This window comes from Carettochelys insculpta, chromosome 2, assembly GCF_033958435.1.
Source record: "Carettochelys insculpta isolate YL-2023 chromosome 2, ASM3395843v1, whole genome shotgun sequence".
Classification (NCBI taxonomy): domain Eukaryota; kingdom Metazoa; phylum Chordata; order Testudines; family Carettochelyidae; genus Carettochelys; species Carettochelys insculpta.
In genome coordinates this window covers 247,763,335-247,824,282 of record NC_134138.1, presented here as the reverse complement: position 1 = coordinate 247,824,282, position 60,948 = coordinate 247,763,335, and the positions used below count along the sequence as shown (strand labels likewise).

General features: G+C 45.3%; 1 protein-coding gene and 1 long non-coding RNA gene across 2 annotated transcripts; one reads left to right on the top strand and one right to left on the bottom strand.

Annotated features, from left to right (window-relative positions):
• Positions 1-609: 609 nt before the first annotated feature.
• RAB18 (RAB18, member RAS oncogene family) lies at positions 610-21,464 on the bottom strand. The gene is made up of 7 exons (XM_074986284.1): positions 20,886-21,464; positions 12,879-12,934; positions 7,245-7,306; positions 5,837-5,909; positions 4,768-4,886; positions 4,623-4,689; positions 610-1,228 (listed from the first exon to the last, which is right to left on the bottom strand). Exons 1-7 carry the CDS (start codon positions 20,951-20,953, stop codon positions 1,053-1,055), a joined length of 621 nt encoding a protein of 206 aa, XP_074842385.1. The 5' UTR covers positions 20,954-21,464; the 3' UTR covers positions 610-1,052.
• A 575-nt stretch (positions 21,465-22,039) lies between these two features.
• On the top strand, positions 22,040-30,599 carry LOC142008916 (uncharacterized). The gene is made up of 2 exons (XR_012644268.1): positions 22,040-22,510; positions 26,086-30,599. It is a non-coding gene; the product is annotated as an uncharacterized LOC142008916 (long non-coding RNA).
• Positions 30,600-60,948: the final 30,349 nt, after the last annotated feature.

The following is a 60,948-nucleotide window of genomic DNA, read 5'->3' as shown; positions in this document are numbered from 1 at the left end:
GAATTTAACTTGTAAAAATCACCTATTATGTTGCTCAAATTCTCAAAGGAAAAATTTTAGAAATCTCTACAAAAAAGTGTCCAGATTAGCTATAAACTGGCAGAGGCCATACTTTGGACAACTCTGCATCATGAAAAAGAATTTGTAACAGACTTGGCTGTAAGAATTGTGTACTCATACTACATATGCTGTTATGCCAACAAGGACAAGCATTTACCTGTAAAAGATATTACATTTTGGCTTGCATCATTTTTAAGAGTTGTGCATAAAACGCAATTCTATAATTCCAAGGCCGTAGCCACACTAGCCCCCTCTCTTTGGAGAGGCGATGGTAAATGTGGCACTTTGGAATATGCTAATGAGGCCCTTCCAGGAATATGCTGTGCCTCATTAGCATAATGGCAGCCATGCAAGCTTCAAAACATACAACGCCTGTGTAGCCAGGGGCCTTTTGAAGTGACCCCCGATTTCAAAAGCCCCTTCTTTCCAAAATCAAATGGGAAGAAGGGGCTTTTGAAATCGGGGAGTCATTTCAAAAGGCCCCCAGCTACATGGGCATCATGCATTTCGAAACCGGCAGTTTTGAAGCTTGCATGGCCGCCATTATGCTAATGAAACACTACATATTCGTGGCAGGGCCTCATTAGCATATTCTGAAGTGCCACATTACCATTGACCTTCCAAAGGGAGGCACTAGTGTGGCCATGGCCCAAGAGTATTTAAATGAAAGAAAACCCAGACACCGCAAAAGGTATATTTGTTAGGATTTTTTAAGAGTAGTTACATGATGAATGTGTAAGGTCATAAAACTTGAGTGCATTTATTCTTGCACACTATTTTATGCTACATATAAAAAACCTGAAGATTGCACATTGGGCATGCTTACCATAACGGTTTTCAACTGGGAATCCTGCTGAGCATGTTTTCCTACGAATGATCACTGCCGTGATACAAAACAAATATGTGCAAACTGCAAGGTCCCTAAAAATAGTTAATGAATTTACACAAAGGTGACACTGTCTAAATATGCAAGAGGACAAACTTCCCAGAGTTTATAACATAGAGCAGTATCCACCACAGGCTCCTCCTCCATAGGCTGCTTCCTGGCTTGATAGCTTTACACCTCGGTTTTGGCTCTCGCTTTCCCACAGTCCAGGTGTCTGGATGATTTTTTCAACAAGCTCTTCAAAGGCACACTGTACACCATCACATGTTTTTGCACTTGCCTCTGGGGGAAGAAAAATGCATGAAGTCAAGCAAGTGTCAGTGTACCTTTCAGCATCTTCTTGCTTTAACTGGAGAACAACAAAAGGTGTTTCTCTCAATATGCATCTTACACTTTTGGTACAGGAGGGAAAGTCACCACAGATAAACAGCAAGTCCTAGTATTTAAGGCAGTAGGCTTTTTACTCTCTACAGTCAGATATGAGCTTTGATACACTATGGCCATGTCTACACTTAGGAAAAACTTCTGAATGGCCATGCTAATTGGAATAAGGAGATTTCGACGTTTGCAGGGTCCTTTCAAAAAGGACCCTCATGTAGATGAGCCTGGCGTGACCAGAAACGCAGCACTTTCGAAGTGCTGCGCCCAGTGACATGCTAATAAGGCACTGACTATTCATTTCAGCACCTCATTGGTATTCTTCGATTTGGCCATTAGCAGGGCCACTTCAAAGTTTTTCCTAAGTGTAGACGTAGCCTATGTGAAATGTTAAAATAATTACCACTGGCATGTTTGAAGTTTTTTTAGAACTTTAATGTCTAGCAGTTTTAAAGGGCCTATTATACTTTACAGCACAGCACTGTACTCATAAAAGACAAGTTTTAAAATGTTAGTGAGTGATACCGAGTTAGCAGGATAAATGGTCCAGTAGTTCAGTCAGTAGCCACAGTCAGTGATGTTTTTACTGCATATCAACAAGTTTAACACCACTTTGAGAGGTCTCTTTACAACAGGAAGTGGAGCAAAGAATGATGCTAGGAACATAAAACAGCCTTTATTTTCATCTCAGCATATAGGTACTAAGGTGATGGTTGCACCAGAGGTGTAAGACTAAAGAGAGTGACTCCAACGTAATTCAGACAGTTTCTAGATGATGATCAGTTGAGAGCTCAGTCTATTTTAGTTTATAGATTGTGGCCAGTACCTTAAAAAAAAAAAAAAAAAAATCCACTTTGGATAGTTATGGAATCATATGCCTATAGGTTAAGTTTCTTCCTAGCCTCGTGGGATTCTGGTTGATTTTATAGGAAATTAAAAATATATTTTTTTCCAAAGTAAATGTTCAACAACTTAAGATCTTGACTTCTGTGATACTCTGTAGCAACAAGTTCTGCATGTTTAACTACATGTTGTGTCATGTACTTCTGCAGTTTTCAAATTTGTGACCTTTCAGGTTCATTAAAGTGTTCTCTTGCTCTTGTATTATCAGGGCAGATATACATTAGCATCTGATTTGCCGCCTCTACGCCATTTGTTTCCCCACCACCACCACTCTATGTCCCCTTTAGATAGTTCCACGATTCCAATAGTATTCCAGGATTGTAATAGTTTGCGTCCCATCTCCCATGTTCTAGTTCTGCAATATCTTTGTCCTAGTTTACAGTACCATGGGCCTTTGATCTAAGATACATAACTTCAGCTACATGAATAGCATAGCTGAAGTTGACATATGGTCAATAGCAGATGCTTTTCCACCAAATCTGACTACGTTTCCAGTACAGTATGGAGCTGACAGGAGAGTGCTTGGCAGTCAACTTATCACACTACAAATTGACCCCTTCTGGATTGACTGCAGTCTGGCAGGTAGTGTAAACATGCCTTCTGAGCATGTGTGACCAGAGGCGAACACAGCACAGAATCAGACAAAGGCACATCATTATTTATGGCATATCACTTCATCCTAGCTCAATACACAGAACAAAGAATTTAGTTGGCAAAGTTATGCCACACTGACATCCAGGTCAACACCAACAGCAGTTAATTTACAATTCAGCAATGTGCAAGATCACTGAAAGTTATTCCTTCCACCCTGAATTACTTTACATAGTTAACACTAGCTTGTCTACCCTGTCCTTATGATGCCCACACATTTAGCTTTGTCAAGGTCCCCTGGTGTGTAGCAGTTCTCTAGTCCCAAAGAACTTAATTACCTACAAGTTTGTCATCTCATTAGTCCAAACCATCCCTCACGTATCAACACATTTAAAAAACCAACCCTAATACAGACCATTGAGCTAAACCTATTTCTTTGATGATCTGAGGGCTGGCCAGCTATTTGCCAGTTCTCTCTCTGGTTTTGATTCGGCCATCAATTCAATGTTGTTTTTGCCATCCCACACAGAGTGAAATCCGTGGTCCATTGACACTAACGGCAGAACTCCCAGTCACTTCAATGAGGTCAGAATTTCATCTTTAGGCTTCATGTGCCTAGTCCAGTGGTTCCCAAACTTTTCAGTAACACAGCACACTTCAGTGAGACAAAATTCCAGGGCATATCCACATTTTTCAGCTGAATCAGTTGCTCATAAATATCACATTTAGTATAGTTACAGTCATACTAGAAAGGTTTGCAACACAGTATTGCATACAAGCAGCTAACCAAGGATCAAATGCATTAATGTTTCAAATCCACCAAAGAATACACCTTCAGTGAGCACAAGCACTTTCAAAATCAGTGCAACTCATCTATTCATATCCTAAAGCTGTTCGACATGCAGCATTCGGTTCGAGCACCTGAATTGCCCCTTTTACAAATAGGGAATTGATAATGTGAAGAATATTTTTAAAAGTGTAATTTTTATTAAATAATTGAACGGATAAGAAATTGAAATGTAATGGATCAGAGCAAAACACATACCAGAGAAAAACAGTCAACTAACCAGTTTAGCTGGAAACCTGGACCTGACAGTGTGCAAAAAGGTGGGCAAGTGAATGCTCACCATGTTAGGTCTGATTAGTAACTGCTAAAAATCTCTCAGTGGTTACTTGATTGCTTACTGTGGAGCAAGGGAGAGGAGGCAGCTCCAGAGAGTAAGCTCCCCTCCCTGCCAGTCCACTGGAGCCAGGAAGCAGCATTTAAACTGTGCCCAGTTCCAACAGGCCCCTTCCCTCCCACATTTCCGCTGCCTCTTGAGGCCAACAGACCCCTGCAAGGTTGGCGTTTCCCCCTCATGATGACTCTGCAAAGAGAGTCACCTCAGGGAGAGCTGACCAACACCACATCAGTGGGGTTGTCTGTGCCTTGCTGCCTGAGCCCCAGCTGGAGTGGAGTCAGTAATTCTCTCCTCCCTACCGCCATGCAATGGCAAGGAGAAACTGATGAAAATTCACAGCACACTTGGAGAGTTCTGGCACACTAGTTAAAAACCACTGGACCTACTCATTGGTTAGGAGTCTGGAGATTGGGATAGACACAGTTTAAGACCCATTTAAACAAGACGGCAATGTGCGTTTTGAGGCAGTTATGTTTAAGTTAATTTTGTAAAACACTTAAGCACTGTAGCTGAAAGGTACTTAGCTGATACAATAAAAATGGAATCCAATCACAGTTTTATTTGTTATATAGTGGTAATCTGAATCATCATATAGGACTTTACATGCATCTTCAAAAGCATACCTATGAACAACATGGAATGTTTCCTTGCAAATTTGAGACCTTTATTCCTGTCAACTACCCGGTTTTCCTGCAAGAAGAAACAGTGTGCTTATTATATGCTGTGACAGACATATAAGCCACAACGTAATTTTTCAACTCTGCTTACCTTATCAATCTTGTTTCCAACTAACATTTTAACTATGTCATTCCTTGTGCAGTATGTCTCCAATTCATTCAGCCAATTGTCCAGTTTAACAAAGGTGTCTCTTCTTGTGACATCATAAACTGAAAAATAGTGCCAATGGTCACTGACCTGATTTAAGGGATTTTTAAGAACTTTCCAAATAATTTATTGCAACTATTAAGTGATTTTTAGACATTCAAAATCTGAATTTTTTAAAAAGACAGGCCAGTCTACAAATCAACCTGGTTAAGTTATTGCATATACAGTTGCACACAAATGAGGTTAACCGAGTATCTCCTTCGAGCCAGATGATTGTCAAGACTTAAATACAAAGCACCAAAATTATTTTTACCCCTGGATTTCTTGCTACCAACCAGCTCTAGCAGTAGTAATACAGGCATTGAGCTCTAAGTGCTAGTACAGAGGCTTTCAATACACAGTAGAACAATACTCCAAAGAAAAGCAACAGTTAACATCAGTGGGCAGACACAAGAAGCAGGGTATCTGCCACACAGGCTTCTCAATTTCAAACACAATCTTTTCCCAAATGACATTGAGGATATGACAGAAACATTATCAGAGTTGGAAGCAGAATGGATCATCTATTTTAATCAAAATAGAATATTAAGAGTTGTCTACATGGCACCATTAATCCAGATTAAGAGAGAAATACATATTATAGGTATCTTTTAATACATCAGAAGACTGTACACAAAGTAGTTAAAGCATAATATTTTACTGTGTTCTACATTTCACCCACCCCTATGCAGGACTGTGTAAACAAGCAGGGAAGGATTTCTAAAAGAAGAGAGGTGGTTTCCTAACAGAGGATGCTCAAAATGTTTAGATGTTCCAGTAATTGGGAGGATACTAAAATTATTGGTCTTTAATTACACATATTAAAAAGCCAAATGTAATTGGAGAAGGATTAGTTTGTCCTGAATTTCTTTGTAAAGAGTAGAAAAAAAATTTAAGGTTTAAAAGTGGCATATTGATGTTGGAACCAAGTCTGGAAACCATGCAGAGTCAAGTAGGAGGGTAGCATACATACCTAGGATAACACCCTGTGCTCCTCTATAGTAGCTGGGCGTTAATGTTCTGAACCGCTCCTGACCTGCGGTATCCTAAAAATATTTAGAACACTTTCTATTACCGTTCTTGCACAAAGGGATTTATGTGCTGCTGAAATTAGAGCATTTGCAAGATCTAATATACGCAGCAAAAAACTATCAAAAAATATTGCATCACTAAATTAAAGTTTACTTCACTTTTTAGATAAAGAATTAAGATTAGATGCAGAGTGGATAAACTTCTGCTTTAAAAAGTGGCTTTTAAAGTCCAAATCTTTAGGTAAAATAAGCAAGTCTATAATGAGATGGGATACTCACATTTCGCTGAGGCTACTGATACTTTACAGCTAGCAGATAGAGACACCAGTGCAACAGTGCACTTGTTTCTAAATGAACATTTTAGGTTTGCAAACATCTCATACCGCAAGATACATGACTTTTCACTGTCCAATATTCATAATTAGCTTCAAACCAGAGAAACATGTTTAATATGAATTACAGCAAACCAAACTGTAGCAGAAGTAACAAAAAACTGATCATGTTCCTTCTAAATCTCAAGAAGCTTGTGAATCAATGGGTCTACAGAGACAAAATATTAAAATGCTGACTACATATGCTTTACTGGAGATCTGTGAAAGTACAATGAACAATATAAGCACCACAGATAACGACAGCATGTTAATAAAGGCAATCTTGAACTCAAACATTATCAGGCAAATGTCTTTTGGGTATTTGCCTGGGTATTTCCATGGTTTTTTTCCACATTAAAGTTACATACAAGTTACTAATGTAAATTGAACACGCACAACTGTGGCAATTCTCAAGCTATGTAATTTATGCCATACTAGCACAGAAAATAAAATCTTATTTGAGAAGATTTTTTTCCTTTAGAAATGTAAATATTTAGTGTGAGGAGCACTATACCTAATTTAACACGCTTAGTTATCAAGCTCAAAGAATATAGTCTGTTGTATATACACTTCAAGTAGAATGTTGTATGTTCCATAGATAATATTTACCCATACTCAAAATTAACAGACTTTTCCTTCTAATCTAACTCCATATTCTCCTCTATAGTTGGTGGCTTTTAAAATGTTATCTGAATACAGTAAAGTCTTTTCCCATAAAAAAATTCTACAGTAGAGACCCATTTGCTAATTTCAGATACTAGAGCTGATACTATAACTGTGTGACCTACACAGAAAATGGGAAAATACTACCAGTAATGCTTTTATGAATGGCCCAATTTAAAAAAAAAAAAACTTTACTAAAAATGCCTGTTAATATGGCAAATCCCTTCAACTGCATATTTCCAGAAAACCCACCACCATTATTAAAAAAGCAATAAACTATGACAGACTCAGGTGTTTTATTATAGTCGGGACTTACCCATATTGCCAGCTTGGCTTTATTTCCATCAACTGAAATTGTTTTCACCTTGAAGTCAACACCTAGAAGAGTAAATAGCTTTTAATTCTCCTGTATGACAAAATTATGTCTTTAAAAAAAACAAAAAAACAAAAAACCAACAATAAAAGAGTCAAGTAAATCAGAAATCAAGTTGTGCTTTGACAGTAGCAGACTAGTTAAATCTGTTACTTTTTACTTTTTTTTTTTTTTTTTTTTCCCCCCCCGGCCCTACACCAGGTTCCAATGTTACAGTTTAGAAGAGTCTTGAGGTAATCACAAGCCATGGACCAATAGGTATATCATGGAAGTGAAGCAGGTATTAATATTTCCTACATGAAGTGTAGCACTCCTGACTATGCTCTTCAAGATAGCTGCTTAAATAAAGTTAAATGAAGTTTTTAAGACAAGGCCTGATAAAGCCCTGGCTGGAAAGATTTAGCTGGTCCTGCTTTGAGGAGGTGGTTGGACTAGATGTCCTAAGGTCTCTTCCTACCCTAATCTTCTATGATTCTATGACAATAGCCACTGAAGACCTCTGAGGGTCACAAGTTCAGCTTAGAATTTCAGAGGTTTTTCCTGAATTGCCAAGTAAGATCGTCACTATGCACGGAAATATACAGCTAGATGACAACTAGTTATGCCTTAGCAGAAGTTACGAGAAAGGAAAGTGTACTATTTTATAATGTAATCACTCTCCAAAGTTGACTGAGCACTGTGCTTTGTATGTATGTCACAAGGGGAGTTCATTCCCAGGAGGAAGTTCTTAATATTTGTAAACTGTTTTTCTGCTCCAAAATTGGAACAAACTTATATCAGCAGAATAAAATAGTTCAGCTCCTCTATTTCTATTAGCTCAGCACAAACAACCCCCAAAAAACTTAACTGATAGCATAAAGGAGATACTTTTACAATGGGAGACTGCCAATTTACAATAACACTATCATGGAAGTTAACCCTGTGGAACCATAGTCTCCCTCCTTCATCCAATAGTAAAATAGGGCCTCATATCATCCATGACAGGAAAAGTAGTTTCAGGGTTTTTAAAAATAAGTACATTTAAGCTTCAGTCCATGCTTATGCATATGTATACTAGACTGTGCTTTTTAATTTCCCCTTTAGAGAATTTCACAGAACAGTCCATGGCCAGTGTAAGCCACATTTTTTTTTTTTTTTAAACTATTTACACCCACCAAATAAGTTAAGCGCCAAAAGTAAGCACTGTAGCAATGTCCAGGTTGTGAAATCAGAATTTTAGTTAGGAGTTTGATGATATAAGATTTCAGCCTATGCCCAACTGATTACATAGAAGCTTTTCTAATGTATTTCTCCCACTTGTAAGTCTTAATTTGTTACACTATAGACTAAATAGTAAGTTAACTCTACTGTATTTGGCATTCATGTCACCACTTCTTTTAAATCCCTGATTTTCTGAATTGGTTGTTCCGTATGTCTCCAATGTTTCATTGATGCTAGTTTTTGCTTTGTTATATGGTACATGCATCTGTCAGGACAATTCTGCATATTAAGTGGTAGCATGACATTTGATCCTATTAGCCCCCAAACATGTGCGACTAGACTAAATTATCCCCTCTATAGGGCACTTGCAGTCTTTTCATAAGGCCAGAAAATTTCAGCACAAAGGCAAGATTTGGAATTCCACCTGAGCTGGGTCACAACTACAATGAAATGGATAATTCAAGACCACCACCAAAGGGGTTAAATATATAATTAATGCTGGCTTAAAGAAGATTGGTTTTATCAGACAAATCTGCTGTTTGACAGGTTTGGTTGATAAAAGCAACTACACCTCAGGAAAATTAGTCTGAATTAAAGGTGTGAATCAAAAGTGGAGTAGTTAAATTACATTAAACCCCTATTTACACACAGTTAACCAAATTAAGTCTACTTTAATTCTGAGTAACTATACTACACATGATTAAAATGTCAGACTAAAAACTCATTGATTGAAGACAAAATGTAGTTGTTAATGGAGAAGTATCAATTATCCAGGTTCTTTCTAACAAGTCCTCATGGAATTTGGTTTTGGTCCAATGCTGTTAATTTCAGTGACCTACGTTGGAGTGAGCAAACATTTTAGGTCAGACCCCCTCTTCATCCCTGCAATTAGACAGCTCCCCCGCCAAACCAATGGAAATTCACTCTGAAGACCCCTCCCACCTCTAGCAGTGCCAGGTCAAGAGCTTGACCCATGATCCAGCTTGGGGAGGAAAAAGCAAAAAAAACTCTTGCACACAAACAAACAGAGCTTGTTTAAAGCACCCCCCTCTCCCTCTCCCTCTCCCTCTCCCACACACACACACACTTTCTAGCCCTCCCAGGCAGTTCTTTAAAGGGAACAACAACAACAAAGCCTGGATTCACTCAGGAAACTGAAACAAAGTGGTGTCCCAGTAAAAGCACACATATACTGCCCCCCACTCAGATAACTCTGCAAAACCTGACTCAAGGGACACGTACGTAACATTGCTGGGAGACCCAGACTGGAAAGGATTCCAGTGCTCCCAAGAGACAGTGAATACTTGGTGGTGTGTGGAGGGGGAGAGAGCAGGAGGACTGGCAATGCAGTTCACCTGAGCCTGGAGAAGCAATGAGTAGGCAGCAGAGGCCCGCACAGGGTGGGGCCCGGGGAAGTGGAAATCATTCTGGCCCTCTGCCAAGAGCAGAGACAGCCTGGCAGGGCTGGTGACAGGAGAGAAACTGCAGGAGGTAAAGGAGGGCCCCGACCGGGAAGGAAGAACTGGAAATTAAGCGGGCTTGCTGCTAGCATAGACCAGGGAGGCAGGCAGCAAGTGCTGCACAGGGCAGGTGACTGGAAAGAGGCTGAGGGAAGCAACAGAGGGCCTCAGCAGGGGGCAGGAGCCAATCACTGTGCCCCCCTTTTGAAATTTCATGCCCCACCCCCCCGTTTGCACTCCCCTGATCTAGATGATTGAAAACCTCTGCTAGAAAAAATATGCAGATGACAAAGATTGCTGAGATAGTAAATAATGGGAACTTGTTACTGTCAAGGTTAGGGTTAGTTAACCCTAGTTAAACAGTTAAACCCAGTCAAACAGTTGTTATACAACCAATTGTAAGGTATTTTATCTGGGAACAAACAATACAGGTTAATCTTACATGATGGAAGTGACTTAGAATTCTAAGTGCAAGACTGGCAAAATGGATAAATGAGACCCTTGGTGTACGCATGGATTATTAAGCACAAATAGGAGATGCACTCTTGAAGTGGTATGTGGATATCCTGGAGAGTACACAAGAGAACCACAAAAGTGTTTTGGAGCTGGAAAACAAGGAACAGCCTTACAGTATGAACGGAGCCCAATGCTGATATGAAATGTGTATCTGCTTCCCCATCTCTGAACACAGCCCATAGACATCCGTAGCTGTAAAGCAGATATTCACAGACCTGGAGGGCTCTAAGTACTAGGTTTGATAAGTTGACCTCAATGAGGAGATCATTGACATGCAGCCTGATCACCGTGCACAGGTTTTACACAGGGAGAAGATTTGATGAGACCATCTCACTTTTTCCGACAAAGGCACAAAATGCAATGGCTAAAAGTTGGAAAAAATTAAAACTGAAGTAAGAACCTCCCAGCAGTGAGGGTAAACAATGGAACAGTTCAGCTCACCAGAAAAAGATGGTAGACTCATCACTGTCTGGAGTCTTTAAAATAAGATTACATAGCTTTCTAAATTATATGGCTTAATCCAGCTTCTGGAAGAAGCACCTGTGTTTGTCTGTAGCCAGGCTTTTCTCTTTATGAATCTCCACGTTCATTCCCTTCCCTAATGTGCCTGGTAGAACAGGATTGCCTGCATTGTCCTCAGCATGGTCAAAACACTTGCAGCTTTGCATTAATACAACAGCTATAATCAAATTTCATGCTTCAGAACTTCAGCCAGTCAACTGAAGGCAACAGGCTGTTCCTCAGCTCTGTGCCTTTCTTGGGGAGACCAAAGCATCTAGCTCAGCAGGACAGAGTGGTGGAGCACCCCAGAATGTAGGTAGAAGGGCTCAGTATGTTTTGTTGTTGCAGTGTAAAAAATAGATTGCCAGATGCATCCATTATTGTATACTTGATCAGTCCATCAAGTGACAGTCTCCAGCAGACCTGCTGACAAGGGGAGGGAGGGCTGCAGGAGGTAAAGGGTCACTTGCTCCGGGACCCAGTGTTTCAAAGATGGCGGCAGAGACCTGGGCCTCTCTAAAGTGCTTCAGCAGCACTGCTGCACACAGCTCTGAAGCGGGGAGGGGTGCCCAGTGAGCAACACTAATGGCTCACTGCCCTTGGTCCGCCTCCCACCATGTCCTAGGGACCATGGTGGCCCTGCTGGTCAAATGGGGATCTCTGTGACCCAAGCTTCTTCCAGGTCTTCAGTTAGTACCTCCATTGCCCTAAGTCTGGTGTTAGAATAAGTGGTACAGAAAAGTGACTTTAATTTGTTCCCAGTTACTTATTTGGCTTAGATTATGGATCATATGATGTATTGCATAATATCAGGATGAGTTATAGCCATTTTAACGCCCTTCACAAACTTCACTATCCACACACATACTCCTCTCATTCTGGGGCCCATCTCTCCCTCCTAAATACAATTCAATTAATGTTGGACAGTTATTGCTGCTCATATCACCCACATATTCCTGGAACACAGGATTTCAGAAACTCTGGATATTCCCCTCTCTTCTTGGGCCACTTGCCTAGGTGGGAATAGTTGTTTTGCGTAGTTAAGGAAGAACCCACTTTCTACCATTCAGACATCTGTTCCTTGAATGAGTGTGAGGGGGAGTTCAGTGTCCAGTACAACATAAAGACACTCTAGAGTAGAAACGGCTACAGTTCTGGAGTGCTTAATTGAATCTTTCTCAAAATACCCAGTTCCCTAGGTGGCCACCTAAGCAACCTACCAAATAAGTGCCAATCTGCTATTACTTTTGAGAGATTGTACTGGACTTCTCACAAAGTTCAGCAAGAATTCTTTTGCACATGGCTGTGACAATTCATGAATACCATGGGAGTTGCATCTGTTAGCACTAAAATAGGTCTCCTTCAGTGAGAGTCCACATCTACAGCTCCCATCTTTAAGAAGACAGAATACACATTACAACTTTGCACAAAATGAATTCAAAATTGAGACAAAAAGTATAACAGCACCAAATTACTGTTTATACTCCTGTAGCATTTAACTCCATTTTTGGGTATGTCTACACTTCAAAGGCACATCACAGCAATGCTTCAATATGGACATTACCTATGCCAATGGGAGGCAGTCTCCCATTGGTGTAGGTAATCCACCTCCACAACAGACAATACAGCATTGTCTAAAATAGGGATTAGGTCAATTTAACTACACTACTTAGAGGTGTGGATTTTTTTTTTTTAAAACACTCTCAAGCAACATAGTTGAACTGACAATTTCTAGTGTCGACCAGGATGATGACTGAGAAAAAATCATGCCCTCCCGGCTTTAATGAAGACAAGATGGGGCTGAACCTCATTATCAGTTGTGCAAGCAGACAAACTAACTAACTATCTTCTACCCATGGTGGTTTAAATGCTTATGAAGCAGCGCTTAGCGCATACTTACCAATTGTTGCTGCAAGTTCTGGGTCAAACGTATCATCTGTGAACCGCAACAAAAGGCTGAAGAGGAAAGGAGGAGAGTAAAAGATACTATTAGAACACCAAGTATTTTGTTGTTGCAGCATAACTGCAGCTTGCTAGAGGCACCTATAATTACTATATACCACATATCTTAAAGCAATGTCACATTCATATAAAACAAGATACACCTGAGTGTCACTTTCAAGACAGTACAGGGAAAAAGGACTGCGTATCAGCTCACTGTGTAACTAACATTCACTATGTTTTCAGAAAGTTATTTTTACTCCTCACTTCCAATACTGGAAAAGCAACGAGGGGTCCTGTGGCACCTTATAGACTAACAGAAATGTGTGAGCATAAGCTTTCGTGGGCAAAGACCCACTTCGCCAGATGACCTGCATCTGGCAAAGTGGGTCTTTGCCCACGAAAGCTTATGCTCACACATTTCTGTTAGTCTATAAAGGTGCCACAGGACCCCTCGTTGCTTTTGCAGATCCAGACTAACATGGCTACCTACCCCTTTGATACTTTCTTCCAATACTGGGTAAGCCTCTTTGAGGCTTAAGTCTCCTGCTCTGACTGTTCAGAATATTTTATTTCTAATGCTCTATTTCAAGTCTCATGCAACAGTGCAAAAAAAAAAAAAAAAAAAAAAAAAAAGGGGGGGGGGGGGAGGATATAATTAGGTAATGCCCCCAAGACATTTTGCAACTTTGAAAGAAGGTTCCAGAGTACAAGTTAACTCAAAGTAGGAGGAATCTAAGGGGGGGGGGGGGGCGGAAAAAAACAAAAAACAAAAAACAAAAAACACAAACACATGTGCAATGAATAGTCAGCATGCTTAGACCTAAAAAGCCACAGAACTTTAGTGGTATTAGTAAAAGAAAAATAACAACTCAACCCCTCCTGCAACTATTTCCAGTGGATAGGTCCCAAGACACTCTGAAAAATACTAATGCAGCCACAACACAAAATTAAATTTCTGATGAAACTGTAAATACTAGAAGTTAAATTTTACATTGTACCAGGGTGGCTGGCACATCATATTATAGAAAATTTAGTAATGGGCCCTGTAACATCTGTTATCCAAGAGCTGCCAGTCCTTTGAGAGGGATTTCACCCACATTTCAGAACCCTGGTCAGAATACAGGGTGACTTGTAGAAAACTGCAAGTCACAATAAAAGACAAGAGAACTTGCAGACAGAAAAAAAAAACCCACAGATGAAGGCCAGAGAATCACCAAGAAAAGGCAACACCGCATAATCAGTGACTCCCTATTAAGAACAGGTAGGCATGTCCCCAGAGCTGACCTGGAGAATAAAAGGGTATGCTGTGTACCAGGAGCTAAGATACGGGATGTGGACCTGGAGAGATGAACAGCAGTGGGTAGGAGAATGGACAGTAAATGGAACGATAATGCTGATACCAGAGGAGCTAGTCAGGTAGATACTGTCAGAATGAGTTACTCAAATCAGCTATGGAATCTAGGTGAAGCCAACTAGAAACAACTGAGAAGTTTGTATAGCATTGCAAGGAACCTGGATAACAAAATGGAAGAAGAACTAGAAAAAACAGGTGCTGGAAGTGAAACCCGATATTATAGGGATAACAGAAACATGGTAGAACAGTAGGCAAGGAATACAGGTAATTGAACAGCATGTACTGTTCAGAAGATGGAAATAAAAGTAAAGGTGAAAGAATAGCCTTAAATGTTAATGAGAAAATATACTGAAGAAATTCAAAGTGATGAATGGCTAAAATAGAATTGGTTTTGGCCAAAATCACTTTGGAGAATTAAGCAATAGAGGTTCTCGTGGGATATGCTACAGGCCCCTGGGATCCAATCTCGATATAGACAAAAACCTCTAATGTTTTTCATGAAATAAACACTACTAGGAACTGCAGGATTAGGGAAGTTGTTAACTTCCCAGATACAGACTGAAGGACAATTGCTGCTAATTATACAAGGGTCCACATTTTCTTGGATGCAACAGCTGACAGACCTATTCACCAAACAGTTGCTGAAACCACAAAAGGTAATGCTATTTTGCAACTAGAGTCCCTAATTTCAAAATGGCAACCATTAAAAAAGCTGAAGGAATTAGTTAGGGAATTGGACTGAACTAAAGAAGTCAAGGATCCAAATCTGGAGGAGGCTTAGAATCACTTTACCTCAGAGCTGTGGAAACCATCCAAAACCTGCATCCCAAGCAAAGGGAAAATTTTTGTAGGAAGGTTGCAGACCAAGCATTTCAAACAGATAATTAAGGCTACATCTGCACTACAAGATGATTTTAATAAATCTGAATTGAATTTTGTAACGCTGGGTTTCATAAATTCAAATTTGACTATACTCCCCTCCCCACAAATTACCACAAAGTCAACTTATTGCTGCTACACTGTACCCCCCAAACATCAACTGTTGCAGAGGTGCATTGTGGGAATGTATCCCTCAGTCCTGTAGCATTCTGGGTATTTTTCACTGATGCATTATGGGAAAAAAATGCCCTGCAAATGGTTGCGAGTATGTGATGTCATCTTCCCACACTGCATTGCTCTCATTCCCTTCGTGTTGGAAGCAAACAGCCATTTTTCCAGAAGGAAAGAACAAAAAGCAAGGAATCACAATGTGTACGTGCTCTCGGATCACCCAGATGACTGTGGCACATCATGTGGTTCCTCAGGTACTTTGCCCCCCATTGAAACTGCAGCATGGCATGAAAGAAATTAACATTAGAAAGAAAGCATCAAAAAAAAAAAATTAACTGAATTCTCTTGCTTTTATAACTGAATTCTCAAGGATTTTACAGAATGTGGCAGGTGTCGGAGTCTTCTCATCTGGCCCTCCAACCACTGTTCCCCCTCCCTTGATTTCAAAAATACCAGCCCTGAAAAACATTACAGGAACAATGCAAAGCTTGAAGAAAGAGAAGGATAGGAAAGATTAGGGGAAAAAAATACATTTTTGATGCAGGATATTTGGCTTCCTGCTACACAGAAGTGCTCAACATGGGGGATGGAATTCCCTCATCACATTAGGAGGGTGTGGGCTCTTCGGCTGAAGGGCCAGTTGACATGGTCCCTTCAGTGTTGCTCAAGCTGGGGGTGGGGGGGCATCTGCAACTGACTGTGCAGGGCTGGCCCTCCTCATCACTTTAGAGGGGTGTCATGGAGCATGGGGGTTGTTGGTTGAAGGGCTCAGGCAAGGATGGCAAATCCCCGAAATCTTTGCCGTGGGGGGAGACTTTCCCCTGGTGACAGCAAGCCCCATAAATCTTTGCTACAGGGGTGCTTCCCCTCTGGCAACAGCAAGCCCCCAAAAATGTTTCCCACCCTTGCAGCCCTAACCATACGCAAGCCAGGACATGGTGCTGCCTGGCAGCATGGTTGACACTGAACAGCAGGCACATCTTTTTATTGGGTCATAGGCTAGCCACATGATGTGGGTGAGCACAGGAAAAACCCTGACTGCATGGCACCTGTGGCAGACAGGGTGGGCTGCCCCTGTGCAAATGTAAACTGCAGAGAAGAAGCTTCTCATCCTCTCATACAAGCATAATCCCCACAGACTAGATGCCACATGGTGCAGTGGGGCAGGGGCTAGTGCCAGCATGGGGCGGGGGAAAAAATATATATATATATAATATCCCCAAGTGCTGAGCTTACAGAGCCACGATCTCCATGTTGGAGCTATCTTTAACAAGTAAATACACTCACTGTGCTCACAGCAAAGAAAGAAAGAAGCTTCTCAGCCTCTCTTACAAGCATGATCCCCCAGGCTAGCTACCATGGACTTCCTGGTGCCGAATTCCTCTTACCTAACTCCTGTGCACCTGGAAAGCAATGGAGATGGAAGCAGCCATACAGAACAATGGTGGAGCATTGTGGGATACATATGGGACACCTCTGGAAGCTAATAAGTCTATTAAAAGACATGTTTCAACACTCGCCTTAATTCGAACTTTTAAATTGGAACTTGACGCTATGTCGAGTTGCTTCTCATAGTGTTATAATATCTACGTTAGCACTGCTTAAAATGGAACTAATGGTATTTACAGTGAAGATGGTGACATTGTAAAAAATAAATAAAAAAAAAAAAAAAAAATCGAACTAATTGCCTTAAATTCAACTTTATCATGTACAGTAGACATAGCTTAAGAGAGAGCATACAAGGAATGGAAGATGGGCTGGATCAGCAAAGAAAGTGAAAAGCTCTCTCTTGAGGTCAGGAAGCATGTGTATAAAATGAGAATTGTCAAAAGCCAAGCAGAGTTGGACCCTGCAAAGGAAATTAAAATAAATTGTGAAAATAGGTTCTATTTGCCATATAAGAAAGAAGAAAACGGGAAAGAAATAGCGGGATTACAAAATAAAGAGGATTGTGTTGAGATTAAAGATAGTCTAGGTATGGCTCAACAACTAAATTAATACTTTACCTCAGTTTTTAAATAAAACTAATGAAGAGCTTAGGGTCAGTGGCACGGCAGCTAAAGGGAATGATTACATAGAAATAGAAATCAAACTCAAACAGCTGAAACCGACACTGAAGTAATAAAAATTAGGTGAAATTTAATAGTTCAAAGTCACATACTTAGTGATTAAAATAAGAAGAATGTCCGATATATGCTAGGAACGAATCAGCTGGAAATGGCAGAGTAAGAGAAGGACCTGGGTATACTGGCTGATCACAAGATGACAATGAGCCACCAATGTGATGAAGCTGTGAAAAAGGCTAATGCAGTTTTTACAATGAAACAAAGTATTTCCAGTACACAGGAAAGTCTTAATGACATCAAAAGGTACTGGGGAGACTTCCTCTTCAACTCTGTATGTGATTCCAGTCCCTCATGTTTAAGAAAGATTAAAGTGGAATAGGTGCACAAAAGGGCTACTAGGTGCACAAATATAAATAAATAAAAACCACTCTTATGAAAGGAGACAAAGAGCTTGACTTGTTTAGTCTGATCAAAAGAAGGTTCAAGGGACATATGATAACCCCTCTGATGTATTTATAAAGTGCAAACATAAAGATGTAGAGGAGTTAAGTGCACACATGCACACAATGGACATAACTGGGCTCTCAACTAACTTAGGCATGAAATTAAACAAAGGTTTTAAACCACCAGAGTACTGATGGTTCTGGAACAGCTTTCCAAGGGGAACAGTGCAGGCAAAAATAACCATCTGGATCAAGACAGTTTGATTAAGTTTATACAGAGATTAGTGTTTCATCACCAGCCTTTGTTTATTTTCCAGCATAAGCAGTCTCTTTATACTAGATAGAGAGGCTGAGTAACTACTGAGAATTCTTTCCTAGGTGCCCCGCTGCTTTGTCAGGGGCCAATTCCCATATCTGGAGCTAGGAAGGAATTTTCCCCTGGGTCAGACTGACAAGGACCCTGACTTTTTTTTCGGGGGCGGGGGGGCTGGGGTTTGGCCTTCCTCTGTATCCTGGGGCATGGGACACTTTGAGGCTTAACTAATGTAAACGATGGATTCTATGTAACTTGAAGTTTTTAAATCAAGAGTAGAAGGCTGCAGCAATTCTGTCAGAAGTTGTGTTTCTGCTACAGGACTGGCTGTGTAAGATTCTGGAGCCTATCATGTGCGGGAGGCCAGATGATCATTGTGATCTCTTCTGGCCTTCAAGTCAATGTACAAGGATTCTCATTTTGGCATACTAGACATAATATTAGGCTAAAGTTTATTTTAAGTTATTGATCAGTGATTTTACATGTTTGGGACAAGAGTATATAACCATGTGGCAAACAGTTGATAACTATGATGGACATCCTGTATTGATTTTCGCTGTCTAGTGCAGGAAAACACAGGGCATCTGAAGTGTGATACTTTCAAAATCTAGAAGTCAAGCTTATTTTACAGAGTATTTGAACTTAAAAGTGCTGTATGGCTAGAGGCGTGACGATAATACTTTCATATATATCTGAGAGTGTGCATACTATAAGTACTATCTGCTTTCTTTACCTACAGCCCAAAAAAGAGCTTACTTAAGGAACAGTTAAATTGTCTAATCAAAAGTTGTGTTTTAGTGTTAAAAAAAAACAAACCTACTACTACTGTAAAAAAATAATACTACTTGATACGAAGTTGTAGTTTCCCCTCCCATATAAAGAAAACTTTTAAATGCTAAGGGGGTTTAATGTTATTCCTGGATATAAAATAATAAAAAACATTATGACAGAGATTAGAGATTTTTAAATGCCTATTTTGAGATATTTAATATCTACAATAGGTAAACAAGACTTGGGAGTTATTTATCTAAGTTTAAACTTTTAGAAGGTCACAGAACAAGAGATGACTTGAAGAAAAAAAAGTTTCTTTTAGATTAGGTCATGTCTGCCATCACAAGATTATTGCAACACTTTACAGTTCAGATATCAGAGGATTCAAAAGAAGTTAGCTGTCACTTCATTTAAACTATTACAGGCAAGATTTTTTTTTTTTTAAAATCAGTAGCTGTTTATGACTTGTCTGCTGCAAAAATAGCACAACTGAATTCTTGTTTTAAAAAAAGCATTTATTCCTAAATGTAATCTAATTAAGAATAATTAGGTTTTTAATTTCTAAGTGTCAGTTAGCATCATAAAGAGTAATTTAAACACAAAGTGAAAACAAAATAGTTCAATTGATAATAAAAACTTACAAACAGACAAAAGAAAGAAGAATGATACTTGCGACAGAGTTTGATTGATGGATATTTAATTTGCGAACATTAAAAGTCAACTGTACAATTTGTGACTTAGTATCTTAAAGCTGTAACACAAGGTCTGCTGTCATTAAGTAATTACTGTGTTATCCCCAACTTTCCAATCCCACCATCATTTCCCACAGCTGTGAAAATGAATAAAAATACATTAAAATAGGACTTAAAATAAACACTATTATCCATCAAACAACAAACAATAATAAAAGTCAAATTCTGTCAAGCCTAACTATGATCCACTCAGGTGTACATGACTACAATTTGGTCAGGAGTCTGGCTTTCCAGGTCTCATTTGAAAGAGTCAGTAATAGGAAAATGGAGGCACATCAACATATGTGAGTAAGCTGGTTTTGGTATTTTTATTTAGTCTCTGTTTTAGTTAGCTCAGGGGACTGTCCAAAGAACTCACTGTCAGAAAGTTTATTCTAGTATGACCCCTGGGTACTGGGAAGCAGAGGTCTAGAAGTAATTTAACAAATTGCACCCAAAGCACAGTGCTGAGATGTAGACAGCTCCTGAACACAGAATGAGGAGACAGCTAGGTAAGGGGTTTCCCCCTCGATAAACAGGAAGTGAAACAACCTGACTATGCAAAGGAACAAGGAGGAAGGTCTCCGACAAGGAGGTGGGGTGAGGCTACAGCACACACACAGATCCTCAAACCTGAGGCACGTAGCAGACTGTGACCCAGGCTAGGATACGTAGGGCCCCAGCTAGGTGTGAGCAGGGAGGGAGGGAGAGAAGGAAGGGCCCGGACCTAGCAGGAGAGCTGGCTGTCACCACTGCCGACCGGAGGGGCTGCTAATTGTCAGCAGGACGGCGGCCGGAAGGAGGGAGGGAGGGACCGAGAGGGGGCCTGCTGGCTGTCACCAGAGCCAGAGAAGAGGATTCGGGTCCCAGAGCGGGGGATGGGGGGGACCTCTCCCGCTAAGTGCGAACACGAGAGGGCCCCGGATCCAAGATGGGGGGCCGAGGCGCCTCACCAGGGCCGAGGGGGAGAGACTCGGCCCGAAGGGGAGGGGCCGCTGGCTGTCACCAGGGCCGGGGCGGGGCTCGCGCTAAAGGGGGCGCTGGCTCCCAAGGGCCCGGGAGAGGGGCGCTGGCCGTCACCAGGGCCGGGGTGGTCGGACATGAGAGCCGCACGCCTGCTGGCTGGGAACAGAGCCGAGCCGACGGGGGCAGGGCAGCCAGCACGGCACGGGGCCCTCCCACGACAAGACGGCCTAGGAGCCTGGCCCCGCAGGGCGGGAGCAGCCCCAGCTCACCTGGACTTGCCGACGCCGCTCTCGCCGATGATGAGGATCTTGAGCGTGGTCAGTATGTCCTCGTCCATCCCGAGCGCCCAGCGACCCCGGCCGACCCAACCCTCTTCTCCCTGCCTGCTCAGTGCAGCAGCTGACCGTGGCTACGCATGCGTACGCAGCCTTTCACCCGTTTTCTAGTGCAGCCTTTCTACGCATGCGTTTTGACCCGCTTCGGCTTAGATGTGTTCTCGCCTCCGATTCCGAAGCCTTCCCTGCAGCGCATGCGCCGCACAAGGTCGATGGTATGTTCGGTGGGGTGGTGTTACCGCACGGCCCGGAACGGTCCGGCTCGGCTTCCGTGCGCTGCGTCATCCACGATGAGACTGGGGCCTTTGGCTGCTTCTGCTCTGTCCCCGGCCTGGGCGCAGCCTGGGGTTCTGTTCTGTGGTCTGACAGAGTCTAACCTCCGCCCCAGTAACCAGACTAGCGCCACTCCAGCTGCAGGCAGTTGCAGCCTGTACAGTGCGACGTGGGTGGCAGCTGGGCTTGGACACTAGCTGAGAGCCAGGAGGCGTGTGGGCTGGGAAGCCGGCAGCAACCCCCGGAGATATGCCTGGCACGCTGGCTGCAGCCGGACCAGTAGTGTGTCTAGCCATGCTGGGCGGCACGGTCACAGCTGCACCGCGGAAATATCCTTATTAGTGACCAAATATACACGGAGATGTGGGATATACATGGATAAGGGGCTCTTTTTAGGGGGGTTGGGGCCCTTAGTGACTTGGAAGTGGGGAAATGAGGACATTTGTCATGGGGAGAGGGGGAATTGTCAAGGACCAGTCGGCACACCCGTTCGTCCATTTTTTCCTCCTCTTCCGTCCTTGTTTGCCAACTGTTCACCCAATTATCCCATCACCACAGCAAATAAAATTATTAAATAAATTATGCACACGTACTTGTGGAGCCCTGACTAGAACCCTGGGATGCCAAAAAGAAGGGCACTAGTTAAGATAATGTATTAACTGTACATGTCTTGTTGCCATTGTATTGTAATTTAAATAAATTACCAAGATAATTGAAACCAGCATAATTATATTACTTTGACAGATACAGTATGGAGAATTTTAAAATACTGTGTACAGAATTTTAAATTTTTGGGTGAAGAATTTCACTGGAAATAAAAATTGGAAAGGATTCAGAGAAGAGCTACAAGAATGATTAAATGATTAGCAAACCTGCTTTAGAGTGATAGACTGAGGGATCTTAATCTATTTATAAAATCATAGACCTGGGACCTTGAGAAGGGCATTGAGTGCACTCACAGCAGGACCTACATCTTCGCTAACAGATATTTATCTAACCTACTCCTAGGTCAGGAGTCTGCAACCTGTGGTTCTGGAGCTGCATGCATCTCTTTAAGGACTTCTTTGTGGTTCCCAACACTATGATTGCAAAGTAAAAAAAAACAAAACAAACTGATTACTTTCGATAAACGGTGAAGGTCTAAAATCCCAAAAATGAGCAACTCATATCAAAATAGCAAACGATATGTGACAGTGAAATGTTGGATAACTCCCGGGAGCATCCTCCAGAGAAAGAGAAGGTTCGGGAGTGAAAGTCAGGAAGACAGTAGTATGAACACACAAAACGTGAGGAAATACATAAAAAGTTTGTGAATGTCTTGCAGTAAACGTGTAGCATTACAAATCATTGTGCACTGTTCTTAAAATAGGGGTTTTAAAAAGTATGGTCTGATGTTATTCGTTAAGGATTGTCTCATATTCATATGCCTAGCTGCTCTTAAATTATTGATTTTTTTACCAAATTGCAAAAAATGGCTTTTCTTGCTATTTTGGTTGCCAGCTTCTGCCCTAGGTACTTGAAAGTTGTTACTGTGAAATATGTTTGAGGCCCCAGTAAGGACTGAACTGTCAACCCCTGGTTTACAAGACCACTGCTGAGCTATTTAACAAAGAAAATATTAAAAGGTGATTTGATTGCAGTCTAAAAGTACTTATCTAGAGAAAAAATATTTAATACTGGGCTCTTTAATCTATCAGAGAAGGTATAACGTGATCCAATGGCTGGAAATTAAAACTAGACAACTTTAGACTGGAAGTAAGGTATATTTTTAACAGCATGGTAGTTAATCACTTAAACAATTTATCAAGGATTATGATGGTTTCTCCATCATTGGCTATGTGTACACTAGACCCAAACTTCGAAATGGCCATGCAAATGGCCATTTCGAAGTTTACTAATGAAGCGCTGAAATACATATTCAGCACCTCATTAGCATGCGGGCAGCCGCAGCGCTTCAAAATTGACGCGGCTCGTCCCGACGGGGCTCCTTTTCAAAAGGACCCCACCTACTTCGAAGTCCCCTTATTCCCATCTGCTCATGGGAATAAGGGGACTTCAGAGTAGCCCGGGTCCTTTCGAAAAGGAGCCCCATCTGGCACGGCAGCGAGCCGCATCAATTTTGAAGTGCCGCAGCCGCCCGCATGCTAATGAGGCGCTGAATATGTATTTCAGCGCTTCATTAATAAAGTTCGAAATGGCCATTTCGAAGTTTGGAGCTAGTGTAGACATAGCTATATATAGAAATACCATTGACATGATACAATTTTGTACCAGTACCTCTTCTCTACCAACCGTTATTGTTCAGTACCTGCTTTTCACGGCTGCTCGCACATATATTAATAAATGTCTGTTTTTCAGTGCTCTCCATTCACTTCCTGACTCGCACATAATGCATATTTTCAACATGACCCACACCCCTTTTTGGATGCACTTGATAACACAGGCCCTCCACTGGGAGACACTTGATCAGTTATCAGTCTTGCCATATACATATTTCTCCAAAACACTGCTGGGTGTGGAGTTGGCTAGAGTGCCTGAAACTAGGACAGTTTGGCTGAAGGAGATTTTAGAAAGATGAGCAAAACAACAGATATTTTCTGGAAACACACAGCAAAATCTTCTGTCTCTACTGAGAAAAAGTTTCCAATAAAACCAATTGGCTTCCACTTCTGAGCTCAGGATTTTACTCAGACCTGTTGTAAGATACATAGAAGTAGTGTACTCGAAAGGAAAAATAAAATCTACAGTGAAATAGGGAATAGTTAGCTAAGCAGTAATAAAGCTGAAAATGAATTTGGGGTTATAGTTAGAGCCCTGCAAATCTGCAGATACCTGCTTGATAGTCACCAATTTCCGCACACAATATTTGCAGATTGCAGATGAATGTAGATTCAAATTTTTGTCTCAAAGCCTCCAAATCTGCATATATCGACATACAATTGCTGGACCATTTTTGCAGATTGTGGATCAAATGAGGATACAAATTTTGATATTTTGATAATGGATAAAAAATTGAATGGGACAAAAATATGATGCAGTTGCAAAAAAGACTAATATATTTCTGAGATGTATTAAGGAGTCTTATGTGGAAGACATGGAGGGTAACTGTCCCTTTTTGTTTGGCACACTGAGACCTCTGCTGAAGCACTGTATATGCCACAGTTTAAGAAAGCTATGGACAATTTGGAGAGATTCCAGAGGAGAGCAACAAAAATCATAAAAGGTTTAAAAAAACATGACCTCTGAGGAAAACTGAAGAAAAAAAAAACCTGAGCATGTTTAGTCTTGAGGGGAGACTCAGCACAGTTTTCAGCAACATTAACTGCTGCTACAGAGAGGGTGGGAGCAGGCCAAGAAGTGATGGGTTTAATCTGCACCTGGGAGATTTAGTTTAGACAGTTGGGAATACTTTCTAAATGTGGTGATGGGTAAGCACTGCAACAGGCTTCCAAGGGAAGTTGTGGAATCCCTTTAATTGGAGGTTTCTAAAAATGGGTTAGACAAACACCTGTCAGGGAAGGTCTAGGTATACTTAACCTCACCTCAACACCCAAAGTTCTGTGATTTCCTAAGGGGCTCTAACTCCCAATGACTATATTGCATGTATATTAATTTCCTCCCAGTATTGGAGTGGGGCAGGGGCACACCAGCTAAGGGGAGAGCACATGACCTGTACATGTGACTCCACGCAGCCCAGAGGCCCCACACTCTACCCCTCTGCATCCCACATTACCTGGGGCCAGGGGAGATGGTACAACAGCCAGAGGGTCTACTGGTGTTCTGCTTCTTTCCTCACTGCCTACCCCAGCAGGAAAAGTAGCAGAAGTCCCAGCCCCACTTCCTAGGGTTCCCAGAGCTGCATCTCCTCTAGCTCTGTACTACAGCAACCTTGCTGGGGGACATGACTCAGAGTTCTGCTCCTTTCTTTGCTGGAAGAAAGATTTCTTTCTTGTTTCATGAAATTAAGTTTCATTCAGCTTCCAGCCCCTCCCACCTGCAGGGATCATTGGTGCCAGAGGATACGCACTGTGGAAACCATCTTAGAATCATAGAATCGTAGCAGAGTAGGACTGGAAGGGACCTCGAGAGGCCATCGTGTCCAGCCCCCTGCCCTCATGGCAGGACCAAGTACTTTCTAGACCATCCCTGAAAGCCATCTATCTAACCTCTTCTTAAATAGCTCCAGTGATGGAGATTCTACCACTTCCCTTGGCAATTCGTTCTAGTGTTTGATCACCCTGACAGTTAGGAACTTTTTCCTAATGTCCAACCTGAACCTCCCCTGCTGCAGTTTGAGTCCATTGCCTCTTGTTCTATCCTCAGAGGCAAGGAAGAACAAGTTCCCTCCCTCTGCCTTATGACACCCTTTTAGATACCTGAAAACTGCTGTCATGTCCCCGCTCAATCTTCTCTTTTCCAAACTAAACAAGCCCAATTCTCTCAGCCTTCCTTCACAGGTCATGTTCTCTAGAGCTTTGATCATTCTCGTTGCTCTCCTCTGGACCCTCTCCAATTTCTCCTCATCCTTCCTGAACTGTGGTGCCCAGAACTGGACACAATACTCCAGCTGAGGCCTAACCAGCGCAGAGTAGAGCGGGAGAATGACTTCTCGTGTTTTGTTCGCAACACACCTGTTAATGCATCCTAGAATCATGTTTGCTTTTTTTGCAACACCATCACACTGTTGACTCATATTTAGCTTGTGGTCCACTATAACCCCTAGATCCCTTTCTGCTGTACTCATTCCTAGGCAGTCCTTTCCCATTCTGTATGTGTGACACTGATTGTTCCTTCCTAAGTGGAGCACTTTGGATTTGTCCTTATTAAACTTCATCCTGTTTACCTCAGCCCATTTCTCCAGTTTATCCAGATCCTTTTGAATTATGACCCTACCCTCCAAAGAAGTTGCAACCCCTCCCAGCTTGGTATCATCTGCAAACTTAGTAAGTGTACTTTCTATGTCAATATCTAAATCGTTAATCTTGTATAAAAAGCCATTTCACATCCCTTACTTCTGCACGCACACAAGAGCCTGTACTTTCCTTGACCTGTTTGGGAATAGCAGGAAGGATGAGCTCTATGGAAAGCGCTCATTAGCTGTTCGTAGTTAAGGCTCCAGCTCCCCGGTACCTGTTTCTCTTTGCTGATAATGGTTTCTCTTGGAGAAGTGATTTACGGTTCTCTAACTAATTGCCTCTGACACTGGGCTTTGTTTGTGTAAGGGTATAAAATGCTAGAGTTTGCTGCATCAAGCAGCCTTGCTGGACCTGGTTTTACTAGTGTCCAGTTTGGCTCATGTGTTGCCTTATTGAATTCAATAAAGCTGAATGTTAGCCGCCTAAACACAGAGAAGTCTTGTGCTTCAACAATCTGGAGGTTCCACCGAGATCCCAACGCACCACTTGCCCGGATGGAGGGACCGGCACCCCACGTCCAAGCCTCTCAAGAGCGCTCAATAGAAGGTAAGGGGGATACCTGTTACAAAATCTCCCAGGAGGGGCTTGGGACTGGAGTGACGGCCAGCTGTCAGGGTAAGGGGGAGCTATGGGTTCCACCTTTGTGGAGTGGCTAACATTCTTTCTCTGTCTGTCTGTTTGTTTGTGTCTGTCTTTGTCTATTAGGCCTGTCTTGTATGTCACAGTTCTAACACAGCACTCCGGTGTCTCTAGGGAGGCAGCCATGTGCCAGACCCTCTGTGTTCGGACACTAAAAGCTGGTGTGGTGCCACTACACTCTTTTGGCACATGGAACTGTGGGAAGCCTTGTTGCCTTCCTCTGTTTCTGTTTTGAAGAAAGACTAACCTTTAAAGATATCCCTAAGCCCGGGCAGACTTCACTCCCGCCAGGCCGTTTCCAGGCGCCAGGACGCAGACATCCTGCGGGGCTGGAGCGGGTGCCGGGGACACCCCCTTCCCGCAAGCCAGGTGGTCTTCGGTCCAGTGCCTCGCACCCTGTAAGCCAGGTGAACTCCGGTTCAGTGCCTTGCAGGGAGAGATCTTGCGAGCCAGGTGAACTTCGGTTCAGTGCCTTGCACCCTATGAGCCAGGCGAACTCCAGTTCAGTGCCTCACAGGGAGAAAATAAATTATGGGGTTAGGTCAATCTACTTGCAAGTTTTTAGATAAATGGAATTGGTACACCAGAAATGATCCTTTGAAGCAATTTCCTCTAGAGGGTACATTTGACTTTAAAAAAAAAAAGAAAAGAAAAGAAAAAAACTGAAAAAGAAAACAAAAAAACCCCAAAAATAACTGAAAAAAAACCAGAAAAAAAAAAAGAGAAAAAAAAATTATTTCTCTCCAGAGGGCATTAGAATCAAAAGGTAGCAAAAATTTCTCAAACACAACTTACTGGGAGTAAGGAATATCGGAGCAGTTGCATCTGGGCTGTGAGAAACAGCTGATTGAACAAAAGCCCAGACTATAAGACCTTGAAGAAACTGCCCAACTCTGAAAGCTGTTAGTTTAACTCTGTATGGTACAGAGTGTAGTCATGCAAGCATTTATGTTGCAGTATGTGTGTATCCGTCAGGGAGTTTTGTTTAAATTAATTGTCTTGCTAACATGTGCTTGTGTCAGAATCTGTTAACTTGCCCTTGCAGCAACAAAGAGCTGTTTCGGTTTTGTACTGCCAAGCATCTGGCAATTAGAATCCGTACTCATCTGCATTCCTCATCCGTTTGTGTTTGGAGCTTCTTTGCTTTTGACTGGTCTGGGGTAGTTTTGTCTGTCTATCTGTTTCTGTGTCTTGCTGGTGTACCCATAAGGAGGGGACGCCTTCCGATGTGGACACCATCCAATATCAGAGAACAAAAGTTGTGTAAAACCTAAATAAGATCACAGAGTTAAAATCTTCCCTTCTGTTGTAAAGTTAAGTAAATTATAGAGGTAACATTAATATATAGAAATAATGGGTGAGATGTATTTGAAATCTCCTGCTAAGGGTTATGCCCAGCAGGACCACAGGGATGTGCAGAGTCTGGTAAACCAAATATACAAGTTAGAAGAAGGGTTTAATACCAATCTGCCAATAGCTCTCAGCGTTATAAATCCAAGATTTACTAAAGGAAGGGGTACTCATGAAGACCCAGACCCCTTCAATAGCCCAAATTTGGCCAGTTCTAAAAAAAAAAAAAATCAAATTTAAATCTCCATAATTCAGTAAAACTTGCTAAAAGAAGATAAAGGGTTTCTATTGGGATTTAACTGCCCCAAATGTATAAAAGGGAATGTAAGCTGTGTGCAGCACTGTAAAATTAGTTAGAGTAGTGAAACGGGTGTTAATTGAAATAAAAAAGTATGCACTTAACATGAGTGACCCTGTAATAAGGTGCAATGTATATAATTGTCTTTTAATAAAGGGAAGTAATAAAAGTCAAAGGGAAAGTTAGATCCCTGTAATAACACCTTCAAATGGTGAAATCTAAACTACTGAAGTTTTCATTTTAAGGGAGCAAGCATGTGATTAGAGGGAAAGAGTAAATCACTAACTCTGAAGAGTCTGAAAAAAAAATTCAAAGGAGCTTGCAGAGTTTAAAAGGAACTAAGCATATTTGTAAATGGAGTATTTTAAGATGTAATCTGTATTTTAAAATGTAACCTGTCACTCCCAAAGGGGGATAGAAAATTGTTCTTTTGTCTTTGAGAAACACAGAAAAAATACTGGTAGTTACTGAAGAACAACCTAAAACATCATAATCTCCTTTCAAAACGAAAAGCATGGTTTTGTATTTTGTTAGTGCTTGTCTTATTAATAGCATTGTTAAGTTGTCTATATTGGTAAGTAAACAAAAATACACATGGCCTCACAAATTAAAAAAATGGTCTGTATGTTGCTGCCTTATTAAATGCCTTGCAGTTACCATATGCTGTTGCAGTTACGAAGTATGCTGTTCATCAGGCTGCTCATGATGAAGATACACGTGGAAATGCCTTGGCTAACTCAGCAGCTAACGCTGCAGCCCTTTCCCCTCTTGGGCCACTTAACTATTTCCTATTTTTACGGACTCCCAGTCTCCTATTGCAACTCTTATTGATACTGCACTATTCCAAGATCAGGCCCTAAATTTGGAAAAGACCACCTGGAGACTGGATGAATGCCTTTTGCATCCTGACCACCTTTGACGCTCCCGGACAGCCGCCTGGTTGCGCCCAAGGTCCTTCTCCCTTATCTTGCTTGCGTGCACCACAGCGTGGCTCATGTAAGCAAAAGGGAGGGGATGATTACTGCTGTTCAAACAAAATTGGTTTGCTCCCAAATTCTCCCAAGTGGCCCAGGACTACTGTCTGGCTTGCCCTGTCTGCCAAGCCCACAACGTGGGCAAACCTGTAAGGACAGTTCTGGCAACCAGATCTCCACCTTTTAGGACCATTCCTAAATTTATAAATGAACTCCATTCAACTAGCCAAATGTAAATCTTTTGAATATGTGCTGGTTATTGTTTGTTTGTTCTCGGGATGGGTAAAAGCTTATCCATGCAGGAACGCTAATACCATCACAGTGGCAAAAAGACTTTTAAGTCATTATATCTCATCCTGGGGAATACCCCCTCATGATCTCCAGTAATAGAGGTATGCACTTCACCGGACTTAGTCCCTATGAGATAGTGTGTGGCTGCCCTATGTGACAGCTGAGCAGCCCGAAGATTGACCAGGCCAATACCACACTTATCAAAGGAAGCATAGTTAAGTACTGTCAGGAACTTATGAGGTGTGTGCAGTCCTATCATTCACAGGTCAAGGACGCTTTCCTGGAGGCCCCAACTGAACCGTGCCATCAGCTACAACCAGGAGATTGGGTCTGTGTAAAGGTCCACCAGCGAAAGACTGCCCTACAGCCAAGGTAGAAGGGCCCCTACCAAGTCCTTTTGACCACACATACCGCTGTGAAGTGTGAGGGACTGCCCATCTGGATCCACACCTCCCACTGCAAACTGGTTCCAGCTCCTACAGAGGCGGGTCCTGCAGAGGAGCACCGCAGACCTGGTTCCAGAAACCCAGGTCCAGAAGTAGATGGGGATTAGTGCAGGCCTGGTACCGGCAATCCAGGCCCAGAAGCAGATGAACCTGAGGGACCAAGACTAAGGTACCAACTGCACCCAGGAAACCTGCCAGCGATAGGTGAAGAAAGCGACAAAGCCCTGAAGAACAGCCCAATGGGGCTGGCCAAACAAATCCTGCTGAACTTACGTTTAGTTTTGTTTTTAATACCTACTAGCCATAGCCTATATGGCTCGAATACGTTTATGCTTTTAATGAACCAAATTTCCCTAGAATTTAACACCACAGATGTTGAATGTGTGCTCATAGCCCTGTACATTCAGAAGGAGGTGTCCCAGTGATTCCAGTCCCACTAAATAACACTCAGATGAATGGAACATGGTTCGGTGAATTGGGCCAGAATGACACATGGTATGATAAAGGGTTTAACGGCCTAGGATATGTTCGTTTAGCCATAACCTCAGTTGGAGAATATTAGTGGACGTGCAATGGCACAGGAGGCTTGAGTGGGGAAAAGCAGGTGTGAGATAAGTGTTGTCCAGAATGGGGTTTGGTGTAAGATAAAGACCCTGCCAACCTTGACATCTTCAGGTACTCTTTGCCGTGGATGATGAACTCCCAATGCAGTAAAGCCTTAACAGCTAAGATTGGCCATTATTTCATATGTGGCCAAAGGGCATATAAAACCCTGCCCATAAGTTGGAGTGGAACCTGCTATATTGGGGCAGCTTTCCCAGCCATTCAGATAGTAGACCGTCTTCCCAGTAGCAGAGTCCAAAACTATCGAGAGATAACAAACGTGGAATGGTATTGGGGAGTCACGACCGCAGGTTTGGGTATGGCCTTTGCGATGAAGGAAATACAGAGGCCGGCAGAAGCTTTTGAGAAAGTAGCCAATGCTACAACCAAAGCCCTCCGAGCCATCGATAAGAAATTGGGAGAAGTGAGGCAAATGGTCCTCCAAAACTGAATGGCCCTAGATTACGTCCTGGCAAGTAAGGGATGTGAAATGGCTTCTTATACAAGATGGTTTCCACAACACACACACAAATGAATAATTGGAGATAAATCATCTCCTAGAGCTGGGAGGGACCTCAGGAGGTCATCTGGTCCAGTCCAGTCCAATCCCCTGCCCTCTTAGCAGGACCAAGGACCATCCCTGACATCTATTTGCCCCAGTCCCTTAAGCGGCTTCCTCAAGGATTGAGCTCACAAGCCGACTGAGTTATCCCTCCCTCCTACTAACAAGAGATACACTTCTCCTAGAACTGGAAGGGCCCTCTGGGGGTCATCTAGTCCAGTCCCCTGCTCTCTTGGCAGGACCAAGCACCATCCCTGGTATCTATTTGCCCCAATCCCTATATGGTCTCCCCAAGGATTGGGCTCACAACCCTAGGTTTAGCAGGCCAATGATGTAGCATTGTGGAAACATAAGGAGAGGCTGCAGGTTCTGCTCCTGTCCTTGCTCAGCAGGGCAGCAGTTCCCAGGGAAAGCACCTCCCCCAGCTGCCATACCATTCCCAGCTCCCCATGCCCCAGCCCTGTTCTCCTGAGAGGCAGCTCCGTAGAGGGGCTGGGGATGGTATGGTGTCTTTCTGGTACACCATACCATTTATAATGGCTTGCTGGTATGGCCTACCAGACCTTACCGGCCACTTTCTTACTGGTATGCTGTACCGGCTACTACTCACTTCCTTTCGCCTTTGTGTATGTGCACAAAAACAATTACTATTTTATTATTATATATTACAGGCACATCCCTTATTTAAAGCTGTGCAAATAGATAACTAGGGCTGTGTCTCTATTAGTAATACAGTAAAGTTTTTTGTATTTGGCAGCTCTGGCACTGGGAGGTTGCCAGAAGTTCAGTGTTCTGGATGGTGGAGAGGTGTCTTCTCCCTCGTGGGGATGCAGCTGCATGCCTGCCGGCAGGAGGCTCTTGTCCCACTCCTGCTGCAGCACAGTGGTCTCCTCACCCAGCTCCTCCTTCTATGCCTGTTAGTGAGTCAACAGCTCCTCCCGCTCATGGATCGGCCAGTGCGGCAGCTCGTCCTGCTGCCAGCTGCACCGTTGAGCTGCCCTTGTCCACCGGCAGCTCCTTCTCCCAGGCGGCCCACAGCAGAGCCTCTCTGTGCCGCTCCTGCTCCTGCTCCCATCGCATCTGCCCAAAATGCTGGGGCTCTTCCCCTCCCTTGAGGTCAGAGTGCTGCTCTCCAGCGGCTAGATCACCACCTCTGGCTTCAGCTCATATGCACTCAGTGATGCTCATGAGGGTCCCCAGGGCCTCACACCAGCTGGAGCAGGCTGTCCCACCCAGTTAATGTAGCGTCTCCCCTTGGCAGGTCTGCCTTGTCCTGGGCCACCAGCTCAGGGGTATCCCATTGCCAGGGACCACTGGGCCATGCCGGTCACCAGGCAGTGGCTGGATTCAGAGTGGGCCCTCTGCTGCTGGTGCCGGTTGTTTGAGAATTCCAGGATGTTGAATATCTATAGATTATATTGTATACATGTATATTATTACATAAACAAATCCACAGAATTCTGGGGCCCTGTGCAGAATGGCAGCCCCCATCCACCACCATCACCTCCAGCTTCCAGAGGGTGGGATGTCTCAGGAAGATGAGTGAGCAAATCCTGTCCCACATGGCTGGCCTGTTTTTCATTCTGACCTGTGGGCTTTCACCACAGTGTTCAGGAGTGGCACTCCCCTGCAATGTGATGCCCTGCCACAGCCCCTTCCTGGCCCTGAGTTGTTCTGAGTGTGGTGTGAGGGTGTTTTTCTCCCTCCAGTGGTTGGGGCTTCCACTGAAATGGGGGCTGTATGCCAGTGCACTGAGTGAACATTGGTTAATCTGGGCCCAACCTCAAAATAGGGGAGGTTTTTTTTTCGACAGAGTGTTGGTTCTGGCCTTTATAGATACATGAGATATTGGCTAAACTTGGATCTGTTCCAATGACTGCTCCCTTCCTTATACGTGTTTAAGGGATTTTCACATCAGGGACATATTCTCAGTCCTGGTAATGCCAGGAGCAGGAGCTTAAATCTGCCCTAAATGGACAGCTAAAGATAATCCTCCATAGGGGAAATCCTCAGATAGTATATAACTGAAATAGCTGGCTCTGCTTCAGCCCTCTTAGTCCTCCAGTGTGCAGCATGTGGCAGGAGCCCAGAAGGGAACGTGGTGCACAGCAGCAGGGATTCCACAGGACTCTTCCAAGCCTGTTCCAGCTCTTGGCCAGCTCCTATTTTGGGGGAACTGGAAATGTGGCTTACAGCCTATTTTGCCTCTCCCGCTTCAGCTGCACCAAGCATGTGGGATCGTCATAGATAAGGACTCATCCCCCAAGATTTTGACTTAATTCCATGTCTGCAAATTACATAAACGAGACAACTCAATACACTGGACCAGGGGGTTCATGGGAGAGACGACGGGAAATGCTGAGAAGCAATAGCGCTCCTGCAGTGCATTTTGGAGAGTAGTGTTCACAAGGAAAGTGTGTGGGTAGCTCACAATGCTAGGCAGCAGAATACAGATGAGTTTTGGCATCCAGAGGACTTCTGTGACTTTCAGGACCTAGAAGTGTCAGACCAGCGTAAATCAGTGGAACACACTAAAGCCATTTAAACTGAGTATCTGAGTACTCCTGAAGTCTAATCTCCATTTCCACTTAAATAAACAAAAAAACTCACCCTTTTTCTTACAAATATATCTTTGAAAAAGTAAACTGATGCCAAGGACTGAAGGTTTCATATTTTCCTGAAAACCAGGCACAACCTCTCCCTCCTTTTACCCAGAGATGATCTATGAAAAACAGGGCCACTGGACTCCTTGATTGTTGGCTGCATGGATAAGTGCCAACCAGGTCACTGCTGCTTTCATGCTGAAGCCACTCTGTAAGGAACTCTGAGCTAACTGTGTGCAGCTGGACCAGCTTCTGTGCTGAGCTGGAAATGTAACTTCTAGCCACAAGAATAGGTGTAACGTGACATGCATTGTGATCTAATGAACAAATTATGGGATTGACAACAAAGGGCTGTTGCAGTCTAGTCCTGGGTGTGACAGACTCCTTTGACAATTTTGCCAAGTTATTTTCTGTTTTAATTTCTCTGTCTGTAAAACACAGATAATGATATTTACTTCTCAAGGGCTATGTCTACCCTTGCCCTCTTCTTCCAAGGGGGCATGGTAATCAGGCTGCTGGGAGATTACTAATGAAGTGCTGCAATGAATATGCAGCACTTCATTAGGCTAATTCTCCCCACGGCAACTTCAAAGTGTCAAACTTCGAAGCTGCTGCAGGGGAAAATTAGACTAGTGAAATGTTGCACATGCATCGCAGCACTTTTTTAGAAATCTCCCATCAGCCTGAGTAAGAGTAGATGTAGCCAAGATGTTCCAGCAATTGATGAGGTAGTAGTTATACCTTTGCTCCAGGTTGCACACAAAACCTTCTAGAGTAGAGGTCCTCAGACTGTGGCATGTGCCTCCTGGGGGAAGCTGAGGAACATGTGGGAAGCACGGCTGTGGCCCAGACCTTTTCTGGAGTCCTGACTACTATGAAGATCCCCTCCTCCTGAAGTGAGATCTTCCAGGAATTTGCAAATGAGGTGCAAGATATTTTAATCTGCACCTTGTTTGGATCTTCTGCTATGCTCATGACCATGCCCCTTCCGGAAGGTGGGGGTCCGGTGTAGACGTGGCCTTTGTGAGCATCCACACAACGCAATCGCTTAGTTTGAATTTGGCAAACTCTTTGGCTATGTCTACACTAGAGCACTACATTGAAATAGTGTCTTTCAAAGTAGAGACTTTGAAAGAAGCTACTTCAACGCATAGCATCTATACACGTGCCAGGGCTGGCGCCATCGATGTGCAACATTGAAATAGCGACATGGCGCATTGAAAGGGGCCATCCTGGACGTGGAAAGAGAGCGTCTACACCTATAAGTGGCCCCATTCAAAATAAGGGTCCAGGAAAGGCTGTGGAAGGCGACGCAGGGTGGACAAGCCGTTCCAGGGCTGCAGCAAGCTGCTCCTTTAAAGGGCCCCTCCCAAATACACTCGGCCTGCACAGCATGAGACCTACGGAGTTGCCACAAGCCCCACAGACACAGGGCCCACAGGAATGGACACAGAGCAGCAGCAGCAGCAGCAGCAGCTCAACATCCTGCTAGCTGCCACCAGCAGTTGGGCACCCTGCTAGCCGCAACACGTGTGGTCACCCAGCAGCTCCTGGCAGGGGAGCCCTCCCCAGGGGTAGAAGGGGACACCCTAGACCATCGGGGCCTCCTGGTACTCCACCACGGATGCCCCACCAGCTCTGGAGCCACCCCACCAGCTCCGAGTGGTGGGAGTGACTCGTCAGGGGGAGTGGGACGACAACCAGTGGCTCCAGAATTTCCGGATGGGGCAGCAGACCTTCTTGGAGATCTGCCAGTGGCTGACCCCAGCCCTGAGGCAACAGGACACCCAGATGCAGTGTGCCCTCTCCATGAAGAAGAGGGTCGTGATAGCTGTCTGGAAGCTGGCCACTCCAGACAGCTCCCACTCCATGAGACACCAATTCGGTGTGGGCAAGGCCACAGTTGGGGCCATCGTCTTGGAGGTAAGGAGGCCCAGGCATGCACCCACATGGGGACCGGGGGAGGGAGCTTGGGATGGGGGGCCAGGGTGGGCCGGGCACACCCTCATGGGTGCCTATGGCCCCTCCCCATTGGTGGTCTGTGCCCTGAACACCCTGCTCCTGCAGAGAGTTGTCTGCACTGGGGACCTGGCCACAGCCATCACAGGCTTTGCTGCACTGGGATTCCCAAATTGCTTTGGGTCCCTCAACGGGACCCACATCCCCTTCTGCATCACGGAGCACAGCAGGGGACAATACATAAACTGGAGGGGCTACCATTCCATGGTCCTGCAGGCCGTGATGGACAGCTGGGGCCGGTTTCAGGATGTATATGTGGGCTGGCCCAGCTGGACCCAAAACACACAGGTCTTCCGCAACTCAGGCCTGTGCCGCTGGCTGGAGGCAGGGACCTACATCACCCAGAGAGAGATCCCACTGGGGCACACCACCATGCCCCTCTGCCTGATTGCCGACACTGCTTACCCACTCCATCTCTGGCTCATGTGGACATGTATGGACCATCTCACTACCCGCCGGGAGCAGTCAATGGGCAGCTCAACCACGCCCGCCAGGTGGTTGAGCGCACCTTTTGCTGCCTGAAGGGGTGGCGGTGCTGCCTCCTCGCCCGCCTGGATGTGGGCATCCTCAGTGTCCCCCCACGTCATGGACACCTGCTACACGCTCCACATCGTGGAGAGTAGGGGGAAGCCTACGTGCAGGGGTCAGCAGTCGAGGCTGGCATAAGCTACCCCCCAGCCAGCCACTGCCCCTAGCCACAAGGCCCACCATGACGGGATCCCCATCCAGGAGGCCCTGCAGCGGTACTTTGAGCAGGGGCCCCTGTGTATGCCACCCCTGCCACCCCTGGCGGGCCTCCCGCACACCCCCCTCCACCCTCCACACACTACACCCCCCCCCAGCGAGCACACAGCACACAGGGGTTTGGGAAAATAAAACTGTATATATATTGAAAACCTGCACCTTGGAATAAAACATGTTTAATGAACAACATTGAAGAAAACTATTTACATGAGGGGGGGCAACTATTTACGGGGGGGCACTTGGATGGCCAGGCCGTTGTCCCATCACTCTGAGGCAGGAGTACAGGGGTGCAACCCCCACTGGCTCTGGCTCCCATGCCCTGCCCCGCCCTGCTCATCTAGGGTCCCCAGTGAGGCTGGGTGGGAGCGGGGAGCACGGGCATGTAAGGCTGGGGCTCAGCCTCGGGCTGGCGTGCAGGCCCAGTGGGCTCCTCACCCAGGAGCCTGTTGGGTGGGGCCACAGCAAGAGGGGCAGCAGGGCGGGGGGGCAGCGGGAGGGGGCAGCCAGGCCACCAGCTCTCGGTATGAGGCTGGAGGTCATCAAAGGTGCACATGAACGCCCGCCAGGCCTCCCGGCACCAGGTGGCTTCCCCCTCCTCGAAGCAGAGGCACCGCTCTACCAGCTTGACCTGGCGCCAGAAGGAGGCAACCACAAGCGGGTCCCTGACCGTTTGCCTCTGGCTTTGGTGAGAGCGGGCCCATCCCAGCACTGGTGGTGCCTCCAGATGGTTGCTGTCTCTCACCTCTGGGGGGGCTCTCTGGGACAACTAATGCGATGAGACTTTTCTGCCCCTCAGATGGTGCAGCTGTGGACACGGGGAGGGGGAAGAGAAGAAGGGTGTGAGTACCAACCTCTGCCCCATGGCCCATGACCCTGTCTACCCATGGGCACCGGGTCCCCATCCCATCCGTGGGTGCGGTGGCCCTGTGGATGGCCCCTTTGTGTGGTCCTCCCCACACCCTGTCCCCCCAGGGTGGGGTGCGGCACTGTTCATGGGAGTGCGTGGGATAGCAATTTCGACGACTCCATGCCTACCATCAATTTCAACTTTGAAGTAGCACATGGTGTGTGTAGACACGACATGCGCTACTTCAAAATTGTGCCTGCTATTTCAAAGCAGCAAGCTCGTGTAGACGCGGCTCTTATGAGGAACAGCGTCTATTCTGAAATAGATATTTCAGAATAGCGGGTGTGTAGACAGGGAATAGGGGCTATTTTGAAATAGGGGGTCTCCACTTTCAAAATAGGGAGCTTTGGGCTATGTCTACACAGCAGTGTTATTTTGAAATAAATGCGTGCTATTTCAAAATGCATTTTGTGTGTAGACACATTATTTTGAAATAAGCTATTCTGGAAAATCTATTCCAGAATAACTTGTTCTGAAATAACACTGCTGTGTAGACATAGCCTTAGAGAGCAGTTATTCTGGTTAAGAAGAGAAATATTCCACTTTTATTTTTTAACTAGAATGACGCTGGAGTAAAGGTTTTAAAAGGAGGAAATTCAGCAATGGGACACTTTTGTTTTGCTCTTGCGAACAAATACCCTCATTTACCACAAGCTCATTGGTCTCAACACTTAAGCCACATCTACATGTGCCGGCTACTTCGAAGTAGCTGCACCAACTTTGAAATAGCACCCGCCACATCTACACGTGGCAAGCGCAATTTCAAAGTTGAAATCGACGTAAGGTGGCGAGATGTCGAAGTCACTATCCCCATCAGGAGACAAAGCAGAGGGGCATGGTGGTGTCCCCCACAGGGATCTCCCACTGGGGGATGTAGGTCCCCGTCTCCAGCCGGCGGCACAGGCCCGAATTCCTGAACACCCGGGCGTCGTGGGTGCTGCCAGGCCACCCAATATAAATGTCCAGGAAGCGCCCCCGGCTGTCCACCAAGGCCTGGAGGACCACCAAATGGTAGCCCTTCCTGTTCAGGAAGCGTCCTCCACTGTGCTCCGGGGCACGGATGGGGATATGGGTCCCATCCAGAGCCCCAAAGCAATTTGGGAAGCCCACGCTGGCAAACCCCGCGATGGCGGCATCCGGGTCCCCAAGCCGCACGAGCCTGTGGAGGAGCAGGGCATTGATGGCGCAGACGACCTGCAGTGGAAGGACATGGGAGAGCACCAGTGAGGGGTGTGCAGGGTGTGTCTGGCCCTCCACCCCAGGGCTGCCCTCCACCCCAGGCCCCCCCCCAATCCTCTTACCTCCATGAGGACAGCCCCGACGGTGGCCTTGCCCACGCCAAACTGCTGCCCCACGGATCGGTAGCTGTCTGCAGTGGCCAGCTTCCAGACAGTGATGCCGACCCGTTTCTCGACCGTGAGGGCGCGCCGCATGGCGGTGTCCTGGTGCCTCAGTGCGGGGGTGAGCCACTGGCAGAGCTCCAGGAGCGTCTGCCAGCTCCTGCGAAAGTTCTGGGGCCAGAGCTCGTTGTCCCACCCGCCGAGCACCAGCCGCTCCCACCAGTCGGTGCTCGTGGGGTAGCTCCACAGCCGGTGGCGTGTGCGGCGGTGGGGGGGTCGGAGGGCAGCAAGGTCTGGGGTTGCTCCCTCCTCCCCTGCGGGCAGCTCCTCTTCTGTGAATAAAAGGTGGTCAGCTGCCTCCTGCATAGCACTGATCAGGGCGAGCACTGCTCCTGCAGGGGTGGCTGTGTAGACCTCTGGCTGCTGCTGCTGCTGCTGCTGCTGCTGCTGCTGCTGCTGGGGGTCCATACTGCTTCGACGGGTGTGCGTGCCTGTGGCTCTGCAGACCGCGTGCCGTGCAGGCTGAGTGTGTCTGGGAGGGGCCCTTTAAGGGAGCGGCTAGCTGTTGCCCCGGAAGTGCTAGTCCGCCCTGTGACCCTGTCTGCAGCTGTTCCTGACACCCTTATTTCAACGTGGGCCACTTTGGCGTGTAGACACTCCCCTCCAGCGCCTACTTCGATGTGGTGCTGCCAACAGCACCAGTCCTGGAGGACGTGTAGATGCTATTCATCGAAAGAGCTTATTTCGATGTAGCATACACGTGTAGACGTAGGTTTAATAAAGCAAATGTAGCACGCAAGAAGAGCCTTTGCCTTCATATTCATCTCTGACATGTGGTTCAAAGGCTGCCACAACATAAAGCTATCTGATAAGCTAGGAAAAAGAGCCAACCAAGTGAAGAGATCATTTTCTGGCACAGGTAGATGGATGTGTTAGAATGAGGGAGTGATGAGGGTCCACAGTACCAGAAGGAACTTTGTCTGGCACTTCTGTGACTGACAGCTCCGGTGTGTGAATGCAGTTCTGACTGCATGGACGATGTACAGTAAGCAAGGATACCTGAATAATGTGAGATGTCTTCTCTCCTAGAGGCAGATCCTGCTGCATCTGTATATTGCCAGGTTTAGACACAATGTGTAGGAATTGGAACTCGGGTTTCTGCGTATTATGTAAAAGGACAAAACTAAATGCCAAGACCAGTCCAAGTTATCTGCCATTATTCAACTACCTCTTATGCCCCTTATTCAGTAAAGGTGCATCTACACGTGCAAAAAACTTCGAAAAAAGAGGCCCTTTTTCAAAAGAGTGGGAGGAGCATCTACACTCATAAACCCGTCTTTCGAAAGAAAATCGAAAGTACAGGGCTCACAAATCAAAATCCAAACCCCAATCCCGTATCAGGCAGATCTCTCCCTTTCGAAATAATAAATCAAAAGAGTACGCGTGTAGACACTCCACAGCCCACTCTTTCGAAATGCAGGTCCACCATGGCGCCGATCAGCTGGAGCACGGGGCCACTCCAGCCAGCCGCAGCGGGACTCTATGGTCCCTGCATTCGGCTGCTTTAAAGCTGCACACATGCAGAAAACCCGTGGCAGGAAGCTGAGAGCATGCTAGGAGCAGCGTCTGCACGAGCTCCAGCCGCACGCTCCAGCCATGGCCAGTAGCCAGACCCCCCCATGAGCCCCACGCCACCCCCACAAGCCCTCTCCAGCCTCCCAGGGCTCCCAGGGGGAGAAAAAAAATGAGCCCCCTCCTGGATAGAGCAGGAGCTCCAGGACCTCCTTGGCCTCTGGCAGGACGAGGAGGTCCTGCGCCACATGGGCGTCAAGCAGCGCAATGCCGCAGCCTTTGGCCACCTGGCAACGGGCCTCTGCACCAGGGGCCACCCAGAGCGTACCCCAGACCAGGTACGCTGCAAAGTAAAAGAGCTCCAGCAGGGCATGCCCAGGCCAGGGACCAGGCCGGATGCTCCGGGGCAGGTCCAGCAACGTGCCCCTTCTACCGAGAGCTCCAGAGCATCCTGGGGCCCCAGGAGAGTTCCCCCCCATGGCCTTCCTGTACACCTCTGGGGAGGAGCTGCAGCTGGCAGAGGCGGAGGAGCAGCCCGGATCAGGGACCCCGGAGGGCGAGGGGACCACCGAGGGGTCAAGCGAGGAGGGGGAGCTGACCATCCTCATCCCCTCCTGCTCCTCCAGCTGGGCGACCAAGGGCTGGACATCTCCAGACATCGCCAGGGGACCCTCTGGTACATCCAGGGAGGGGCGCACACCTACTCCAAGGGTGGGGGCGATGCAACGGCTAGGCACCCGCACATGGGACCGGTGGTCCCGGGCCTTACACAGGCCAGCTCCCACAGGGGATGCGGCACCCTGCAGTGGCACATCAGCCACGCCCAGCACCTGCCCTCAGTGGACAGTGCCGTAAGCCGTGCAGGGGTGGCGGCTGGTCGGTGCCCGACAGCACCCGGGGCCCACATACTGCAGGCTGGGAAGGGCCACCTGCGGGAGAGACCCCTGGAATCACACCCAGGCTGGGAGGCCCGATCTCAAGAGAGGGTGGGAGGCGGGTTGGTGCTCCCTGGGGGGTCAGTGTTCCTTGTGGGGGTGGGGGCCCATGGGGTGGGCTCGGGCAGGTACACCACAGCACTTCAAAAGAGCGGATTGGAACGCCGAGCTGAAAAATGGCGGCGGGTGCTCTCTTTCGATAGCCAAACTTCAATTTTTGCCCTTTCAAAAGAGCACTTACATGTAGATGCAGCTTAAGTAGCCATGGCAACATAACAGCTCTCATTGTATAACCTTTCTTACATATTCTGTTATAAAAATTACAACATCACAGGGTCTAGAAAACATTTCCATAGAGAATATCTATGTTTGCTGTTTCATCACATTACTTTTTCGTTATGATATCTTATTAATGCGGGGGTTTATGCTTGAGCACACCGAGCAGCTGTGTTTCCCTGTTAATGAGAAGTGGGGGGTGTTCACCCCTTACTCTCAGGTCTAGTAGTAGTTGTAGTAGTAGCTATAAATATTAATTAGTGTGGCTCACATTTATATAATGTCCTTCATCCCAAACTGTTTGCAAACTCCTTAGAAACCTTTTTAACAACTGCTTGAAGCAAAGCTACCTCCAAGGTAGGAGACAATGTGTTGAAAAGCACATTGCAGTGCTGCAGGACCTTTAAGAGCAGGAAACCAAGAAAAATACCATATCAACTTGAAAGTGAAGCAGAAAGGTAAGAAGGTATAGACCAAATCTAATTGCTTAAGTTAGGATTTTGGCAGGACAACAGCAAACACCTATTCGTACACTTTGGTGAACATTTTAATGGGAACCTTTAATAACAACTAATGTTCAGAGCCTTATTTTTATATTTCATTTGATGTAAAATGTCACTACTAATTAAACAATCCTCTTTTACACCGTGCTGGGGTATAGGTTTACTGCTATTTTTAATATTTCTATTGCTTTAGTGTCCAGAGGTCTGCATCAGGGTCGGACTCCATTGTATTATGTGCTGTATAATCACAGATCTACATCCTGAAGAGCTGACTTTGAGAGATAAGCACCAACTCTTCAGGTATGTCTATACTTACTGGAAGATCAACTTATTTGGGGTCGATCTTCCAGGGTTCAGTTTAGCACACATAGAGGGGATCTGCTAAATTGAACCTTTAGGGCTCTACAGTTGACTCTGGTACTCCTCACTGGTGTTAGCAGCAAGGAGGGTCGATGGGCGGGTTTCTCCTGTCGATCTCCTGCTGCATGAATGGAAGCAATTGTCGTAGCTGGAATTGTATATCTTAAATCAACTTTTCGCCTAGCGTAGACCTGGCTTCAGATGGGGAGTCAAATTATCTGTACCACCTTGAGTTTTTCTTGATACTGACCAGACTTTATCCTGTTTCACTGACAAGAGCCAAGAGGATCACAATTTGGGTGGTGGCACAATGCACAGTACTAATTTCAAGAGCAAAACATCTGCAATTTCATCTTCACATGACAACAAGTAAGGCAAAATGGTTACAAATAAACCAAAACATTTCTTCTGTATGAGGAGTTTGAATCAAGTGATTTGAGTTTTCCTGGCAGTGAGAGAATTATTCTGTTTAACCTATGCCTTCTATGTTATAAATAGTCACACATACTTTCCTTGTTTCTTGTTGATTTACAAAGATTACTTTTCCACTGCGTTTCCTGCATCTTGTTAATACTCACCCTTGATTCTCTGGATTCAGCTGCTCAATTGTCTATTTATGAAGCGTCTGGAACTTGAATGCAGCTAGAGTTTTTTAGATTTGTCATTTACCCTGTGGAGAGTCTTCAGGATAGTCCTCCAAGTCTTGTATCCTGTTTTTAACTTCTCCTGTTCATATCACATGCCAACCATTACATCTGGGTAACTTTTCCAATGAGTATTTCAATTATGTGTCAATATGAAGCATTTGTTATGGACTTCAAAAGACTCTGGTTTCCATTTGTCATTTGAGCTGTTCACATTGAATGCTTAGAGTACATTGAACTTTGGAAGCACTTTTGCAGATCTTCTTGTCTTTGTTTGATCCTTAATTTCTAGGGGACTCTTAAGTATCTTTAGCTATTAGCATTTGTTTTAACAAGATAGTTTAGGTTTAAATCATCTCTTCATTATAATCTGAGCTGATGAGGCACAGTACATTCACCAATGTAAGAACTGCTAGATTCCATAGTACTGTGATATGAATCATTTCCTGCTGTCTCTAAACTTTCAGCAGTCTGATGCCTTCCTCATGCAGAACACTTCCTTATCAACTTTTTGGGTTATACAGTATAGCTAGACTGAGAGTCACCAATGGATAAATACTCATCCCTATTGTATTTGAACACATTTCATTCCTGAATTTTCCATGGGCAATTTATTTTATTTTTGTAACTTAATTTCAGCTTTGTTGTTATTAATTTAGGGGAAGCTGTTAAAGATGAAAAAGTAATGCGGAGTTTTTAACAATCATCATGAATTATACTGTTTCCAGATTTTGTTCTTGATCTGGCTCCCATTGAGGTCGGTGGAACAAATCTTTCATTGATGTTACTGTCAGCCGGACAAGGCCCTCATCCAGTTTTGTAATTGCAGTCTTGGTTTTGGGTTTATAATACTTCAATATAGAAATAACATACAATAGTACCGTGTTTGTGTCTAAAGCGAAATATACCTTTGTTGTTGAATGCTAGCTAGGTAGGTATCAAAACAAAAGCTTAATTTTTATTTTTTTCCCATAGTCTGAATTACTTAGTTGTTTTACTGTAGAACTACGAATGCCTGAACTTATTCATTTTTAAAAAATATCTTGATATACACACCAGAAATCAGGAAATTTTAAACAGCTAATGTTCCTAGTAAAGAGCCCCTTATTTTCAGCCTCTACTCACTTCCATAATCTTGATCCTCCTCCTATTCAATCTAACAGGAAACCTCCCTATGAGTTCAACAGGAGCACAATTTTGTACACACTCCATCCTTTTGTCATGATTCATGTAGATGAGCATGAATCTGTAATGCAGAGTCCATGCCTAGTGATGGAGGTGTACCTATTTGTTTGAAGGAAAGTTGGAAAAACAAATTTTGTTTAATACAGTAAATACAGGAAAGACCTAATTCCAGTTCATAAACTCCACCAACCAAAGCTACAGAAACAGGGCGTAAAGTGGTAAGCATTATATCATCAGAATAGTGGGGGGAAGGGAGCTTGCTGAGACACAGGTAAAACCTCAGTGGGCCTCAGGCTTCTGCAGTCCTGTTGAGGTGAAGGAGAGCCGCTCATGCAGCCCACTCACCATTCATGGTTGCCCATCACTGGAATATATTCGAATGGACGGATCTGGATACATAAAACAGCTAGCCAGTAGTTTCTATGAACTGATTTCTCCCTTTCTAGATCTCACATAAATCACAGGGCTCACTCTGCTATCACTGGAGTTGGTATAATGAAGTTCACATACCATTGAGATGATATAATCCTCAAGTTTAATTTTAAATTAATTCTGGCACACATGGTAAATAAGTATAAGGGGATACACATCTTGTAGAGCTGGAAGGATCTTGAGTCCACTCCCCTGCCATCCAGGCAGGACCATGCAACATCCTTTTTTTTTTTTTTTTTTAAATCTATTTGTCCCAGATCACTAAATGGTCCCCTCAAGGCTTGAACTTGCAATCCTGGGTTTAGCAGGCAAATGCTCAAGCCAATCCCTCCCCTTCCTTGATACCAGAGCCCTACTGCTTTGTTTTTCAGCAGAGTTTATACAGAGACACACAATCCAGGAAAGGATAGGATGGTTCAAAGGTTTATTTGTGTCAGAGTGCTGTTCAAATGCATTTTAATTTGACCACTTGCGAAGAGTTATTCAGAATTATTTTTAAAACAGGTATCAGTAAATGTGTTCTCTCGATTATCCATTCCTTTGAATTCCTTGAGTCATATCCTGTCTGCTTTGCTGCCAATGGTTAAAACACTCACTGATTTCAGTTGGGTCAGAATTTCACCCGATATAGTTAAATAGTTTCAACTTAGCAATAGTTCAACATCGCAAAAATCTAAAGTAACAAATTGTCCTAATAATTTACAATTTGCCTGTTTTGGTAAAAAAGGTCAAGGAAAAATGTAGTAGTCGTACAGCTTACCTGTAGTATACTCTTGAAAAATTAAGGAATGGATGAATAATATGCAAAATAATCAAGTTCTCATCTTCTGCTACTGCAGTGAAGATTTATTGTGTCGCCATTTGGACTTAGTACTTTATTCTCAAAGCAAAAGGTGTGTTAAGTTTCAACAGGTTCTGACCTGCAAACCAAGCACTCTGTGGAACTCACCTTTGATCTGGCTGAATAGACTGTATGTTTGAATCACTAAATAAAAGACAGTATTGCACAGCTCCCAAGCTGAGAGTAATCAGATCGGTATGTTAATTCTATAATCATTCTGCCTGAGTAACATGGGATGGAAGAACAGATGGACCCTCTCTGTCTACTAGAGTTCCTCATAATCATTTCATTGAAAACCTTGAAAATCAATAAAATAATACTGAGTCTCACTCTAATTCTGCAAAGGTTTTATTAATTCTTGCTTCTCAGTGTGTGAATAGCTCATTGGCAGAATCACAATACTGTGCTGCCACCTCTGTGTTATAAATTTCAGTTTCTAAGACAAGTTTTGGGTGAACCTGCCACTATGTAAACAGTGTGCTTCTTAAAAATGTTTTTTTTTCTCTGCCCCAAACCTTTGTATTTCTGCAGTCCTACTGCTTTAGCACATTACGTTTTGGCATAGCAAAAGGTGTATACGTGCAGTGAAATAATATGACAATTTAGAGTCAGACTTAAATCTTTTGGAATATAGCACACGATACGTTTATAACTTGTTTCCTACGTATTGAACTGATCCTGCCTTAAATTACCCTTTGGGGGGTAATATATGTATCCCAGAAAAAAGTTAATAGACTGGTACATACACATACACAGCTGCTGTCTGAAAAAAATCTCTCCTTTTACTTCCTTCCCAATACTGCTGTGAGCCTCTCTTTAGAAGTCCCCTATTGCGTACTATCTTTGTGCTACAACTTGTAGAAGAATAAGAAAAGACAAATGCAAAAAAGAACAATTGCTGTTAAAATCTGACGTGTGATCCTCTTATGGAATGATATGGCATGCAAATGTTTTGGGTTATAATTACACTCACCTGCAAAGGTAAAACATGGTTTATACCCTTTTTGCTGCTCTACAATGTATAGGAAGTCCTGACAGTTCTAAAATAGTGTTGCGATGGGAATGTTTCTATATATTTGTCAACTTAGAAATATCAGGAATATTCAGTCTGACTTTCCCCCACTTTTTATGTAAGTGTTGGAGGACTCAATGACGAATTGGGAGTGAAAAATTTATTTTAGTTTTTGACAATCACGTTTTAATAAAAAATTCTCCTCCAAATTTTTGCTTTTTTGACAACAGAATGAATGATGCAGGAAAAAGATTCCCTTTTTCTTAGCTGGTGGGGTTTTATTCATCTCACCTTTTGTTATTGTTTTTGTTTTTGCTTTTTCTATTCTGTTGCTTTTCAAAACTTCCCCAAAATTTATAAAGGTACAGTGGCAAAGCCAAAACTTTTCCATCTTAGAAAGTTAGAGTAGAAAAGGAAGCTTTATCGTGAGAAGGCAATAGCCTGGACACTATTCATTTTATTCCCTGCAGTGGCAAAGGGGACATTTTTAAAAAAGAGAGAAACAAGGTGCAAAGGGGAAAAGTGAATTTAAAAAAATAATAAAATGATAAATAGCACTCGTTCAGATTCCTCAGATGGAAACAACATCAAAATTGTTCATGAAATTGTTTTCCGGTGTTTCAAATAGTGCTGCTAAGGAGCTTGATTCACCACTGTACCCCAGTCTTATGTCACTTGAATGCCACTGAAATCCTTGGACTGGACTGAAGTAATTCAGTTTTGAATCAGGTCCAGCAGCTCGGATGTTAAAGGTGACTGTTACACTAGCGCCATCTGTCGACAGAAGTGTCTGTTGGAAGAGTTTTCCCAACAGAGGCTGCAGCTACACTACCCCTCATTTTGGAAGGGGTATGTAAATGCAGCCATTCAAAAATGCAAATGAGGTGCAGATTAAAATATCTCACACCTCATTTGCATATGCCCATGGGATCTTGATTCTGAAAGGGGCTGCTTTCAAATCGCAAACAGTTGTGTAGCCAGGGTTCCCATTTTTGGGGGAAGAAGGGTGCTTTTGAAAGTGGGGTTTCCTTTCGAGGGAACCTGGCCTCTAGTCTGCCTGTGATTTGAAAGCAGCCCCTTTCAGAATTGAGAGCCCGAGGGAGTATACAAATGAGACGTGAGATATTTAAATCCGTCCCTCATTTTTGCGTTTTTGAATGGCTGCATTTACATGCCCGTCCGAAAGGGAGGGGTAGTGTAGATGCAGCCAGAAAGTATCCACACAGAAAAGCGGATTGGAAGAGCCATCCGCTCTGTCAACAGAAAGAAGCTGGATGTCCTGGCCACTTTCTTGACAGAAGGGGGCCCCAGAAACCAGCCAAACAGGGTCTCATGGCTGACAAGTCCTTCCAGTACCCCCAACCAGGCACGCCCTTAAAGGGCCCTCCACCCCACCCATTGCTTGCCCATGCCGAGCCTGGCAGACCCCTCCAAGGCACAGACATGCTGGCACAGGGCTCGCATGCTGCCCTGAGGAAACACACAGCCCAGCAGAGGCATGGACTATGACCAGCCCCCCAGGCTGGCCCCTCACTGCCCAGCAGCTGCTCTGGTGCAGCTCAGCACAATGCTGGCCCTCCTCCCTACGTGTGGGGGGATGCTGAGGATGTGCTTGCTGCCCCAGTGCCCCTCCTGCCCTCGCCCCCCAAAGGTGCCATGGCAGGTGTGGCGCTACAACACCAGTGCGGACTTGTGGGCTCAGCTAGTAATGGGGCAGCGGGACGACTACCAGTGGGTACAGAACTTCAGAGCGAGAAGGGAGACCTTCCAGGGACTCTGCACCTGGCTTGCCCCCACACTGTGCTGGCAGGACACCTGCATGTGGCCAGCCACCCCCCTCAGAAGTGGGTGGCCATCGCACTGTGGAAGCTCCGCTGGGAACTGAACCAGGGTGGGGTTCAAGGGAAGAGGCAGACGGGGGTGGGGGGGCAGGTGTGAGAGGGGAACCAAGGGCAGCATGTGGGTATGCCTGGGCCAGTGTGGCCCCCGGACAGGGTCTGGATCTTCCAGAGCTTGGCCATCATCTGGGCCCAGTCCTGCTTGCACCAGCCCAGCTGGTTCTGGTGCAGCAGGGGCGCCAAACACAGCGTGCGTGCCTTGTCTCCCCTGGAGAGGCTCATGGGCCTGGACCCATGGTAGTGGGGTGCCAGCTGCAGTGGGTGCTGGTCTGGGGCTGGCTGGCGCTGGATGGTGCATGGGACTGGCTGGTCCAGGCAAGGTGGTGGTGTTGGCCCAGCCTTCCTATGGTGCAACTGTGCGGAAGAGGAGACGGAAAGACAGTGAGTCATTCCCACCACACAGCCCCTCAGGCCCTGCCCCCCCACACACTGCAAGCAGTGGCCCGCACCCCCAAAGCATGTGTGTGGCCCTCAGCACTGACTATGGGAGTGGGTGCTGCCTGTTGCCTGCAGCCATGACCATGTGCTGGGGGTGCACCTCCCACTGGCATCTGAGGGATTGGGCCATGGTCCAAGTGGCTGGCCCTCTCCCAGCCAGGGCAGGGAGTCCCACTGCCCCCAAGGCCCTGTGGCCTGTGCGGCCTCCTGTGGAGCTGGCAGTGGGCTGGTGTCCATGCCAGGAGCTGCCCACTGGATTGGGGTGGGACATGCTGCTGGACGCTCAGTTGCACTTGCCATGCCCGCAGCTTGGGGTCCCACCCGGGCCAGCCTGGTGGGTCGCACACCACACTCCATGTGTGTCTGCCCCTTATGCCCTAGGGTATGTGACCCGGGGGTACCGGATGGCCCCACAAAGGGGTCTGGAGATGTCCAGGGTGTCTCCTCACTGGAGGAGCCCAAGTCCAGGGTGATGGTGAGGGTCGTCTGGCTGGACTCAGGGTCCATGTCCAGCTCTGGCTGTGCCCCGGGCAGTGTCCCCAGCTGCTCTGACTCTGGTGGCTGTTAGATGGCCTCCTTGGCCATGTGGATGGCTGCTGTGCACTCGGTGCCATTGTTGCCCCCCCAGGCGTCTGCTGTAGGTGGTTTCCACACCCCACTTTTCTTTTAAGGACTGCTTCATTTCTGCCAGGAGAGCCACAAAAAGGAGGCAGAGGGGACCTGAGTGTAAACTTCCATCTGAAGGATGACTCTTCCAACAGTACAAGAAAACTAAAAATGTTTTGCACTTCACTGGCACCTTTCCAAAATTTGCACTCTCACATATTCATTTGCTTAACCACCAGCATTTGCACAAACTAACAGGCTCAGACGCATGTGGTAGTTTATATCTTAAATGCAAACTCTAGTGTGAATCATGTTAGACATTAAAATATATAAACCAAGCTACATGTAACCCTTCTATTAATGCCAGGTGCCTGTCAGAAGGGCCGGGTTCAGCTCCTAGGGGGTTCCTGTCAAGGATACAACCAACTGGCTCGAGCCCCCACCCAGTGGCCTGGGACAATCTCACCCCACTTGCTGGGTGCCTGTAAGGCAGTTCTCCCCCCACCCACAAGCACAGAGTCTAAGATAGAAACAGCTTATTTAATTACCAGAACCTACCCCAAGTTTACAGTGACATATGCAGTATATCTACGCAAAGGAGAGACAAACCCCTTTAACAAGATACCATCCTCATATGCTATAGAACCAAGTCTCTTGCTGGGGCTCTCGGCCTTTACCCCACACGCCATTACAGGGTGTACCTCTCGTAGTGCAGTCCCAGACCCAGAGCCCACAGATACATCACCAGGGCAGTACTAGCTGTCCACTTGTCTGCAGCATCCCACTGACTGCCATCTGCTGGCCGCTGGCTACTCCTCCTACCGGCCGCCTGCCAGTCACACCATCCGCCGCTCCCCCTACTGGCCGCCCGCCAGTCATGCCGTCCGCTGCTCCTCCTACCAGCCGCCCACTGGTCACCGTCGTCCACCACTGCTCCCTCACCAGCCACTCGCCATTGCCCGCCGCTGCTCCCTTACCGGCCACCCACCAGTCATCATCATCTGCCACTGCTCCTACTGGCTGCCCACCAGTTGCCATCATCCACTGCTGCTCCCTTACCAGCCACCCACCAGTCCCCATTGTTCACCACTCCACCCAGCAGCCACCCACAAGCATCTGCTGGGGACTGCCCTGTGATTTCAGCCCTGTGTAGTCTCAACAGCCACTCTGTGATTTCAGGTTTTAATACCTCCAGTGTGGAGTTCCATGAAAACTCTAGTATCCACCTCTATCTTTCAACAGGTAGGGAAGACTAGTCAAGCCAGGTTTATAGCTATATGACCAAGACAGCCACCAAGCTTACTCAACTTGTACTCCTTCCCTGCTGCCTTACAATGCTTTAAACCAGGGAGCCCTGTGTAATCAATGTCTTATGCAGCTATGGCAACTGCCCTGTCCCCCACAACAACCCAGAGTATTGGTGAGATCCCACAACTCCCACACTGAGTGTCAGCATAAATTGTGATTTTACAACAATGTGTTTACAATACACAAAATCTCATGGCTTACTTGCTACCCATTAGGCTTTGCCTGAAAGGTATCACACATATACCCCTTTGCATTCTCATGCAAATGATCTCTGGGAGACACATTCCTCCCAACCTTCAGCAGCATTGCGTTCCTGCTACCGCATTCCTTACATCCACAATATTGCAAGAAGCAAATTTTGACTGGCATTTGAAAAGCAATGGTACAGCTTCTGATTAAGAAACAAACAGGTGGAGATATGGTGTCAGTCATAACTTCATTAAGTTTTCACTGGAACAGAATTTACAGCTCAGTCCTGTAATTTATATTCAGGCGCACAGCCCCATTGCTTTCAGTGTGCTGCCTCTTACAGGATACGGTTAAGTCCTTAATGGATAATGGACACAGATATCTCTCAGCTGAGCAGACACATTTACTGACAACCATCCTTTCATCCTCTCAGTTTCAGTTCATGCCCTATTTCAAATAAAATACGGTGCATTGTTTACATAATATAGGACTTTGTGAATAACAGAGAAAGCAGAAGGCCATGCATTAGACTGGTGTTGTGTCTTGCTGGCTACGGTTACACTACAGCACTCTATTGACAGAAGTCACTGTTGGAAGAGATTTCCCGACAAAACTTCAGTCAACAGAGTGCAGCCACATGCAAAAGCCAATTGAAAGAGCTCTCCACTCTGTCGACAGAGCAGCTAGACTGCCCACCTGCTCTCTTGACAAAACAGGCACCCAGGAGCACAGTAGACAGGGTTGCCTATTGTTGTAAATGCCTTGTCTGTGGAGAGAAGCACACCCTCCTCCCCTCACGAGTATCCACCCAGCTTTTTGGTCGACAGAATTTGTCAACAGTAGTGTTGTGCCTCACGGCTTCGGGGCAGACTGCTGCCAGCGAAAGTGCTGAGTTTTGTCGACAAACTGTTGACAAAATGCATTTTGGGTGTGTTCCACCAGCTTTGTTGTCAAAACTGGGGTCTTGCTGGCAAAACTCGCTAGTGTAACCATAGCTGCTGTGTTTCTGAATGTTACAGTGATAAAGTATTACATTAAAGCATCAATGGGGGGGTATTAAAACTTTGAAACAGTGTGAAATTAGCTCCTTAATAAAAGAACATTCACACAAAGAGTTGGGGAAAAGCAACTGAAAGCACTCAGAATAGTGTGTAGAAAAGGAGGATGTAGATAAAATATAGTGATGCCAAATCTGTACAATTATGTTTTTGGCTGCCCTTGATTTTTAGATTTTTTTTTTTATTCAGCAGACTTCAGTTCATATTTACTTTGTTTTAACGTCTGGAATAATGTGCATTTCACCCTCTCTATTCTAAATGTTTATATAGTGTGATTTGCTACAATGTGGATGTGTAATTATGTTGATGATTAGACAAAACATTTTTGACAAGAAAGGAAAACAGTAGTTAATAATGTTTTCCATCTGTTTGGTAAAAATCTTAAAACAAAGCAAAAATGAGTGCTTCACATGTAACAACATCCAAGACAACACCTATGCAAGTACATGACAGAAATATAAATCCCAATGAATTAATTCTGATCATTACTCACACATTTTTGAAAGTGTTGCCATCTGTTTTATAGATAAATATTACTGTAATTAGTGTCAGCACATGTTTACGTTATATCATTCCTAGGGTCTTATTTTAGAGTTAAGACCCTGATTTTTTTTCCAGGTATATGTAGGCTATTGGCAAGAAATACATTGTGAGTAGAATAAAATGACTGTATTTCAATAATGGCCTCTTGTTGGAGAACTTAAGAGCATTCAATGGTCTTGCTCTTCATTCAGGGTTGAATACTGGGTCACTGCCTGCTCATGGAAAGCCCCAAAGATGTTTAAAAATGGCAAACTGTCACCGAGGGAATGTAGCAACCCTTGGTTCTCTGTACCCTTGAGATTCCCTATTGCAGGTCTCTGTAGTATGCCCACGGCGAATAAGAACTTAAGGTTTGATCATGCAAGATGTTGAGCACTCCAAAGAACATTACAATGGCCATACTGGGTCAGACCTAGCCCAATATCCTGTCTACAGATAGTGGCCAATGCCAGGTGCTTCAGCAGGAATAAAAAGAAAAAATTGTCATTGAGTGATCCATCCCCTGCTGCCCATTCTCCACTATGGCAGACAGAGGCTAGGGACACCATTCCTTAGGACAGGGATGGGGAGCCTACAGCCTCTGGGCCAAATCTGGCCCATGGCTTATCTGGCTCCAACCCATTAGACTTGGGGCTCAGCCTCCCCCCTGCAGCGGGGATCTTGGGCTGGCGTCCCAGTCCCCTGCCCCCACCAAAGGCTGTAGCGCTGGCACTGGCTCCCCACTGCGGGAGGGGGTAGCTGTGAGCTTCACGGGTCACAGCCAGACCAAACAGGGCCAGACTGGGCCTGCAGGCTCTGCCTGGCAGGGGAGGAAGTATTGTGCATGCAGCACTTCCACCAGCTAAGGAAATGGCAAGGCAATGAAGCACTGCCCGGAGATTCTCATTGGCCAGTCCCTGGTGACAGGATCACATGGAGTGGAGCTGGTGCACCATCATGGCTGTGCTGTCCTCCTGTCTCAAAGAACAAGAAACTTCGGGGCCCTCAGGAATCAGGGAAGATTAATAGCAACTGGCACCCTGGGATGGTCTCATCTTCCTCTCTATTGATCTCCAGTGCCAGACATACACATCCCCCTTGTAGAGCCCCTGCCTCCATTCCCTCCATCTCCCTCTGACAGCTCTTCCTCGGCAGCTTCTCATAGTCTGATTTCTCTGTCTGGTTTTGGTGGCTGTGCTCTTCCATTCCCATTGAGTTGCATCTCTGGCCCCACAGAAAAGCAGGGCTCCCTACTGTAGGTGGAGTATCCTTTGTGCCTGCGGGAGAGGTGGATCCTGAATGGACTGGTGGGAGAAGGAGACAGACACGCTTATCCTCCAGCTGGGACCAGTCTCAGAGGATTAGTTGAGTTTCACCAGGGCACCCATTATCCAACGAGGGACAGTCTCGGGTGGGAGGTGAATAATTTCTTAAGGGTTCCCATTGCCTTGCTTCTGTCAGTGTCAATGTTCTATTGGGCCACATTTCCCACTTGGGCTTCCTTACCCCTAGTATAACAGCAGTTTGCAGAGCCTGTAAATATCCTCCCTGGCCAGCTGGCTGATGTCCTTGGCTGGGTCACTGGCGGATGGTTGCAGCCAAGACACCAAGTTCCCTAATTTGGGGAACTGCACTGGGTTCTAATGGAAGGAAAGGAGAGGGGGTGTTCTACTGTCAGCTCCCAGTCTCCCCTGGACCTGGAGACCTTCTTCGCTACGCCCCGCTGCTGGAGACACTGGGGGAGAAGAACTAGAGCTAGTCCCTCAACTCCTTCTGTCCCTAAGGGATCCTGGAGCAAAGCAGTGTGGGCTGGGCTTCCACCCAATGTTACGTCTATTTCTTCCATCCATGTGCAGAATAAATTTTGTTATGTGCACTAAGGTAGGTGACGATGTGCACCACTAGTAGAAACACATGAGCGCTTTGCTAATCAGCTGGGCAACACCTGACTCGCCTCATGTGTGGTCACTCAAGCACTCAGCTTACAGTGCTCTCTGTGCATCCCATCTGCTCCAGGAGGACAAGAAGGGGCTGAAGACCAGGCATGAACCTCGCCGGAGCAGGGGGTCGAACATGATCCCCTGAAAGTCAGATTAACTTTACTCAACTCTGTCTCATTCCCTACTCTGTGTCTGCCTTCCCAAGGGGAATACTCCCAAACCACAGTCCCTACAGCTGCAGGTCCCATGGCCTACCAGAGCCAGCATGCCCATGCCTGGCATCAGGAAGTTGGAGGCAGAGGTCACATATGTTAAATTCGGGGAGGATGAGGATGACTCAGAATGGAGCTCATCTGTTCCATACGGCCTTGGCTTTGCCTGGGACACTCTGGACCTGATGCAGAAGTTGACAGGCTCTGGAGAAAGGAGGCAGGTCAGATGCACATGCAGTGCAAACCAGCCCACCCCACTCACCCCCCGGGCTGAGACACTGTGCTCCGGGTGGAATATCTGAGTCATTGATCTTGGGGCTTGGAAGGGGGTTACCAGAAGTTGTCTTTGTGTGTGTCTGTACTTACTGCAGGTTTGATGCACCTCAGTCATTCCACCAGAGTTTGGTTTTGCTGTGTCAGTGAAGACATGGCAAAAATCAATCTCTCTGGGTTTGGCCTTCAACCCTGGTATGCCACACTGCCATGTGGAGTAAGGGGAGTCAGAGTGAGCCCAAAGAGACCTGATCTATACCAGGGAACAGAGTCGATCCTGATACGTCAATTCTAGCCGTGCTAATGGCATGGCTAGAATTGAGTATCTGGGATCGACTTTGATCCCGAGTGTAGACCAGGCCTTTGCCTCTCTAGACTGGGACAATGTTTGGTGTCTGGGCTGGTCCCATCCTTGCTGAGCTCCTGATTCATTACCAGCTCATGAGGATGGACACAGATCCTCTCCCCTCACTTCTCAAAATCCCTCCTTCAGGTGATCATGAGGAGAATTCCCCCCACCCTTCTCAGTGCTGGCAGGAGAGAAGAGCTCGTTCCCCTCAGGCCCACTTGGTTCTCTAGGAGGGAGTCTGTGACTGTTCTGTGAGCATCAGCTCCTGCATCTTACAGCCGAAGCAGGAGAGACTGAGCAGGGGGGATTTGAGGCTCTCACTGCCAGACAGGGCCCTGACTTGAGGTTTCATCTCCTTCCCCTGTGCCCATTTAACAAAAATGCTGGTTTGTGCACTTTAATCTGAATTTCCATCCAAACAGCTTGACACAAATCATGAGTAATAAAGTCTAGCAAAGAAGAAATGTAACATGTTCTAATGTAATACATTCAGGCCCACTGCTGAGGGTCGGGAGCAAGAAGGGGCAGTTGCCCCAGGGCCTAATGATTCAAAGGGGCCCAGGGCTCTGTGCATCACTGCTGGTGCAGTAACAAGTGGCAACAGCTGGAACCCTCGGCCCTTTTAATGGCTGGAGCTCTGAGCTGCGCACTCCAGGCAGCTCTAAAGTCTGGTGCAGGGTGGGTGGCAACGTGGTGCACTCCAGACAGTGCTGAGGGCTAGCTGCACGTGGCCTCGCCCCTTCCAGAGCGCAGAGCTGGGCCCTCCCCCAGACTGCCCAGGGGCTTGCAGAGGCTGTCAGCTTCCTTGAACACCTTGAAAATTAAGAATCTGAAGACATCCTTCCATAAATAAATGGGCCTGGACTGCTCACCAAGGATGGCCCACTGGGGTGCAGGCTGGAAGGGCAGACTGGAAAATAGATTTCTAGTCTCTCCTTTCCAGTTCCCCGCAGCAGTGAGGTAAAACTTCCCCTTGCCCCTCCTGACCATGCTCCTCCTTCCCAAGATGTACTGGAGCCTGTTTACGTCTGGGGACTCTGTCAGCAGGTTCCCCAGCATGACCTGCTTGGGGTTAGACAAAGCCATGTACAGAGCCTGCAAAGCAAGGGAAAGCCATGGGTCACAGTTGGGAAATTGGTCAAACTTTTCCTTCCTATCAATTGCCCCTCTTCGGCCAATCAGCTTCAAGACTCAGATCACCACCGGAGGGGATCATTCTCAGCTGGCCTCCCACAACGCCATCAGGGTGGGTATGTCTGAAGTTGGCTCCTTCCTTGCAACTCTGTCCTGCCTGGCTGATGTCAGGATCTCTCTGGGAAGTCAACACCTTCCACCAATAGGCTGAGGTTCTGCAACAGGCCTTTGTGATGTCACTGCCACATCCACCCGTCCCCTGCAAGGCGAATGTCATCAGAATGAAGTGCCTTTAAATGAGTTACAAACCAACAGTTGCTCATAATCATCACTGAGAAAGTATTTGAGAAGAACTGGAACATTAGAGAGAATCAGAATCTGTGCAGAGACAATAATTGCAGAGAAGCAGCATGATCAATCAAATGCATTATTGCTTGTGACTTATTTGTTCTTTAAAGAGAAGAAAAGGACCTGAGTCCTCCCTGTAAATAGCCACCTGTCCGGCCAATCAGCTTTGTGACTCTGAGACCTGGGAGGTGGAGGAATATCAGCAGAAGTCCAAAAAGATGGCCTAGGTCCCCAACAGAGGTAATCAGTTTCAGAGCATTCTTCTGGCCCCTCCTCTTTGTGACGACCTCACACAATAACAGTAAGCCCCTCTGACACCTCCCCCCACCAACAAACAAACACACATACACACACCCTCATTGATGGAGGCAAGGAGGAATGGATAAGAGGGGAACAAGAAGCAAGAGAAGAAGAGAAAGAGGGAGAAAGGAGAAAAAGGGAAGTCTAAAAGGATAGACCTCCAATGCCCTGTGAAACAAAGTCCTTAGTAGGAAACCAAATCACTTTAATCAAGTGATTTCTATGCCTAGAATTCTGGTGATACCAGGTGGATCAGACTGAACCACTTCCAAACCTCTGTGAGGTTCTTACCTTCTAAACAGGGACTAGGGAAGGAGAAAACACCAAGGAGGTTCTGCCTCGTGCTCAGCTACATTATAGTAATTCTCTTTCAGTCTCCAAGGAGAAATCTTGAGAAGGAGCTTTATAAGGCTACAAGAGTTTCTGAGGTTGCCCCTGCCTTGCACCTGTGTCCTGCATGGCTGATGTTAAGATCTCTTTATGAGGTCACCATCTCCCTACCACTATCCCCCAATATGCTGAGGTCCTGAAACAAGTCTTTGTGATGTCACTGTCTCCTGTAAGGCTGAGGCTCCTGCCTGGCCTCTTTGGATGTTTAAGTGGCTTCCCTTGGATCATCCCACTCAATGACAGCTGAGTCTGGGGATCAAGCCAGCTACACATGCTCCTGCCAGCCTGCTGTGCTCTGCCTGCCATTTGCCTGCTGTCCTGCGGGTTTTGCTGTAAGCAAAACCCTGGCATTCCAGCTCTTTGTAGCTTCAGCTACCAGTGATTTCATCTTATAGTGACATTCAGCTCTGGGCCTAGCCACAGCATCTCAATATCCACCAGGTGCTGTCTCACAAAATAACTATAGACCCAGCTTTAGATCTATCTTTGAACAACTTCAAGCGTTTGTGAGACTCCACAGTTCTTACACTGGGTGATAGCATAAATTGTGACTTTACAACATGTTGTTTACAATAGACGACAGCTCATTGCTTCACCTGCTACCCATCAGGCTTTGTTTACCAGGTATTATATATGCACACCTTTGCATTTTCATGCAAATGATCTCTAGAGGACATATTCCCCAAATCCTTCTGCAGTATTAAGCTCCTCTGCTGGCACATTCCTTGCATCATGTGGCTAAAATTAAGCAAAAACTATCCAAAAATGGTCACAGAGAGGTATTCAGGTTGGTCTGTATCTTCACACAACAAAAAAGCAGTCCTGTAGCACTTTAAAGACTAACAAAATAATTTTTAGGTGATGAGCTTTTGTGGGGGTAAACCCACTTCTTCAGATCTGGAAAAAGAAGATCTGAAGAAGTGGGTCTATCCCATGAAAGCTCACCACCTAATAAATTATTTTGTTACTCTTAAAGCGCTAAATGACTGCTTTTTTGTTTTATCCAAAAATGCTTCATTTTCATTGAAATATTCAGAGCTCAGCAAGCACACATCAGTAATAACAACATACAATCCCTTTCCTCTGGAAAAACCCAGGAAACTGCTGAGCTAGTACAACCCAGATGAGCAGTGTAAAAAGAATAAAACCTGATAAACTCAAACGGTACCTCCCACTAATGTACCAAAACCCTCAGTCCTTACTTGCAGCTATCAGTGTTCTATAGCAAGAGAAACTGGCTGGCTGCCAGCTACCTGTTCCATCCCTTCTTTGTTGTTTCCATAGTGCTATGTATTGAGATGCTAGAAGAGTAAATTGTCCCAGATATAAAAATCTGATGGCACAGTAAGAGATTTTATTGCAAATTTCTGCAAATCTGTCAACAGAAGGCAATAGCGTTAGAAGAAGAAACAGACCATGACACAAAGTTCACATCCCTATCCAGATGCAAACTTCTTAATGTTTGGACATGTTTGAATTCAGAGAACTGGGCTGGCTCATTAGTCATGGCCTGATGCATCTTCTGGGTCCAGAATTAAATTCTCAAAAAACTAGGATGTGTGTGTATGCACATGCATGTTCACATATATACACACATGCCCCCTCCTTCTGTATCATCTTTCTTCTGAGAATCTGAAAATTCTTTCAGAATACTAATTGCCAAGCCTCACATGCCTCCCCAGAGGTAGGTCAACTTGATTCCTTCCTGAGATGGAACGCAGCAGCTGTTTAAAAATTCACAGTTATCTTCACAAAAGCTTACAGATGAAGTGAAAAATAATATTGCATGCAGTGGAAATAGCAGGGGAAATAAAGTAGGTGGAATGTGATGACATAAGTGGACACTTGGGCAAGACATTCATGTTTTCAAATCCCTGCTCTTACAATAAGCAGTATGAATTTTTTTAATGACCATACACAGTTAAACCTCATTTCTGTGTTGTATCTGAAATACTATACCTGCAACAGCAGTGTTCCATGGTGCCTTGTGGGGAGACTGGTTCAGTGTGACTCAGGATGAAATGTGTTGTACTGAATCACCCACACCATTTCCCAAGGCAGCTAGGTGTCCCCTGGAGGTCTTCCATCCAACTACTAATTCAGATTAATTCTGCATATTTGTGAGGGTGTTTAAAAATGGTGTTCAAAGTCCCCAGGTTACAAAGAAAGCCCATTCCCTAGTTTATATCAACCTCTATGTGCATGCAAAGTGTATTACCATGTTCAAGAAAAACGTTACAACCACAGTCTGAAAGTACGTGCAGTTGAAACAGCTGCTATATGCTTTGGTGTTATATACAGTAATAGATAAAGCATAAAAGAAATGAAGCTGTCTAACAATATTGCTTTACATCTATCCACCAGATGAAAGCAAGACGGAGAAAGCAAAAAATCTTTTGCTGTAGGATGAGATCAAATTGTGAGCAATAAAGAACAGGAGTATATTCACACATCGTATTGTGGAAAAAAGATTATGTTTCAGAAGCTTCAGTATTACACGTGCAGATATAGCATAGTCCCAGTGGTCTTTCCTGTTTTCTTCTGCTATCCAGATTTAGTTACACTAGATTTTTAATAAAATAAAAAGGTGTTGTCCTTTGCGCTCTTACAGTCAAAACTCTCATTTTATTTATATGGGACTTTTCAGAAAATACTGATTAAAAGAGTTACATAAGAACAGCCATGCTGGGTCAGACCAAAGGTCCATCTAGCCCAGTAGCCTGTCTTCTGACACTGGCCAATCACAGGTGCCACAGAGGCTACGTCTACACTGAAACAAAACTTCAAAACGGCCATGCAAATGGCTGTTTCGAAGATTGCTAATGAGACACTGAAATGCATATTCAGCGCCTCAGAGCCGCGGCAGGCAGCATGCTAATGAGGCTGTGAATATGCATTTCAGCCCCTCATTAGTAATCTTTGAAAGGGCCATTTGCAAGGCCATTTTGAGTTTTGTTTCAGTGTAGACACGGCCAGAGGGAACTAACAGAACAGGTAATCATCAAGTGATCCATCCCCTCTTGCCTGTTCCCATCTTCTGACTAACAGGCTAGGGCAGGGTCTGCAACCTGTGGCTCTTTAAGGACTTCTTTGTGTCTCCCAATGCTATAATTACAAAGGAAAAAAAATAGAAACAAAAAACTGTTGCATTATTTTTGATAAATGGTGAATGTCTAAAATCTCAAAAATAAATAACTCATATCTAAATAGCAAACAATATGTGATCGCTAAATGTCGGATAAATCCCCCTTTAATATGTGCAGTGCACACCTTATCTGTGTTCGGATCGTGTTGCTAATAAAGTCTT

Bases quoted from the DNA above. Each gene is read 5' to 3' on its own strand.
- RAB18 (XM_074986284.1), bottom strand. From the start codon at position 20,953: ATGGACGAGGACATACTGACCACGCTCAAGATCCTCATCATCGGCGAG. The intron at 7,307-12,878 runs GTAAGTATGCGC...TTACTCTTCTAG, and splicing joins AGAACTTGCAGCAACAATTG to GTGTTGACTTCAAGGTGAAA. The intron at 4,887-5,836 runs GTATGTATGCTA...ACTATTTTTCAG, and splicing joins AGCACAGGGTGTTATCCTAG to TTTATGATGTCACAAGAAGA.